The sequence below is a fragment of the Lactuca virosa genome, chromosome 7 (genome assembly GCF_052849685.1).
Source record: "Lactuca virosa cultivar CGN04683 chromosome 7, Lactuca_virosa_CGN04683_v6, whole genome shotgun sequence".
Taxonomy (NCBI): Eukaryota; Viridiplantae; Streptophyta; class Magnoliopsida; order Asterales; family Asteraceae; genus Lactuca; species Lactuca virosa.
The window spans coordinates 235,819,884-235,891,972 of NC_136432.1; the positions used below are offsets into that span (position 1 = coordinate 235,819,884).

The window sequence follows — 72,089 nt, forward strand, 5'->3', positions numbered from 1 at the left end:
GTAATTATCTTAAAATTTGACAAACGTCATGTTTTTTTTTCCTTTTTTTTCAACTTGAAAATAAAACATTTGCATCAATATAACAGAAAACAACCAGGCTCTGATACCACTGTTGGGTTATGAGCATTCTAACACTCCTATGGTGTACATGCAACCCTATAAACCTTGGATCTATGTTTTCTCTATTATACATGCAAATATTAACTATTCCAAGGTTTCATCCTAACTAGCATATTATGAAGCACCTATACTACAAAGTTCTAGTTAGATGACATACCTTTTGATGTAGCTTGATGTCTTCAAGCATTAAGAGCTTAGCCCCAATAGTGTGGAAGCCTCAAATGGAATCACAAATCACCAAAACACCTTGGAAGAACTTGAGAGAATATGTATGCACACTAAAATCGGCCCACTCTTATTTTCACACACTTGTGCCAATTTTGTGAGCCAAGGACCCCTTTATATATTATGGAGGATTAGGGTTACATCCATGTAAACCCTAATACCCATGACATTTCATTTACATAGGATCCATGGGTTAAAAGCTCCATGGACCATCCATGAAAGCTTAGCCCAACCTAAATGAACTTGGCCCATTCCATATATATAAGAGTCCATATTTAATTAGTTCTTTTTGATCACTTAATTAATTCTAAATTAATTCTTGATCAATACTAATTAAATAATATGATTCCATATTAATATATTAGAACTTATAATATATTAATATAAATCATAAATATACTATTCTCAAAAGACTATCCATATAAATTGTGCCGGTGAAGTGCAACCCAAATGGACCATGCCGGGTCGGGTCAAGTACATACCAAATATAGTTATGGACTTAGCCATTAATCCAACAACATCTTGGTTTTCCAATATTGATTTGAGATCAGGGTATCACCAGATGAGAGTGCGCGAGGAGGATATTCAGAAGACAACTTTTAGAACTCGTTATGGGCATTACAAGTTTGTGGTGATGCCTTTCGGGCTCACCAATGCACCGGCGGCATTCATGGACCTCATGAACCGGGGGTGTCGGCCTATGCTAGATCGATCGGTGATCATGTTCATTGACGATATCCTCGTGTACTCGAGGTCCAGGGAACAGCACAAGGAGCACCTTAGAGAGGTTTTGGGAGTATTGAGATCGAAGAGGCTTTATGCCAAATTCTCCAAGTGTGATTTATGGTTACGAGAGGTCCAGTTCTTGGGGCACCTCGTTAATCAGAATGGGATTTTGGTCGATCCGACCAAGATTGAGGTTGTTATGAGTTGGGAGGTGACGAGATCCCCCACCGAGATCAGGAGTTTTCTGGGATTGGCCGGCTACTATCGGAGATTTATCAAAGATTTCTCCAAAATTGCCGTTTCTCTCACCAGATTGACCCGGAAGGGCGTTACTTTTACTTGGGGTCCCGAACAGCAGACCTTGTTTGAGACCCTTCGCCAGAGATTATGCGAAGCCCCGGTGTTAGCCCTTCCTGAGGGGATGCAGGACTTTGTGGTTTACTGTGATGCGTCTATATCTGGATTGGGTGCGGTGCTTATACAGAGAGGGCATGTGATAGCATATGCATAGAGGCAGCTAAAGCCTCATGAAACGAGGTATCCCACCCACGATTTAGAGTTGGGGGCAGTGGTGTTCGCCCTCAAGATCTGGTGCCACTATTTGTATGGGGTTCGGTGTACCATATACACGGATCACAAGAGCTTGAAGTATCTGATGGATCAGTCCAACCTGAATATGCATCAGAGGAGATGGTTGGATGTGGTAAAAGATTACGACTGTGAGATCCTATATCATCCGGGCAAGGCTAACATGGTAGCCGATGCCCTGAGTCGTAGGGCGGAGAGTGCCCCGATTCGAGATGTGTGCATGAGGATGACAGTGGTGACTCTGGTGTTAGATACCATTCGAGAGGCCCAGGCGGAGGCCGTGAGACCGGAGAACCGCAAGATGGAGCGGGTGATTAGGCAGGTATCCGAGTTTGTGACGGATAGCCGATGGCTTATGACCTTTAGAAGGCAGATTTGGGTGCCCTATACGGGCGGAGCACGTTGCATACTAATGGAAGAGGCGCACAGATCGAGATTTTCGATCCATCCGGGGGCCACTAAGATGTATTTGGATCTGAAGAGAGATTATTGGTGGCCTTGCATGAAGAGGGATGTTGTGTGGGTAGTCGAGAGGTGCTTGACCTGCCGTCGGGTCAAGGCAGAGCATCACCGTCCACACGGTCTATTGCAGCCTCTAGAGATTTCCCAGTGGAAGTGGGACCAGATCTCTATGGATTTTATTACCAAGTTACCGAGGACTCCGCGTGGAGTTGACGCGATTTGGGTGATTGTGGACTGATTGACGAAGAGTGCTCACTTCCTTGCTATCAGTGAGAGCTCTTCTGCAGAGAAATTGGCCGAGATTTATGTGAGAGAGGTGGTATCTCGGCATGGAGTTCCGATCTCGATTATGTCGGACCGAGACGTGCGCTTTACTTCCAAGTTTTGGAAGAAATTTCACGAGGAGTTGGGCACGCGCTTACATTTCAGCACTGCGTACCACCCGCAGACAGATGGACAGAGCGAGCGGACGATGGAGACACTTGAGGAAATGTTGCGTGCATGTGTCATGGACTTCGGAGGAAGTTGGGACACCTACATACCATTGGCTGAGTTCTCTTACAACAACAGCCTTCATTCGAGTATTGGTATGCCTCCTTTTGAGCTCCTGTATGGGAGGAGGTGTCGGACTCCCATTTGTTAGGGAGAAGTGGGGCAGAGGGTAATGGGCGGCACAAAGATAGTGCTGAAGACGACCGAGCAGATTCAACAGGTCAGACAGAGGTTACTGACAGCCCAGAGTCGCCAGAAGAGTTATGCAGATAGGCGGCGGTCCAAGTTAGAATTTCAGGTCGGGGACTTCGTGCTTTTGAAGATATCCCCATGGAAAGGGGTTATCCGTTTTCGGAAACGGGGTAAGTTGGGACCCCGATACATCGGTCCTTTCAGAGTGACCGCCAGAGTGGGTAAGGTAGCATACCAGTTGGAGCTACATGCGGAATTGTGTTAGATCCATAACACCTTCCACGTGTCCCAGTTGAGGAAGTGTGTAGCCGATGAGACGGCAGTGGTGCCACTGGAAGACATTCAGGTTGATGCGAGCCTGAATTATATTGAGAGGCCGATCACAATCTTGGATCGAAAAGTGAAGGTTCTTAGGAACATGGAAGTTCCCCTGGTTCAGGTCCAGTGGCAGCATCGGAGAGGATCCGGGTTGACTTGGGAGCCGGACTCAGAGATGCGGAAGCGGCATCCAGAGTTATTTGCAGAGCAAGACTTCGAGGGCTAAGTCCAATTCTAGTGAGGGAGAATTGTAACATCCGGATTTCCAGGTATACTATTTTAATTATTTATTTTTGAGGATCATTGATCTACTCGACGAGTTGGGGCTATGACTCGCCAAGTAGAAGCGGGTTTGACACGTGAGTTTAAAGATCTACTCGACGATTCCGAGAGTAGACTCGCCGAGTAGGCGCTGTAATGAGAAAACCCTAAATCCCTGGGTTGGGACCTATTTAAAGGCACTTATAGCCTCCTTGGGCGGCCACACTTCACAGAGAGAAACCCTAACCTTCCCCTTTCGTTGTGTAGAGAGAGAGTCCATTTTTAAGCATTCTTGTGCATTTTTGGAAGAGAGATTGGAAGAGCTTGGTGGATCTAATCAAGAGAAAGCTGTGGATCTTGCATTCTTCTGTCATTAGCTTCTCTTCTGAGGTAAAAAGCTCTTACCTTGGCCACATATTCGTTAGATCTTATTTTTGGGAGTTTCTAGGGTTTTCTCACAAATCATCTTGTGTCCTTGAGTTATTTGAATATGGTTGAGGTTAGAACCTCAGATCTGGACTAGACAGGGTCTTGAGAGCCCAAAGATTCGAGCTTTACTGAGCTGGAGGCAAGCTCATGTACATTTAACCTTTCTTGGGGCTTGTAATGGCATTATGGAGCATATATGCCATGCATGAACGTAAATATCGAAGCTTTACGTGACATTCAAGCCTAGGGAGCCTAGATCTAGTGTTTGGAGTGTTAGATCTGCCCAAAATCGTCTGAATGGAAGTATGGATTGGATGGACTCGCCGAGTCCATGTTCAGACTCGACGAGTCGATTAGGGTTACTCGATGAAGTCTGAATACGCTGTAACTCGACGAGTAGACGGGTCTACTTGGCGAGTAGAGTTGGTCTTCATAAGGTCTCTGAGGGAACGAGGGGACTCGACGAGTCCTCCCGGTGCACTCGACGAGTTGAGTCAACATGGACTGTTGACTCAAGTTGACTTCCGTTGACTTTTGGAATTTAGACAAACTATGAGTAATGGAGACCATGGAGGGGTAGAATATTCTTTTACCCTTACCAAGAGTTAGAGAGGGATTAATAGGAGCTTATTAGAATAATTGGTCTAATTAGAGATAATCACCATATGTATTAGGCGGAGGCTGTTTCGTTGATTCGAGTACGAGGTGTATTAGTTTGCTTACTTCGAGGTGAGTCTTCTCACAATACTTTACCTTGAGTGGTATTTATGTGTGACCAGAGGGTCTTATGTGCTTACTTGAGTTGTGCTTTATTTGATATATATTATGATATATTATGCGAGGCTGAGACCGGACCGGAGGGTCCAACGAGCCAGGGTACTGGAGGGTCCCAACCAGACCGGACCGGAGGGTCCAACGAACCGTGGGACTGGAGGGTCCCACTGAAACACATAGACCGGAGGGTCTTACAGTGTTATAGCCTCGAGTGGCAAATATGTTGGATGTAGTATTTTGGGGAACTCACTAAGCTTTTTGCTTACCGTGTTATGTGTTATGTGTTTCAGGTAGTTCCGAGGATCGCGGGAAGGCACCGGCATGATTGTACACACTGGCGAGAGATTGTTATATGATTCTGGGATTTGATTTTTATAAGTGTGGTATAGATGACATTTGAGATACCTATGCTTTTGAGAATATTTAACTGATTGTTATTGTGTTTGAAAATAAAAAATTTGTTTGAAAAATCACGTCGTTACATAAAAGATCGCTTTCAATGAGAGGGTAAAATCGATTTCACTGATATGTGAAACTGATGAACTAACGTCGTTAATTCACCGTGAGAGTTAATAAGTTTTAGGTTGACGAAAATGCCCCCTTAAGGTACGTGTTTCGTTATAATCAGCTGCACATTATTGTTTTTCATACTTTTACATCTCAAATCCAATGGCTGTTAATTTTTTGATCCAACCATCTTAATAGGTTCCTTGGTTCCTCCACCCATATTGATGGTGCGGAATCCCAATCAATTGGATGATGTCAGATCAAATACAAGAGAAGGAGAAGAAGATGATGATGAATCTTGAATGTATTGATTAGAATGAAGTTCCCTTACACAAGATTCACACACTTACACACACTAAAACTCCTCTCTCTCTCTCTTGGCCGTACACTCCTTTTCTGTTCATCAATCCCTCCTCAACCACCTAACAACTATATATATACTTGGGGAATATGGGCCATAAATGGGTTTACGGGCGTAAACACCCCCTTGGCCATAAACCTGACCGTAAACTCATAAAACATTACAAAAAAATACAATTGCCTAGAAAAGCAAAGTATAAACCATAATTTTGACCCAACAATCTCCCCCTTGGTTTATAGCTTTCTTTTCTTAATTGACCCAACAAGCTCCCCCTAAAAAGTAGCTGGCTTTTCTTGTCAATCTTCATCGAGAGCTTGGCTTCAGCATTAATCTTCAAATTCTTCACAACTTCAAGATGAACTTGATGAATCTTCAATGAATGACTTCATCTTGAGCAGTTGGGCTTTTCTTCAGAATTTGACATTGAACACACATTGGGTGAGGAGGCTTCTTGTATTGATTCTTGAAAGATAGCGCTTTCAGCTTGAGAATCTTCAGAGAGAACATCAGAGAGAATAAATCTTCTAGATCACTTCAGCAGGTTCATAGATAGCAACAGACTGATTGAGGAGGCTTCAATGCAATCCGTCAAATAATCTTCAATTTTAGTTTCACCTTGCTTCTGCGGTTGAAAGATTGAATTTGGAAAGAATAATCTTCATTTCTTGCTCCTTTGAATGAGAATTCTTCGATGATCACGGATGAAGCCTTGGCTCAGAAAATCTTCGACACAAACTCCATGAGTTTGATCTTCACATGAATTCACTTTTCAAGACAAAACAAAACTAAAAGAAAATTTAGCACACAATATTTTTGGGGTTTTCATATTTTCTGAAAAAAATAAAACAGAAACAAAAATATTTTTGGATTTTTGATTTTCTTGAACAAGAAATAAAACAAAATATAACACTATTTTTTTTCTTTTTGTTTTTTTTTTAATTTTTTTAATTCTCCCCCTAAATTTGTGCATAGAGGAAAACTATGAACAAATTTAACAAAAACAAAAAATATTTGGGATCAAAGTTGTGAGACAGCCTGAACTTGTTTATCAGTACCTTCACTTTCATGAATAGATCCGGTCAATTGCCGGTATTGTGGTCCACTTAAACACGAAGGATATCGATAAACTTTTCTAAGTAAACTATTTTGCTGACGACGACCACGGGTATTGTTGTCCACTTCAATTAAGCAGCGAGATCTACATACAACCTCTAAATGGTTCGATTTTAGTTGCATTAGAACGTGTTCCCCACTTCCCGATATACCCTGGTTATCAAGAACTTCCAAAGAACTCCTTACTTTAGGTGAGTAAACAATTATTAAGGAGGAAGTCAAATTTAGAGATAGATGCATATGTTGTGTCCCAGGTCGGATCTATTTCAATCACGCAGAGGGGACAACATATGACTAACAGAGATAGAGAGATTTAGAGGTAGAATGGTGCATATGCTGTGTTACAGGTCGGATATATTTCAGTCACGCAAAGGAGACAGCATATGGCTAACAGATAGAAAGAATTTCATAGATAAGGAGGTGCGTAGAAATAGAGTTACATATGTTGCAATCCAGGTCGGATCTTCCGATCACGCAGAGGAGGCAACATATGACTGACAGATAGAAAGCAAGAAAATAATTTCCTACAGACCTACTTTATCAGAACCCCCTAGTCGCCCTATCAGAACCTGAATTAAGGACATAAGTCTGTACATCAAGGAAAAGTCGAGCCACAATTCTAGATGCATATTAATTTAGTGTATCCCATGGGTTCCCGTGTTTATCTCACTGCTCAATCTACCCGAGCGTCGTATGGTCAGTCCAAACAATCCTAACTAAATCCACACTGTCAAATCCTTCGTGCCTACCAGCACATTGAACACATAGTCTAGACAATTTAGATTCAGTCCTTTACACATGTTTTAGGCTGCCCGTTATCACTTTCTTGCTATCACTTCCCAATAATAACTACTAACAAAATGAAAAATTGTCTTTAAAACGAATCAGAGTAAGATAAACTCAGGAGTATAGAGAGCAAAACGCAAACCGTAATTCACCGATTGAATTTGCATCCAGAAGGTCTGAGAACAGCACGCATAATCTCAGAACAGATCCGAAAATTCTTCATGTCATTAATCACTAACCCCATTTGTGATCTCTTCCTTTCCTCCTTTCCCGCAAAAGGACACATACTCTCAAACAAAGGTCTGAATGTTGTACAGTTGAGAGATGTCCCCTATCATGTGCCTGGAACAGCCACTATCAACAAACCGAAGTCTGATGATATGCCTCCACAGCTGCTCCGACACAGAGCGGGATCAGTTGGTCTTTGGAACCCAGTCCATTTTGAAACTGGGTCGACCTTTGTCATCATTGCAGGGTACTCTCTCCCATGACATGTCCTGTTTATCACAAACAGAAGATGAAGAAATATTATAGTCATTTGTTGATTTGGGAGATTGAGCCTTCGGAACCCATTTGTAATTGGGTTTAACCCATTTGTAATTGGGTTTAACCCATTTCTTTTTCGATCTGATGGGTGGCTCAGTACTTGCTTTTGATCTTGATGTCGTCCGTTGAGATGACTTTGACCTAACCGGTCTTTGTTTCACTGGAGCATCTCTTGGATTGGGCTTCTTGGCCGACATTCCCTTTTTGCCCTTGGGATTCGGATTTTTGGCCTTGTGGGTTTGATTCTTGGCCTTCTGCGCGTTCCAGTCACTATTGTCTGAACGTGACCTTGAGGGGTTTCTTTTGGAGTATCTCCCTCTTGGCGCGTTCTGCCACCCTTGTGCATAGTAGGGAATGTATGCGCAATTAGGACAATTTCTGGCAATGTGTCCAGGTGTTCCACAGTGAAAACATGTCTTTTTCTTCACTGTGAAGTTGTTTCTTCCTGCCCCTGGTGGCGTATCCTTGCCTTGTCTCTTATTTTTCCCACAAGCACAATTACAACAGGCACTCTGTTTCACTGGAATTGGTGGCATGTATTTCTCAACAGCAGGTTGATCAGAAGCAGCTGAGTTCGAAGCAACAGATTCAGAGCTTAAGGAGATGTTGGTTTGTTCAATGGTGTTCTCCTTGTTCTCATCTTCTGCTACTTTACCTGCACATGAGGTAGAAACATTAGTATTTTCAACCTGAATACCTCCTGACACAAATCCAGCTGGTTTGCCATATTGAAGATGTGCCTCCCTGTCAATTTCTTCCCGTGTCATAGGGATGGATGTGTAGTTATGATTGAAAGGTGGAGGAACACTATCATACCCTGAACCCTTTTGCTGGTTATTTTTAAATTTCAAACAATGGTCTATCATGTTCGCAACTACTTCGCTTGACACATCAAATTTTCTAAAATCAAAATCTGCAGTTACAAATTTGCTATTTAATGTGTCAAGCTCAACAGTTAATTCAGCAAGTTGTCTCTTAACATAGTCATAATTTTCACATTTATTACTATAGTCTTCCAGAAGCTTCCTAAAGTCCTTTATTTTTGTTTCTAACTGGGCCTTTAGGGGTTTTTGTCCTTTCCTAAGTTGATATCCTTCATATTTTAGGTCATCGACTTCCCTTTTTAGCAAATCATTATGTTCACGAAGAATCTTAATCATATCTCACAAGATGGAGTACATGAAACTTCATTGACCGGGATGTTTGCGGAACTCATTGTTTTTCGACAATTCAAAGCGTCAAGTTCTTCAGTTACAGCAGCAAGACTAAGACGATTGAGATCTTTTGTCTTCTTGATGACAGCCACGTTCATATCCCACGACTTCGGAAGTGCATTCAGCAGCTTGTTGTTTATCTCAGATTTAGTCAAGAAGATCCCAGTTATATTCATCTCAGTAGTAAGTGTAGTAAATCGCTGCAACTGAGCTTCCAGGGTTTCTCCAGGGATATAATCGAACATGTTGAAATTTTGTCTTAACATATCCTGACGACTCTCTTTCATGTCTTCAATTCCCTCGTAGACCTCAAAAACCATTAAAAGTCAAATTTAAAGAGTCAAGCTTAAAAGTCAAACTTAAAAATTCAAACTTAAAAGTCAAACCGAAAAGCTAAATTTGAAAATTTAAAAGTCAAACGAGAAAATCAAAGTTTAAAGTCAAAGGTCAAATTTTAAAAGTCAAAGTCAAAATTTTAAGTAAAAAGACAAAAATAAAAGTCAAAATTTTAAAACTAAAATTTTTTTGGTTGAAAAAGCAATTTTAAAAATGAAAGAAATTGATTTTTGGGTTTAAAAGTGTCAATTTTGCGAAACTGGATTCGAAAAGGAATGTTTTTGAATTAAAATCGGAAGGAAAGAAACAAGTGGTTTACTAGTTGAGTTGGTAAGGCGTGTGGGATTTGAAAGCAAATGAAGAGGGTTCGAATCCAGGGGCCCTTAAAAATCCTTTTGATTATTTTCTGATGCTGCGAAGACAATATAATCAAAAAAATGGAAGATGCTTAACGTATACCTTGGTGTTCAACTGGTAAGGAGCGTGTGTGAAGAGCTAGAGGTCTCGAGTTCGATTCCTTGTACCCTTCAAAATCCTTTCCTTTCTTCTATTTTTAAGTTTACACGCTGAACGAGCAAGAGGTGTTGCTGAACGAGTAAGATGCTGAACAAAGATGGGCCGTAAACGCGGACCGTAAACCGCTGGGCCGCAAATTCCAGGTAACCCTAGCCGTAAACTCTTCAGCAGATCGCGAAAAAAAAGCGAGGTTTTCACCATTTTTGCTCTAAAACTCGATCAAAAACTCGTTTTTATGAAAAACGCGAAGAACAAAACCCCTCTTATTTTGCCAATATCTATCCAAAAACGCAAAAATCCTTCCAAAATAAGATCAAATAAGCTCCAGATCTGACAAAATTGACTGATACAATCCAAGCTCTGATACCAATTGTAAGTCCCCAAACTGTTTGTGTATCAATCAGATACAATTGATGGTGCGGAATCCCAATCAATTAGATGATGTCATATCAAATAGAAGTGAAGGAGAAGAAAATGCGGAATCCCAATCAATTTTTAAGTGTACACGCTGAACGAGCAAGAGGTGTTGCTGAACGAGTAAGATGCTGAACAAAGATGGGCCGTAAACGCGGACCGTAAACCGTTGGGCCGCAAACTCCGGTGACCGTAAACTCCGGGTAACCCTAGCCGTAAACGTCGTCGCCGACAGTAAACTCTTCAGCAGATCGCGAAAAAAAACGAGGTTTTTCACCATTTTTGCTCTAAAACTCGATCAAAAACTCGTTTTTATGAAAAACGCGAAGAACAAAACCCCCTTATTTTGCCAAGATCTATCCAAAAACGCAAAAATTCTTCCAAAATAAGATCAAATAAGCTCCAGATCTGACAAAATTGACTGATACAATACAAGCTCTGATACCAATTGTAAGTCCCCAAACTGCTTGTATATCAATCAGATGCAATTGATGGTGCGGAATCCCAATCAATTAGATGATGTCAGATCAAATAGAAGAGAAGGAGAAGAAGAAGATGATGAATCTTGAATGTATTGATTAGAATGAAGTTCCTTTACACAAGATTCACATACTTACACACACTAAAACTCTTCTCTCTCTCTCTTGGCCGTACACTCATTTTCTGTTCATCAATCCCTCCTCAACCACCTAACACCTATATATATATATATATATATATATATATATATATATATATATATATATATACTTGGGGAACATGGGCCATAAATGAGTTTACGGCCGTAAACACCCACTTGGCCATAAACCTGACCGTAAACTCATAAAACATTACAGAAAAATACAATTGCCTAGAAAATCAAAATATAAACCATAATTTTGACCCAACATATATATATATATATATATATATATATATATATATATATATATATAATTTTGCCTCGAATATTTTATTAGATTTCCCATCTAACAAATTGTGAGTTTGTTTGAATTCAATATTTAATATATTCATATTATGTTTACCATTATTCTAAATATTATCTCATTGAATAAAATCTTAACAAACATAAACATGCAATTTTAATTGTATTTTTAAATAAACCATTGGTGATCAACAATTATTAACTAAAAAAATAACATGAAACATATCAGAATATACAAAAAAAAACTAAATAGAAAACAATGACTAACATATCAAAATATCAAAAGCTAAATATGCTGGAATATTAATCAGGACAAATAAAATCATTGAACATATTTTTTGAATATTTTAGGTTTTAACTAAACTGGATCGGAAAAGCAAACCAAAATAACTGGTAACTAGATTCTCTATCTCTCTGCATCTTTCATTTTCATATCCAAATCTGAAACATAAAATATAAAATCATTAAAAATAAAAATCTAGGCATTAGATTTTTTGTCTCTCTATATCCAAATCTGAATACATAAAATCTGAATACATAAAATATATAAGATCATTAAAAATAAAAATCTATAAATAAAATTTCAATAGTGGAACATAGATCTAAAAATGGAATCTTTAATATTTATTCCAAATAACAGAAATCGATTATAAAGATCCAAATAATTAAAAATAAAACCAAACATATGAAGTAGTAGATTTTTAGAGAAATATTTTTAAATCCACAAGATATGTTAGCTGTTATGCATTGACAGAGCTTATATAGGGCTAGGGGGCTCTCGTCCCCTAATTCTTTTTATAATTAGTCCATAAGTATTATGGTTACATAATATGCCCAAAACTATAAAATTTGACTTTGACCCCCCTGTTCTTCAATTTTTATACGTATTCTATTCCCCCCCCCCCCCCAATCAAAACTTCAAGCTCCGTCACTGCTGTTATGTGACGGTTCAGATGAGAGAGAGAGAGGGGCCAATGGTGTTGCATGGTTGAAGGCAACAAGATTTTGAGATCTGTAAAACAAAACAAAAACAAAAAAATCTCAGATTTCATGTTGTAAAATTTACTGATCAATGATAAGATATGGAAAAAGAAAACAAAATGTGTAGGCTATAGCCACTTTTAGTACTTGTTCAAACTTCATGAACTTTTACTGTTCGGCATAGATCCGAAGGCAGTCAAACAATATCCTAAACTGTGGTATATATGTGGGTTGAGAGAACGAATAAATAGATAGAAATATAGGGAGGAATGACGCACGCAATGACGCATTACTCCATTATTATTGAAGACATTATTGAAGACACGCGTTTTTTCGTTGTGGAAGGATGTATTTTATATTTTCTTTGTATTTATTGGTATTTGTCATTGTCAGTAGACTAAGTGTCATATGTCGATAGGTTATATGTCATCTATCGAATATGACGTATAGTTTGTCTAGAATAGGACGTAACATCTATAAGATGTGAAATAAAGTGTGTAACCCTCAATAGTCTAGAAGACTATATTGTAAATATGTTTGTCGTATTGCAATCATACGATTGCAATTCAATTATGTAACCGCCTCCTTTAAGCCTATAAATAGGGCCTTTGCCCATATGAGATGAATAAGATAAGTTTGAGAGTTTTAAGACTTGAGTTGATCTCAACGTTCTTCCTCTGTTGAAATAGTTTATCTATTTCTGAATAGCAGAGCGTCTATCCAAAGTATCCAAAACCATCTCTATAATCATCTATCTAATCATCATCAAGATCATTCCGACGCATCATTCAGGTATAATCATTCATTTTTGTCGTTATAATCGTCAATTATATTATGTCGTTTCAATTTGGTATCAGAGCTAAGTTTCGTTCTTATCATTTTTATTATAAATATGAGCACTCATCCATTCGTTCATAACAAAAAATATTCATCATTCATCATTATAAATGTTATTACATTCATGCATATCATTTGTAATAATCATCATAAAAATTAATAGTCATGATAAACTCTACTATCACTATCATTTTTAAAACTATAAATTTTTATCGTAACTTTGATCCAAAACACAACTACATTATTGTTCTTATAAAATTATAATCATGGGTTTTTCAAGTCTAGCTGCTAATAAACAAGAATTAAAATTTTTGCGTAAAACACTAAAACAATCTAAAAATTTCTTTTAAATCTAAAAATAGATTCGGATATATCGATAATTAATTTCATATCTAATATTAAAGCAATACATATAATAGATAATAGTATAAATTGGAAACAAGAACAAATAAAAAATCTTGAAGATAAGATAACAAAATTAATTTGTTAAATATGTTTCAAGAAATAGAAAAATCACTAATAATAACTACTTCGTTAGTAAAAAGAAACTAAAGATTTCATTTTTAATACAAAATACACACAACTTATTAATATGGAAACTTTACAAGAAAAAGTAGAAACATTAACTAAATTATTTGCAGCATTAGAAATTACATCCGAAATTCAAGAAAATAATACAGAAATAGAAAATAATTCAGATAATAATGACGCACAAGTAATATATGATTTTTCATTCGATGATGAAAACCCTTATTGAAATCCATATAAAAATTCACAAAATAATTTTGGATTAAAACGAAAACAATCATATGTTGAAGATGATTATCAAAGTCAATATATTTATGGACCACCTTCATTAGAAGAAAATTTTTTATATAGACAAGGAATGGTTAAAAATAAACAAAATAAATAGGAAAAAATACCTCCTCAATACATACCTAAATTATTTACATTTCCAACAAATTCAGATATTCTTTTTATTGATTGTGATCAAAATCCTGAAGCAAAAATTCAAGAATGAAGTAATAAAATGGGAGTACAAATTCAGTTAACTGAAGAATTAAGATATTTACACCCAACACATTTTCTTAATTATATCATTCATAAAACACAAGGTAATGCATATCGTTTTCTTTCATCTCTTGATGAAACTGAAACAATGATGATAGCTACTACTGATGCTATGGAAACATTTAAAAATATATTAAGTCGTCTTATTCAGGAATTCATAGGAAAAAAATTGAAGATAAAGTATCATATGAAGCTTTTCAATTAGAATCATTATGACATTTAACTAATCTACGAATCTGTAATATTTTTTATCTAGACCCGTTTATATGCGAATATTCTGAACATTATTATAATTTAGATTCCACTACAAAAAATGTAGCATTAGATATGTTTTATCAAAAAATTACCATCATTAGTAAGCCAAAGTGTAATAAAAGATTTTCAAGAAGCCTTACAACAAAATAAAATTGCAGACACTCTAGGAGCACGGATAAGTATATTAAAATCATGGATGCAAAAGAAATGCTTAGAACAAAAAACAACAGAAGATGCAAAAATTGATTTATGTTGTGACACCCTTTCGAATAAAGTTAATCAATATGGTTGTAAAGATAATAAAAGACAACGATATAAAAAGAAAATTTGGAAAAAACAAACTTATAAACTTAAATATAAAGAATATTATAAACAAGGAGAAAAAAAATATTTTCGAAATAGAAAACAATATAAACAAAAATATCAATCTAAATCAAATTATTGCCCATCGAATAAAAAAGATTGTAAATGTTGGATATGTCAAGAGGACGGACACAAAGCTTATGAATGCCCAAAAAAACGAAAAAAAAAAAAAAGAAAGCTTACGAATGGATGAGTGCTCATATTTATAATAAAAATGATAAGAACGAAACTTAGCTCTAATACCAAATTGAAACGACATAATATAATTGACGATTATAACGATAAAAATGGATGATTATACCTGAATGATGCGTCAGAATGATCTTGATGATGATTAGATAGATGATTATAGAGATGGTTTTGGATACTTTGGATAGACGCTCTGCTATTCAGAAATAGATAAACTATTTCAACAGAGGGCTCTGCTATTCAGAAATAGATAAACTATTTCAACAGAGGAAGAACGTTGAGATCAACTAAAGTCTTAAAACACTCAAACATATCTTGTTTATTCCATATGGTCAAAGGCCCTATTTATAGGCTCAAAGGAGCCGGTTACATAATTGAATTGCAATCGTATAATTGCAATACGACAAACATATTTACAATATAGTCCACTAGACTATGGAGGGTTACACACTTTATTTCACATCTTATAGATGTTACGTCCTATTCTAGACAAATTATACGTCATATTCGATAGATGACATATAACCTATCGACATATGACACTTAGTCTATTGACAATGACAAATACCAACAAATACAAAGAAAATACAAATTATAAAATACATCCTTCCACAACGAAAAGATGCATGTCTTCAATAATGTTTTCAATAATAATGGAGTGATACGTCATTATGTGCGTCATTCCTCCCGCCTTCGAAAGGACATATATTTCTGAAGAATGTTTGCTTATGTCATGACTGACGTTAATCTTTCATAAATGGTGTTTCTTCTGTATTTTCTTCACAATAACTACAATTGTGTCGTGGGACATGCATCACGTGTTTACATAGTTGTTTTTTAAGTTCAGCTGGTAATTCGGCTAGGTCATGAGAGAACTTTTCGAATGGCTGTTCGAATGTTTCAATGACTCTGAGTGCATCGGCTGTAATTTCATTATCTTGAAGGGAATAAATAATGAATGTTTTACTGGCGTAATTGATTCTGACTCTAGATTTTTGGTCCTTTCCATTGCCTATTCGTGATGATGCTAGGTAAACCCCGGCTAATGCAAAAATTAGATGGTCTTGTGTAGGTACTTCATGAGGTAGGTCATCTCTTGTTGGTTTTGAGCCGTTGATTATTCCCATATTTGCGAAAGTAATGCTTGGAACAAGTAATTAAGAATCTTCATAAAAAATTGGGTAGCTTGAATGCATCTTGATAAACAATCCTCTTTCTTGTTTTGCAAATCGTGTTTTGTAGCTTCTGATTACTGTTTGAACAACTGATGGGAATTTGCTAATGCAATGTAAATTTGTTCTATCAAGATAGATAGTGTCTATGAATCCATGACCTAAATAGCCCCATAAGGTCATGGGGTCAGTCAGGTCTGCTAAGAATACTGCTTTAGGGCCTGGTCGCCTGGCTACTGGGTAAAAGCCCATTAAAGAATGGACTTCGGTGTATGAAATGAGGCTGTCCCATAATTTGGCAAATTTTTGAGCAGATGGTTTTTTTCATGGCTTCTTTTTCCTTAGTTGATGGAATGGCTTCAAGGGCAAGTTTGGCATTTAATTGGTTAAGAGATCTAGGGATGGATACATGTTTTTGTGGTGTAAAGCTGGATATGTGTTTTTGTGGTGTAAGGAGAACTGTTTTTGAACATTCGACATTATCTTTTATGACTGCTTTGTATGCTTCGTTGTATGCGGCTTCTGCTTCATTCTTTGTTTGTAACTTTTGTGAATAAATTTTTTTCCAAGAATGTATGAATTGGTAATTCCCCAACCGTCATAGATTCCTTTGTTTTCTCCGTTGAAAATCACATACCATTTCTTTATATTTTTATGATCGGCTTGAAGTGGTGGATATTCTTCTGGATTTGGTGTCATAGGTTGTTTTTCTGTTTTGAGTACTGTTTGTGGCTGATTATAATCGGATGATATTTCTTGAATGTCTTCTTTTGGTTGCTTTGTTGTTGAACTGCTAGCTGCTTCTTCTTTAAGTGTTGAAGATGATAAAATTTGTAATGTTTGTTGTTTTTTCTCTTCTTCACGTTTGACTACTTCAAGTTGTCTAATTAATGATGCTTTTTGCTCCTGCTTCTGTTTGAGCTGGTGTTGTATTTGCTTCATGATTGCTTCCATGCCAATGTGTCTGTTGTCTGAATACTTGCGCCTTTTGGGTACCTGAATGTTTGCTCATATTTGTTTGCTTTTAATATTTTAAATGATGATATGAAAATTTTCATATCAATGTATGCTTTTGGTGATATATTCATATCACTGTATACTTTATTATTGTATGCTTTTGGTGATATATTCATATCACTGTATGCTTTCTCAATGTATTCTACGGATGGTATTTTCATACCAATGTATGTTTTATCATTGTATACTTTTGATGGGTTAGATATGAGGTTTCCCTCAAGTTCTAATCCCAATAATGCTTTTTCCATAGGATCATGTATCTGCATCTGAATCTGAATCAGTTGTATATACATAAATATCTATGTCTGGATCTATATCTGAATCTTCTATAGGTTCATATCCAATATCATATGCAATTTTTAATAGATTTGTTTCCTTTTCTTTCTTTTTTTTCGTTTTTTTGGGCATTCATAAGCTTTGTGTCCGTCCTCTTGACATATCCAACATTTACAATCTTTTTTATTCGATGGGCAATAATTTGTTTTAGATTGATATTTTTGTTTATATTGTTTTCTATTTCGAAAATATTTTCTTTCTCCTTGTTTATAATATTCTTTATATTTAGGTTTATAAGTTTGTTTTTTCCAAATTTTCTTTTTATATCGTTGTCTTTTATTATCTTTACAACCATATTGATTAACTTTATTAGAAAGAGTGTCACAACATAATTCAATTTTTGCATCTTGTGTTGTTTTTTGTTCTAAGCATTTCTTTTGCATCCATGCTTTTAATATACTTATCCGTGCTCCTAGAGTGTCTGCAAGATTTTTTGTTCTAAGCATTTCTTTTGTAAAGTTTCCATATTAATAAGTTGTGTGTATTTTGTATTAAAAATGAAATCTTTAGTTTTTTTTACTAACGAAGTAGTTATTATTAGTGATTTTTCTATTTCTTGAAACATATTTAACAAATTAATTTTGTTATCTTATCTTCAAGATTTTTTATTTGTTCTTGTTTCCAATTTATACTATTATCTATTATATGTATTGCTTTAATATTAGATATGCAATTAATTATCGATATATCCGAATCTATTTTTAGATTTAAAAGAAATTTTTTAGATTATTTTAATGTTTTACGAAACAATTTTAATTCTTGTTTATTAGTATCTAGACTTGAAAAACTCATGATTATAATTCTATAAGAACAATAATTTAGTTGTGTTTTGGATCAAAGTTACAATAAAAATTTATAGTTTTAAAAATGATAGTGATAATAGAGTTTATCATGACTATTAATTTTTATGATGATTATTACAAATGATATGCATGAATGTAATAACATTTATAATGATGCATGATGAATATTTTTTCTTATGAACGAATGGATGAGTGCTCATATTTATAATAAAAATGATAAGAACGAAACTTAGCTCTAATACCAAATTGAAACGACATAATATAATTGACGATTATAACGATAAAAATGGATGATTATACCTGAATGATGCATCGGAATGATCTTGATGATGATTAGATAGATGATTATAGAGATGGTTTTGGATACTTTGGATAGACGCTCTGCTATTCAGAAATAGATAAACTATTTCAACAGAGGGCTCTGCTATTCAGAAATAGATAAACTATTTCAACAGAGGAAGAACGTTGAGATCAACTCAAGTCTTAAAACACTCAAACATATCTTGTTTATTCCATATGGGCAAATGCCCTATTTATAGGCTCAAAGGAGCCGGTTACATAATTGAATTGCAATCGTATGATTGCAATACGACAAACATATTTACAATATAGTCCCTACACACTTTATTTCACATCTTATAGATGTTACGTCCTATTCTAGACAAACTATACGTCATATTCGATAGATGACATATAACCTATCGACATATGACACTTAGTCTACTGACAATGACAAATACCAACAAATACAAAGAAAATACAATGAATTTCCTTAAATGTTGTGGAAAGCAATATATCGGTGTTGAATTTCATAAAATCGTATTTCAAGGCGTACATATTATAAAATACATATGACACTTAGTCTACTGACAATGACAAATACCAACAAATACAAAGTAACCGGCTCCTTTGAGCCTATAAATAGGGCCTTTGCCCATATGAAATGAATAAGATAAGTTTGAGAGTTTTAAGACTTGAGTTGATCTCAAAGTTCTTCCTCTGTTGAAATAATTATTCTACTTCTGAAAACAAAAAAGATTAAACTTATTTTCCTCCTTTTCGTCATTTCTGAGAGACCCACAAGGCGAGACCACAACCCTGGAATCGTTGTCGCAGCGACCACAACACTTATTTTCCTCCTTTTCGTCATACGATTGCAATTCAATTATGTAACCGGCTCCTTTGAGCCTATAAATAGGGCATTTGCCCATATGAAATGAATAAGATAAGTTTGAGAGTTTTAAGACTTGAGTTGATCTCAAAGTTCTTCCTTTGTTGAAATAGTTGTTCTATTTCTGAAAACAAAAAAGATTAAACTTATTTTCCTCCTTTTCGTCATTTCTGAGAGACCCACAAGGCGAGACCACAACCCTGGAATCGTTGTCGCAACGACCTAATTAGTTTCCAATCCCACACACAACGCTGCCACATCATCATCTTCTCTCCATAACATCTAAAGGGGATGCTGTTCAATTTATTGAAACGGCGTGAGTAAGAAGAAAAGCAGAAAAACAGAGGAATGAAGAAAGAAAAACAGGCGTTAAGGGTGTTACACCGGCAACGGGAAGCAACGAGAAACCAAGGAGGGCCAGGGTTGGTGGCGTTCAGGTGGCTCCACGTAGGAACCCCCACCCCCAACAACGACAAACAAAGGCGGTGGTGCAGGGTGTCGTAGGCATGATGGCCGCCGATGGCGTAATGGCCTCTGAAGGTTAGTGAGGTTGTCAAGCTAGGGTTTTTTAAAGAAGTTGAATTTTAGGGCCCTTTTTTTAAAGAGATGTGTGCTTGGAAAGAAATCGGTAAAAGAGAAAAATTAAACTTTCCTTATATAATTGTTTAAAGAGATGGGTATGTTAAGGTTTTTTATCTATTAATTTTGACATGTGTAACCAATTTTTAATCTATACCATACAAAATTAATTCAATAAATCTATATTTTTTCCCTTGTTTTTAAGACTTTACACCTAAAAATTATGGTACCTCAATTATATATATATATATATATATATATATATATATATATATATATATATATATATATATATATATATATATATATATATATGGAAATCTCCAGAAAAGTCCTAAAATTTTACCCTAATTTACGAAAAAATCCCAAACTAAATTTTGTTTACGAAAAAGCATGAATTATCGGTAAAAATCGCGATTGGACCCTTTTTTTCTGGTTTACCGGTTTTATTACTTACCTGTTTCACTAAAGTCCCATTATTTTACCCTAATTTGCGAATAAGTCCCAAAATAAAATTTACTGATGATTTGGCCCTTTTTTTCATGTAACATACATTTTATCGGTTTCATTAATGACTTAGCCACCTAGTCATTAAATTAGTTGATAAGATGGATAAGATGGATTATATAATGATACATTTATTGTAAAATTTGATATTCATCTCATCGGCTCATTTATGACTATGTATCTACGTCAGCAATGAAACCAATAAAATGTATGTTTCAAAGAAAAAATGGCAGAAAATGAGTTGATGTTTGATAAGATTGATATATTGGGTTACATAAGATTAGATAAACAATTTGATATTTCTTATAAACGTAAAAAATAACGCAATTGTTGTTAGTTTATGTAATTATTGTAGTCTTTGTTGGATGCATTTTATGTTCCAAAAAAATACACAATACATCAGGATATCAAGTTTTATGCTAAACATAACATTATATAACTCAACATATCCATCTCATCATCTCATTTAATGACTATGCGTCCGAGTCAACAATGAAACCGGTAAAATGTATGTTACATAGAGAAAATGACCAAATCATCAGTAAATTTTATTTTGGGACTTATTCGCAAATTAGGGTAAAATAATGGGATTTTAGTGAAACAGGTAAGTAACAAAACCGGTAAACCGGAAAAAATGGTCAAATCGTCATTTTTACCGGTAATTCATGCTTTTTCGTAAACAAAATTTAGTTTGAGACTTGTTCGTAAATTAGGGTAAAATTTTAGGACTTTTCTAGAGATTTCCCTATATATATATATATATATATATATATATATATATATATATATATATATATATATATATATATATATATATATTATTTAATATTATTAATAGTAATAAATATATTTTCATTAAAATAATAAAAATAAAAATAAAAATAAAATAAAGGTTTTTATAGAAAAGTCCTAAAATTTTGAGTGAGCTTACGAAATAATCCCAATATCTTGGATATGTTTATCAAAATAGTCTCAAATTAATTTGTTACCGGTTTAAACGGCGAAAAAATGGTTAGATTGCCACTTTTACCGGTTTTGTAAACTTGCGTAAAATATTGAGACTTTTTCCCTATTAATAATGTGTAATGATTATGAGTTTGCATCATTTTTTTTTGTACTTTTATTTGTATAATGTTAAGATTTTAGAAAAAAAAAAACAAATATTTACTAGTATTTATTAAATCGTGCTTAATTTTTGGTTTTAACGGTAATACCGTACAATAATAAAAAAAATTAAGTAGTTTATTATTTCATATCATTCGAATCGGACAGAGGTAAGTTTGAATCCTAGATTCAAAGTTACCTCCGAAAAAAAAGTTGGTGAAACTTAAAGTTATAGATGAACATAAGTCAAAACACAGTCCTCCGCTGACAACAAAATCTGTTGATTCTATTCCAAATGAAATTACTCACTTATAAATTTGTATCCAAACGTTGCAGAATCCTCAACATTTTTAGAGATAGTAGATTGCAATAAACTCAAAAAGATTAGCAAGCTTATACATATCAAATACGACCTTAATTCCGTATAAACAATTACATATATTTTGATATAAAGTAGTTGACATTAATTATCCATACAACATGATCATATATATATTTCCTAAAACAAAAAACAATAACTCTTATTCCATTGACCTGTTTAAAAAACAACCACATGGAATAAAAATATGTAGGTGTTGATCAGTCGATGTCAATTTACCAAATATGAGACGATGGTAGACCTTGTTAAAAGAATGCCATGTTGGAGGCTTCCTCTCACAAACTTCCTAACCGCAGAAAAGTAATCGGTCAAAGGGGGTATTCACATCTTGTTAAAAGCCTTTCACTCATTGTCTCTGTGTCTGTATATTGAAGATGGCTCAAGCAAGCTATGCACCTTTGTCTTGTCCAGTTTCTGTGATAGGGTCTCAGTTCATGGTACCATATCAATTCGATATTATAGTTGATACAAATTCACGCGGAAACCTTGTGATCACTGATATCAACCATAAAATCTTGTTCAAAGTGAAACCATGCGACACATTCTTTCACCATCAGAGAGTGCTACTTGATGTTGATGACAAACCCATCGCTGTGATCCGTGAAAAGGTGATTTAACGCTCAAACTTTAATATGTATGTTTTTTTTCTTGTTTGGGGTTTTAAATAGACCAATATATCTAATATCTTCCAGATCATGACTGAACACCACCGATGGAATGTATTCAGAGGTGACAGTAAAAGTAAATCGGATATAATATTTAGTGCAAAAACACCTAACATGATCCAGATTAAGACCAGTGTTCACGTGTTCTTGGCAAACAAAACCGGTAGTAATAATGTTTGTGATTTCAAGATCAAAGGAAGCTGGTCCAAGAGAAACTGCAGTATTTATGTGGGAGATACTTTAACACCAATAGCCCAAGTAATTAATTCTCATACCTTTTATTTGGTTTAATTTCTAGTATATTTCCTTCCATCTTTTCAGTTATGCATGTGTGTATAACTGAAAAGAATAGGTAATTAACTTCATGAACTTAAAGCTCAAGCTGAAACTAACTAATGGACTTATTATTGCATGTAGATGTCTAAACTGCAATCATCCGTGAATGCAAAGTTGGTTGAGGGCAAATTCATGGTGACCATTTGTCCCAAAGTGGATCATGCGTTTGTGGCCACACTTATAGCGATTGTTGAGGCTATGAAAATGGTAAGCTCTGACAAAAAAGAGAAACTTTTGTTGGGTGTTGGTAGAGGTGTGGGTGGTCTTGTTGTTTCTACATTAATTCCTGCAGTACTTCTTATATAGTAGTACTTGTGTTAGTTGCATTATTTTCTCTATTCCTGAATTCCTTGATGGATCAATGCGTGTATAGATTCATGTATAGTTTACCCCGCATATATGATGTTGTATTAAACATATTTGGAGTAATTCTTCCTATTGTTTTAAGTCCCTACAGTCCACGTTGTTTTACTCTATGTTTCTCTTGTGTTTTTTAGCAACAAAATGGTATATAGCAAGATGTGAATGTGTGTCTCTTGAATAGAAAACAGAAAGTAAAGGTTATTATCCAAATAGATAACAAAATATCCAACCGAAATCTTATTGGATGACTTCCCAAAACTTGTAATATAGTAAAAAAGAACAAAGTTAGTGGACAAAATCTATCCTGAAGAATGAAAACTTCTAAAAGTAACCTTCTGGGTTTTAAACTGACAAAATGTGGAAACTGCTACCAGAGTCCAAAGTGTGTAACATGATAAAACGTTAAGGTACTCTTTTGCCAAAAACAAAAGTCAATACTATGGGATGTGAGGTTGGCCAAAACATGTTGGGTGCAATGTATATGTGGAGTTGAACTGGATAATTTTGGTGAATTAGTTCACTTGTCTGTTGCTAGTAACGACGTAAACTTGAAGAAAGCTTTGGACGAAATGACTGTGTTCATGTTCAACTTTGTGTCATGTTCAAATATAAGTTACTTTTTGAATATCTCTATTCTAATAAAAGATCCTTTTAACCGTCACATAACATTTCTTTTTATATTGGTTAATAAAATTAAATTACCTTTATAACCTCTATCTTATTAACCTGTATATATGTTCGGTTCCTTCGGCTTGATGTTTTCAAAACCACTTGGACTAAAGGGTGTCGTGCAACGACAAAATTATGTCACTTAGGTGCCATGTTAACTTTTACAATTCTTATAATTTTTTGTGTATGAGTATGGTGTGGTAATATCCTTGTCTACCATTTTTTTTAATTAAAAATAATAAAATCCATGTAAATTAATGTATTTTATGTGATGCTAGTTGTACAAGCTTATCATGCACATCCCTTCTTCACCGTCATCAAAGTGATCGGTAATAGTACGCAGATGAAAATCACCGGCAAAAATACTAGTCAAGGTGTTGTTTTATAGCGGGTAACATTGTCCACATAGATTTGTCGCTGGTAAAAAATATATAACACTCTATAGCTAGCCTTAGTAGTTAATACTTAAATTTCCGTGATAATTTAATATATCATAGACTAGCAGTTTGACAATTCCATACAATCATCAATTAGTTTAACAAATCAATACGTCTTTATCTTCCTCAATTTCACCGGATTTATTTAAGCAACTACACAATCAATTCCATGTATTCATGAGAAATAAGCAAACCATTGTCTCCAATTTTGAAATCGATTGCTACATATATGCCTCTAAGTACTTTGTGGGTGTTTCTTATTTTCATGATCGATTTCAAAATTGAGGTCAGTATATCCTTCTTCCACATTACAATACATATGAATTATGCCAACCACGAAGAATATAGTTTTTTTTTTTTTTTTTTTTTTTTTTTTTTTTTTTTTTTTTTTTTTAAATGTGTATGTATGTCTGTGTATGAATTTTTTTTCGGATTTTATATATTCATGGTTTTTGTAACATCTAATTTTCAGGTATTTTCATTTTAGCCCTTAGTCTATTTAAGGTTTGCACATTTGGTCCCTCGTTGTTTAAAGAATCACAATTTAGTCTGTACGTTGGGCGTACGAGAGGTACGCGCATGGTACTTGTGCGAGACCCGGATCTCGGAAACCCTACTAGTACGTTGGGCGTACGTATGGTACGTAGGGCGTACTAGCTCAGCCTCCAAACCCTAATTTTAAGGGTTTTCTCCCCTATTTAATCCACCTTATGCATCCCTTGGACACTCCTTATCAGCCACCTTCCCTCAAAAACCCTAATCTCGAGCATAAGTCTTGTTTGTGAGAGTTTGGAGCTTATTAGTGATTTTGGCGCTCATTTGTTTAAGAAGAAGGCTAGTGAAGAAGGAGGTGTTGCTTGCAAGCTTGTGGATCCAGAAACTACTTCATCTTGTGCATCTGTTGAAGCTATAGAGTCTATACATTGATGTGTTTCCTTTTTGATCTCCATAGATGAGTTTTTATGAGCTTTTTGTCCCAACTTTGGACCTTTATGAGTATGGGGCACTCCAGAGCATATTAGTTGTCCTTTCATGCATGTTAGGTTGGTTGATGGTCCCTTTCCAGCCATGCAAGAGTTTGGTGGTGTTGAGTGTGGATTAAGTTAGAGTTTTAAGGTTCAAGATCTTTTCAGCCATGCAAAGAGTTAAAGTTTTTGACTTTATGGATTAATACATTCTAAGAGGTCAGATATGTGTTTGGGTGCATGTTTTAATGATTAAGACCTTTTTGGTGTGGTTTTTGGGTCAGGCGGCGTACACCCCGCGTACTACTGGCTACGTCAGCGTAGCTAGGTGAGAGCCCGATCCCGCCTAATTCTTGAGTACGCCCTGCATAAGAAGAGAGTACGCCCAACATACACGCTAGGCAGTTGACGTTAGCTGACTCTTGACCTTTGGTCAAGATTTAAGGTTTTTGACCATGGGAGGGGCAAAATGGTCTTTTTGCCCCTAAGGGGCTTATTGGTGGGATTTAGACTCGTGAGTTGAGTTGTGGACCTTAATTATTAATTAGGGTTAATTATAATGTTATTAGGCGGAGTCTAGTTACGGCAATTCGGATGTGAGATTTATATGTCATCAGTATCAGGTGAGTCTCCTCACTTATTCTTACCTAGGTGGTAGAATAGTTGTATTTGTAATGACCAACTAGGTCTAAATGTTGTTATTGTTGTGTATGTTGTTGTGTAAGACTAAGACTGCAGATAGTCTTCAGGGTTGCTGATAACCCACAGGGTGTGCTATTTGCCTATTGGGACTGCTGATAGTCCCCAGGGTTGCTGATAACCCATAACTGTTTTTTATGTTGTGATGTATGTGGTATCTTGGGTAACTCACTAAGCTTTGTGCTTATAGTTATTGAGTATATGTGTTTTAAGTACTTCTGAGGATCGCGAGAAGGCGAAGATCTAATTATACACACTTGCTGGGAGATTTGTTATTGGGACAGTCTGAGAGACTCTGATATTTGTGATGATGATTTGTATTTGACACTTATGTTTTTTTTACTTGGGTTATGAACAATGTTTTGGTAATTTAAAAATGAAAAAAATGGTTTAAAAATTAAGGTGTTAATATTTGGTATCAAAGCCCTAGTTTGAGGGATTTGGATGAACCCTAGGGTAATTCCAAACTAAAACTAAGGATCTGAAGATTTTCATAAAATCTTTTCAAAGAAATGAAGATTTTTGCAGAAGAAAAATCCCAGTGAAGCAGTGTGTACAATCAACCAGAGCCCGAGCGGTAGTTTCCCAAAATACCTCAATTTATATTATGAGTAATGTAGAGCTGATATTTATGAGCTGATATAATTGCATGCTAGTTAGTGGTAGGCTAAGGATCCTACAGGAATAGGGTGATAGTGTTGCCTGATTTGTGATGCATTTAGCCGACGAATTTGCTTTTATGATATTGACTCTGTCATTGCTATTTGCTTGGTGTATGCTGTGTAATTGTACATAATTAGGATTTTATAGCCTCAGAATACCCGATTTGGCCTTTCTTCCTGTTCCTTGTTTGGCTTTGGATTTGAGGTAGAGTCATTTATTCAAATGTCTATTGAGTCTCGTATTGTGTACAATTGGCATGCGCGAAGCAAATGGCGAGGACAACTGAGATCTTGTGAGGCGGAGCAGTGCTGGGGAGCAGTCTAAAGTCAGTGTCTAGATGCTTAGTCGTGGTTCTAATGAACTAGCAGGGCGAGTGTATAGTTGATCTAAGGCAATAGAGTCCTTGTGACTTAGGGTCTTGAGAGGATGACTTGAGACAAATACGAGTTGGTGTGGAAGGTAGTATTGGGCCCATACTACTGAAAGCACCAGACCCGTACGCGGCTCAAAATAAATCTTAAGGAACTAAGGAACTTGTAGGAGTGTATGGGTGTTGTGTATGCACTTTAGCCTGATTTTGATGGTTTTCTTGTGTGTTTCAGTATGGTGGTTACCCGAGGTTCCGGCTCCAGCGACCCCGAGAGGCCGAGGGCTAGTGATGATGAGATCTGCAGAATTGTTGCCGCTGAGGTGGCCGCAACAATTAGGGGGCTATTCTGAGATGTTTGGGTCTATGAAGAACATGATGATTGAGACTTTTGACGAGCGCTATGCCGCCGTGACTGAGGCTGTTGTTGTCGTAGCCACTGCAGCGGTTACTGTTGCGAGGTCGTAAGGGGGTGATGTGTTGTGGTATTGGGAGTTCAACAACACGAAGCCACCCGACTTTGATGGGACCCAGGATCCGATTGCTGCTATGAGATAGATTTCTGACGTCGAGGGATGTTTTTACACTTGCTCCTGTCCGGAGAATCTGAGGGTTCGTTTCACACTGAACCTGCTTCACTTAGGAATGAAAGATTGGTGAAAGTTTGTGACAGCTGATTATTCTCTTGCAGAGTGTTCTGTGGTGACCTGGGAGAGATTTACTGAGATGTTCCGAGATGAGTTTGTGCCGGTGGTTGAGAGAGAGCGAGAGAGGTTGGCCCAAGAGTTCCTGTCTCTCAAGCAGAAGACAAAGACGGTGACTGAGATCACCAGGATGTTTCATGAGAGGGCCTTGTTTTTTCCTAAGCACGTCTCTACTGAGCATGCACGTGTGAGTCAGTATTTGAGTATTTTTAGGAGGGATATTCGTGAGTTTGTGGCGAACACTTCATATCAAACATTGGATGAGCTGAAGACCAATGCCATGAGGAGAGAGATTGAGTTGGAGACCCAGGCTAGATAGGAGAGGGAGACCCAGGTGTGAGATCGGAGGCCATTCCAGTCGCAGCCGGTGACTAAGCAGCCCAAGCCCGCTGACTCGAGAATTGGAGACCAGAAGGGCCACACTTGCGGTAAGTGCGGCAAGGGACACGAGGGATCCTGTCGGTAAGGGACGGCTTGCTACATATGTGGCAAGGAGGGGAACCTGGCTAGGGATTGCCCCAAGGGATTTCGGGTTTGCTTCAATTGCAACCAGACGGGTCATTTGAGGTCTGAATGTACTCAGCTTGCATAAAAAGCGGCTAAGGTCGGCCCCCGTGACCCTGTGTATTACTGATGGCCGATAGGGGAAGGCCGAGACACCGAGGGATCGAAGGAGAGCATTTCAGTTGACAGCGGAGGCGGACCAAGCAGCTCTTGACTTCTTGGCTGGTATGTGTTCTTTATTATTCTGCTAATTTATTTATGTTGCTTATGTTATCGATCGTGTAGGTACTTCTCTTGTGAAATTTGTACCTGCGCTTGTGCTGTTTGAATCGGGTGCGAGTCGGTATTTTTTTTAATTATCTTTCTGTCAGGGTTTTAGTATTGTGCGGGAGGCCTTGAGCAGGCCCTTGAGAGTCTCTATTCTCGATGAGCGTCCGGTCTCCGCTACTGATATCTATCGGGGTTGTGTTTTAGAGATTTTTGGTGTTGGTTATCCGATAGATCTTATCCCTATTGCGATGGGAGATGTTTTCATGATCGTAGGCATGGACTGGTTGAGTCGGTTTGGGGTTCTAATTGATTGTGAGCGTCAGATGATAACGATTCGAGATCCTAGTGGGGGTGTGCTGACCATCTACGATGAGGGTACTAGGTCGGGATCAACCTTCTGTTCTGGCGCCAGGGCGAGATAGAGTTTGCAGCATGGGTGTATGGGTTATCTGGCATACGTAGTGGATACTCGAGTTGAGGAGAAGGGATCGATTCCCATTTCTGATGCTCCTGTTGTATGCGATTTCCCCGCTATTTTTTCTGAGGAGTTACCGAGTGTGCCTCCTACGAGGAAAGTGGAGTTTCGGATTGATCTGATCCCGAGTGCGGTGCCGATTGCGAAGGCACCGTACCGTCTTGCACCTCCTGAGATGCAGGAGTTCTCCTTTCAGCTTTAGGAGTTGTTAGGAAAAGGGTTTATTTTTCCGAGCAGTTCTCCTTGGGGAGCACCGATCCTTTTTGTCAGAAAGAAGGATGGTTCGCACCGGATATGCATTGATTACCGGGAGTTGAACAAGTTAACGGTGAAGAACTGTTATCCATTGACGAGGATTGATGATCTTTTCGATCAGTTGCAGGGGGCGTCTTGGTTTTCCAAGATTGATTTGAGGTCTGGATACCATCAGATGAGGGTGGGAGAGGAGGATATTCAGAAGACAGGGTTTCGAACTCTCTATAGACATTACGAGTTCGTGGTGATGCCTTTTAGGCTCACAAACATACGGATAGTGTTCACGGATCTCATGAACTGGGTGTGCCTGCCTATGTTAGATCGATTGGTGATCGCCTTCATCGATGACATTCTGGTCTATTCGAAGACTAGAGAGCAGCACGAGGAGCACTTACGTGAGATTCTTGGAGTTTTGAGGATGGAGAGGCTCTATGAGAAGTTCTCCAAGTGTGATTTCTGGTTGCGCGAGCTTCAGTTTGTGGGACACCTCGTCTACCAGAACGATATCTTGGTCGATCCAGCCAAGATAGAGGCTGTGATGCAGTGAGAGGTGTCGAGATCTCCATCTGAGTTTCGGAGCTTCCTCAGTTTGGCGGTATATTACCGGAGATTCATTCGATACTTCTCCAAGATAGCTATTACTCTCACTAAGTTGATGATGAAGGATGTTGTGTTCAGTTGACGGCTTGAGCAGCAGGAATCATTCGAGACCCTCGGCCAGAGACTGTGTGAGGCACCAGTACTTGCCCTCCCTGTGGGAGTTGAGGATTTCGTGGTCTATTGTGATGCATCCATTGTTGGGTTGGGTGTCGTGTAGATGCAGAGGAGACATGTGATCGCATACGCTTCGAGGCAACTGAAGCCTCACGAAGCGAAGTATCCCACTCATGATTTGGATTTGGGGGCGGTGGTTTTCGCCCTCAAGATTTGGCTCCACTATCTTTATGGTGTTCTGTGTGCCATCTACACGGATCATAAGAGCCTGAGATATCTTATGGATTAGCCTAAACTGAACATGAGTCATAGGAGGTGGTTGGATGTGGTGAAAGATTACGACTGCGAGATTCTGTATCATCGAGGCAAGGCCAATGTGGTGGCCGACGCCTTGAGCCGGAGCGCGGTTAGTGCCCCGATTCGGGATGTGTATATGAGGATGACTGTGATGACCCTAGTTTTGGAAATTATTAAATAAGCGCACTCGGAAGCCATAAAGGAAGAGAATCGGAAAAGTGATAGGGTGATTGGGCAGATTTCAGCTTTTGATATCGACAACAAGGGGATTTTGACTCTTCACAGGTAGGTTTGGGTACCATATGATGGTGGGGCCCGACGGATACTAATTGAGGAGGCCTACAAGTCGAGATTTTCTATTCATCCAGGGGCTACCAAGATGTATCTCGAATTGAAGCATAGTTTCTTGTGGCCATGTATGAAGAGAGATTTGGCTTGGTTTGTAGAACGATGTTTGACCTGCAGGAAGGTCAAGGCTGAGCACCAGCGCCCTCATAGCAAGTAGCAGCCCTTAGAGTTCCCACTTTGGAAGTAGGAGCAGGTCACCATGTACTTTATTACAAAATTACCAAAGACTGCGAGGGGTTTTGATACTACCTGGGTGATAGTGGACCGTTTGACGAAGAGTGCTCATTTCTTGGCCATAAGTAAGGGTTCTTCAACAGAAAAGCTTGTCGAGATTTATGTCCGAGAGGTGGTGGCTCAGTTTGGGATTCCGACTTCCATTGTGTTAGTCTGGGATGTTCGTTTCACTTCCAGGTTTTGGAAGAAGTTTCACGAGGAGTTGGGTACCCGGTTACATTTCAGTACTACATATCATACGCAGACGCATGGGCAAAGTGAGTGGACTATTCAGACGCTCGAGGATATGTTGCGTGCCTGTATCATTAATTTTGATGGGAGCTGGGACTCCTATATTTTGTTGGCTGAATTTTCTTACAACAACAACCATCATGCCGGTATTGGCATGCCTTCCTTTGAGCTTTCGTATGTGAGGAGGTGTCGGACTCCTATATGTTAGGGTGAGGTCGAACAGAGAGTGATAGGGAGCACAGAGATAGTGCTCAACACGACCAATCTTATCCAACAAGTTAGACACAGATTGTTGACGGCCAAGAGCCGCCAGAAGAGTTATGCGGATCGGCGACGCTCTGAGTTAGAGTTTCAGGCGGGGGATTTTGTGTTTTTGAAGGTATCACCCTAGAAGGGTGTTATTTTCTTCAAAAAGCGGGGCAAGCTGGGCCCCCAGTATAACACCCCGACTCCCACTTATAAGTTTTACAGCTTACATTCATATTTAAAAGGCCTACTCAACGAGTTGGATGCCCCAACTCGTCGTGTAGAATCAGATATGGCCACGTGACTTAAGGGACCTACTCAACGAGTTGGAGCTGGAATGTGAAACCCTAATTTCTAGGGTTTTGCACCCTATTTAAAGGCTCATTAGCCACCCTCTGGCTCTCTTATCACCCCCTTGAGCTCAGAAAAACCCTAATCATGCCTACTCTCCATTTTTATGTGTTAAGAATCTTGGAAGGTGGGTTTTGTGAAGAGAGATTGAAGTCTAAGGAGCTTGGAGCAAGGAGAAGCTTGTGGATCTGATTTCTACTTCATCCTGGCATAATATTGAAGGTAACAAGTCGTTACCTTGACTTCTCTCTAGCTAGATCTCTTCATGCAAAGGTTTAGGGATGTTTCTAGTTTGTTGTGGAGTTATTTCTGGTTTTGGGCATGATCTGAAGTTGTAACTTCAGATCTGGACTCCTCTAGCCCCTTGTAGTCATAAAGTTCTAGTCTTTAGCAAGTAATGGCATTCTCCTTCCCTAAAAACCTCTTCCTTAGCTTGGTTTTGACCTTTAAGTCCTTGCATGCACGTAAAGTTTGCAACTTTACGTGGTAACTATGCCTTAGGAAGCTATATCTACAATTTGGAGCTTTGGGGTAGCTTAAAAACGTCTGAATGAGAAATGGACTGAAGGGACTCGACGAGTTGCATGGTCAACTCGACGATTCAGATGAAGATTGCATGTTTTTGTTTCTGCATGGGCTCGGTGAGTCAGTAAGATGACTCGACGAGTTGGTTAAGGTTTTCCCGTCTTTTGGACACCGCATGAACTCGATGAGTTGTTGGGAAACTCGACGAGTTGGTTCGGGTTTTTGGTCTCTGAGTTCTAAAGGAACTCCACGAGTTGCTAGGTGCACTCGACGAGTTGGGTCAACAAGGATTGTTGACTTGGACTGTTGACTTTGACCAAGTTTGACTTCAAGGGTATTTTGGTAATTTGGGATTTATAGAATTGGTTCCATGCTAACTGTAGGTGTGTGAGTTGGAGCTGTATTTGGAAGTTGACATTTTTATCCTAGCTACTTGTGAGGTGAGTTTTCCTCACTATACTCAAGGTTCTAAGGCACCAAGGCCGACCCTTTGGATTGTTATCCTGTTTTGTTACAGTAATGATCTGTTAGATCGGTATCCTAATAGATAGGATGTTTCTATTTGATTATGATATGTTAGATCGGTATCCTAGTAGATAGGATGTTTCTATGCTTAGTAATTTGTAGATCAACTTAACTGTCTGTAGACTGTTATGTGGTTATGTTATATGTGTGCACATGTTTGATTGGTGGTTGAGGCATCCGCTTGAGCATGAGCCAACATACCTGGGCATTCCAACCCGATGGTTGTGGGCCAAGAGTATTCCATCCCGAGGATGATTGGACTCTTAGTATGAGGGCATTCCAACCCGATGGTTATGGGCCGAGGGTATACCATCCCGATGATGATTGGACCCATAGTATGGAGGCATTCCAACCCGATGGTTGATTGGGCCCATAGTATGTTGTTATTATATATGTGTGTTATATGTTGTGCGGGTATTTTGGGGGAAACTCACTAAGCTTCGGGCTTACAGTTGATGATTTTGTTTTAGGTACTTCAGACGATCGCGGGAAGGCGAAGGCGTGATCGTGCACCTCCTCATGTTTTTATGATTTGATTTCTAGGATACTCTGACATGAAACTATTTTGAAAACAATTTGTAATAACTATTTGGTTTTAAATGATTTAAGAAGTTTTAAATTGGCTTGAATTTTGAGGATGTTACACCCGGTTTATTTGCCCTTTCCGAGTTTTGGCCCGTGTGGGCAAGGTGGCTTACAGGTTGGAGTTGTCGGAGGAGTTGAGGCAGATTCATGATACCTTCCATGTTTCCCAGTTGAGGGAGTGTATAGTTGATGACACAGCTATGGTCCCTTTGGAGAACATTCAGGTCGATGATCACCTGAATGACATCGAGAAGTCTGTGGCAATTCTTGATCGGAGAGTGAAGACCTTGAGGAACAAGGTAGTGAACTTCGTCAAAGTTAAGTGGAAACACTGGAAAGGCTCAGAGTGGACGTGGGAGCCCGAGTCCGAGATGCGCGAGCACTATCCTGATCTGTTTCCCGAGGATGACTTCGAGGGCGAAGTCTGATTCTAGTGGGGGAGAACTATAACATCCGATTTTCAGGTATTTTCATTTTTTCCCTTAGTTTATTTAAGGTTTGCAAATTTGGTCCCTCATTGTTTAAAGAATCACAATTCAACCCGTACATTGGGTGTGCGAGAGGTACGCGTAGCGTACTTGTGCCAGACTCGGATCGCGGAAACCCTGCTAGTACATTGGCGTATGTATGGTACGTAGGTCATACTAGCTTAGCCTCCAAACCCTAATTTTAAGGGTTTGCTCCCGTATTTAATCCACCTTATGCCTCCCTTGGACACTCCTTATCACCCACCTTCCCTCAAAAACCCTAATCTCGATTCTAATTCTTGTTTGTGAGAGTTTGAAGCTTATTAGTGATTTTGGTGCTCATTTTTTGAAGAAGAAGGCTAGTGAAGAAGGAGGTGTTACTTGCAAGCTTGTAGATCCAGAAACTACTTCATCTTGTGCATCTTTTGAAGCTATAAAGTCTACACCTTGATGTGTTTCCTTTTTGATCTCCATATATGAGTTTTTATGAGCTTTTTGTCCCAAGTTTGGACCTTTATGAGTATAGGGAACTCCAGAGCATATTAGCTGTCCTTTCATGCATGTTAGGTCTTGTAGATTCATAAAAATGGTTCGTTGATGGTCCCTTTCTAGCCATACAAGATTTTGGTGGTGTTGAGTGTGGATTAAGTTAGAGTTTTAAGGTTCAAGTTATTTTTATCCATGCAAAGGCTTAAAGTTTTAGACTTTATGGATTAAGACATTCTAAGAAGTTCAGATCTGTGTTTGGGGGCATGTCTTAATGATTAAGACCTTTTTGGTGTGATTCTTGGGTCAGACGACATACACCCCGCATACTACTGGCTACGCCTAGCGTATCCAAGTGAGTCCCCGATCCCGCCTGATTCTTGAGTACACCCCGCATAGGAAGAGAGTATGCCTAGCGTACGCGCTAGGTAGTTGACTTTCCCTGACTTTTGACATATGGTCAAGATTTAGGATTTTGGACCATGGGAGGGGAAAAATGATATTTTGTCCCTAAGGGGCTTACTGGTGAGATTTAGACTCGTGAGTTGAGTTGTGGACCTTAATTATCAATTAGGGTTAATTATTGTGTTATTAGGCGGAGTCTAGCTCCGACAGTTCGGGTGTGAGAATTATCTGTCATCAGTATTAGGTGAGTCTACTCACTTATTCTTACCTATGTGGTAGAATAGTTATATTTGTGATGACCAGCTAGGTCTAACTGTTGTTATTGTTGTGTATGTTGTTATGTGAGTCTGAGACTGCGGATAGTCTCCAGGGTTCCTGATAACCCACAAGGTGTGTTGTTTGCCTATTGGGACTGATGATAGTCCCTAGGGTTGCTGATAACTCATGACTATTTTTTATGATGTGTTGTATGTGGTATCTTGGGGAACTCACTAAGCTTTGTGTTTATAGTTGTTGATTATATGTGTTTCAGGTACTTCTGTGGATCGCGGGAAGGCGAAGGTCTGATTATACACACTTGCTGAGAAATTTGTTACTGGGAGAGTCTGAGAGACTTTGATTTTTGTGATGATGATTTGTATTTAACACTTATGTTTTTTTTTGACTTGGCTTATGAACATTGTTTTGGTAATTTAAAAAAGAAAAAAAATTGATTTAAAATTTGAGGTGTTACAGTTTTTTTCATGTTTTCCAATTTTTCTGTAAATGATGAAATGCTTACAATAGAGAAACCATGTTTTTCCCTTCTCATTTGAAGTATTGCTGCTCGATTTGTAGTTATATTTGCTGAATTTGTAGTTAGAGATGCCTGTGTATGTCTGTTAACTTGGAAATCTTCTTTTGCCTACCACTTGCTTGATGAAATGCATAAGAGAAATATTTCGCTATTTGTGGTATGGTTTAAATTATTCTAATGTAAATGTATGTAGTTTTAACTTAATTAGAATCATTCTCAATTTAGGTGATGTATTGTTGATTCTAACAAAGGGTCGAAACTTGTTAAATATGTTAATGGATGTAGCAAAAACGAAAACAAACCCACCTAAAAGTAGGATTCCTAAGTATTAAAAACTTCATTAAATAAAAAGGCAAAATCTTCTTATTCTATAAAAAGAATCAATATTTACTACAAATCGTCTCCTCCAATCTTCCACTACAAAAAGTAATTACCATTTTATCATTCATCCTTACCGATACAAATCCAATAATTTACCAACAAATAGAGAATGCACTAACTTCTTTTAATTTTTTCATCTTAATTTTGGAAATCGATTCAAATTTTGAAATACCTAACTCCCTCATCAGATGACAATATCATTTTCACAATGATTGTGTTCTATTTTTGACTTTATTCAAATTTATATTGCATTGTAAAATATCATGAACGTTTATCGGATATTCATGACAATGTATATATTAGTTTTAAGTAATAATTATAAACTTACATATAAAACTTATATCTTCATAAATTAATAAATTTTTACAAATCTATGAATAGTCATTACGATTTTAAATTATCAATAATTTTTTTTTCTTAACTGTGGTTTTCACGGTATTAACCCGGTTAATAATGAGTTAATTAATATAGTTTGTTTGTAATTAGATTTTCATTAAAACAAAAAACATAAATTGAATTCAAATTTGTTTTTCTTTATTTATTTAATTTGTTTGATTAGGTGTATAGCAAAAAAAACTTATTGCTTATTAGCTTATAAGTTATTAGTTTATTAGCTTATAAGCTAAGTTAGAGTAATGTAACTTATGAAAAAAATGGTTTATTAGTGGTTTTACACCGCTATAAGGTGTTTTTATGAAAACACATTTTTAACTTATAGCGGCGTGGAACATCTAATAAGTTAATATGCTCATTTGCCAAACACCCTTATTTGGGTTCTAACTAAAGTTATTAATCGGGTTAAATGAGGCTAAATGGGTTAACATAGATACCCAAGTGATTAAGGTTTATTTAATATTAGAGTAAATTATATGAAGGTGGTTTAGGGTAGTCTCTACTTTTATCTTTTACCTTTTTTTTTTAAATCAAACTATTCTTATTCTTATTATTTTTTTGTTCTAGACTCTGGCACAAAATAACTATTTTGCCCTTAATGATATATTTTTATTTGGTTAATTTTTTATTATTTAAGTTATTATTAAATAAAGTATATTATTACTATACTGTTTGAAATGGGAGTCACCACACCTTAACCCTCTTCCTACCCCATATGGATGAGGACTATCCAATTACCGCACCGGACACCATTTCCAACCACATATCCAGTACATAGAAATCACCCCAAAGTCAACACAAAGCTACCTAATTTTCAACTATAAATCTAAAATAGATCTAAACATGAACCTATAACTCAAATCCAAAACCAAAATCAAACATAAAAGTTAAATCCAAAACCAAAATCGAACTTGCTCGAATCCGAATCCAAAATCAAACTTTTAGGTAGTGTTTGTTTGTTATGTTGAAGTTGTAGAAAGAATGGAATTATTTATTCTATTAGAATGAAAAAGAAAATATTGGTTGTTTCGTCTGAAAGAATGAAATTTTTATTATTATCTACGTGCTACTATTTAATTATTAACTAGTTGGTGATCTAGGGCTTCGCCTAAGACGTTAAAAATTCGTGCTTTAGAAACGACACAAACCAAAAAAAATCAAATCAAAAGTGGACCAAAACTGCCAAGCTCAACAAAATCCAGGGACCATTTATGTGTAAAATAAAAACTAAGCTGATGAACAGTACCGTCTCAGCCGGGTACTGTTCATCAACTCCTCCCTCACATATATTATTGTTTATAACAATGTTATGCCTTTAATATGTATATTAATTTTGTTTCCCTCACATATATTATTGTTTATAACAATGTTATGCCTTTAACATGTATATTAATTTTGTTTTATGTTACATATAAACTTTATGCAGATATAACTAGCCCAAATTATAGAATCACACGCGTATTTACCGATGCAAATATGTCATAATTTTTTTTTGGTCTTGTTGCAAATAAAAAATTTCATTAAAATCTTAAAATATATAACTAATAGTAGCATGAATTCTTTAATCGGACGAGCATTTAATGGCACAAATTATATGTCACAAAAAGATTTATTCTATTGTGACAAATAAAAAAGTGTAACTAAAAGCCGAAAAACTACATCGATAACAACAAAAGTGTCATTAAAGGGGTTTAGTAGGAGCGTTTATAGTGACACTTAATATGTGTGTCACTGATAAGAAGCCTTTAGTGTTATTTTTGTTGGGGGTTTTAGTAGTATGTGTTGTGGATTTTTAGTGACACTTTTTGTATGCCACTAAAATGACATATTTTAGTAGTGATAAGACAAAATACATGACAAATACTACATGAAATATGAATTGTTATATTAAATATTATAATTTATCACTAAAATCGAACAACATCAAATTACTCATCATAAACAGATTAACCAACAAAAAAACTAAAATAAAAAATAAAAGTGAAAACGTACGTTATAATTATAAGGTTGATTTACTACCATTGATTCAAACAATTAGCAAGTTTCATATCAACCATTAATTACCAAGAGCTCAATTACAAAAGATATTGAAATTAATACATATCTTTATTTACAATAGATATTTTTATTCTGTATTTTCATGTGTTTATTTACATTTAAAATGTATATTTACATTAAAATCACATATTTTTAATGTAACATCTAAAAAATCCAACCATAAAATTTTGAAAATCAGAGTATAGGTTTTACCAAAAGTTTTTATTCATGATCCTTCATAACTCATGAAGTTGTCTTTTCACGTCACATCAACATAATCATAGTAAATTTTTTGGAAACTAAGTCTTGTTGTGAAAACCATAACGTAATATGGAATGAATAAACTTGATGGCATGCCCCTCCGATAATGTCTAGATATCCCAATCATGTCAGCTCCTTGCCCTTTGAACCTGAAGGACCTGCAACTAAAAACATAAAGTAGCAATTGTACGCCTAAGAGTTAGTGAGTAATGAAAACACTCACCCATTATACAAATCATATGTATTCAACTTAGTACATATAAGCATCAGGCGGCAGCAAACGTGTATTACTAATATTCTAAAAACATATTGTGTTGGATCTATATGCTGAAGAATCATTATTGAGTGATATTGCTAATAACATATGATCCTATAGGGTCACACCTATATCAAGTTGGCACATTTTGTATATTTATTATTAGGATGATTATTTATAAATAATATTAACTCTTGTATTTAATTAGGGAATAATTATTGTTTTTGTGAAAATAATAATTAAACAGAGCATAACTAGTTATTATATCATATGTTATGATTTAATAAGTCATGAACAAAGTTTTGGACATTTTTGCTAACCTTAGACTTACTAGTTATTTACTATTAGTTACCTTTATGTAACTAGAGAAACTAGACAAATCATTCTGTCTTATTTCTACACATTGGCCGGAAATATGGGAGGCATGGGAGGTTGCTTGTCAACCTCTCTCCCATGCTCCCCATGCTTATTTTACTAGGTAATACTTTATAGTATTTTATAGAGTAACTTTTGACCATGTATGGTAGTATATAAAGGAGTGTAGAGGTTTGCAAAGTGGCTAGTTTTCTTCCATGCAATTCTTCTCTATTTCTCTCATCATGGCTGATATCATCTAGCTCTCCCTCCTCCTCTCTCATGCAATCTTGTTGCTTGCTTTTTGAGCTTCCCTTTGTGTCTTCCTTTAGTGCTTATTTTGTTAAGCAGTTAGAGGATTAAAGAACAAAGTATTAAAATAAGGAAATAGCATTCCAAGTGCCTTATTCTTGATGGTGGATACTTTGGGTAGTTACTTCTCATCTCTTTTTCTCGTTCCTAAGTCCATTCTGATCCTTTCCGGTGCTGACAATGGACTTTCACTAGACTGATCACCTTATTGCATAAGGTCTTTGTCTTCTTATCTAGGATTTTTACTGGTTTCTCTATGTATTTCAGACATTCATATACGTGAATATCTTCCAAATGTACAATTATGTATTAATCCGTTATGCACTTCCTCAATTGGGAAACATGAAAGGTATTGTAGGTCTGATTAAGTTCTCCTGGTAGATCCAAACGAAAGGTGACCTTACCTGCTCGAGCAATAAATTAAAAGGGTCTGATGTACCTAGGGCCTAACTTGCCCCTCTTTCGGAACCGAATGACACCCTTCCATGGACAAACCTTGAGTAGTACGAGATCTCCAGCTAGAAATTCAAGATCTGAACTGCGTCGATCTGCATAACTCTTCTGCCGACTCTGGGCAATTTGTAATCTTTCTCAAACTTGTTGTATAAGTTATGTAGTCTTGCTTACAACATCAGTACTTCCCATGACTCACTGACTAACTTCTCCCGAGCATATGGGAGTCTGAAACTTCCCCCCATAAAGCATCTCGAAGGGAGGTCTACTAATACTGGAATGGTAGATGTTGTACGAGAAATCTACTAACGGTATGTATATATCCCAGCTTGCACCAAAGTCAAGTACACATGCCTTTAACATATCATCGAGAGTTTGTATAGTTTATTCATTCTTCGATCAGTCTGAGGGTGATAAGCTGTATTAATATGCAATCGGGTACCCAGCTCATCGTGGAACTTATTCTAAAACCGAGAAGTGAAACGAACATCTCTGTTAGAGATTATCAAGACTGGTACACCGTGCCGAGAGACTACTTCTTTAACGTATATTTCTACAAGTTTCTCAGTTGAGGAACTTTACCGGATATGCACGAAATGACACTCTTGGTTAATCTATCTACTATCACCCATATAGTGTCTACACCATGAGGAGTGTTTGGTAGCTTGGTAATGAAGTCTATTGTTATATACTCCCACTTCTGATGGGTTTTGAGCATTCTAACACTCCTAAGGTGTACATGCAACCCTATAAACCTTGGATCTATGTTTTGTCTATTATACATGCACATATTCAATATTCCAAGGTTTTATCCTAACTAGCATACAATGGAGAACTTGTAATATAAAACTTAGTGGGATGACATACCTCTTGCTTGTGGTTGATTCCTTGGAGCTTCAAGAGCCTAACACCAATAATATGGATGCCTCAAATGGAATCACAAATCACCAAAACCACCTTGAAAACTTGAGAGAATAATAAGCAATTCTAGAAATCGGCCCACCCTTTGTTCTCACACACTAGTGCCAATTTCAAGTGCCAAGGACCTCTTTATATAGTATGGAGGATTAGGGTTACATTCATGTAAACCCTAATACCCATGACCTTTCATTTCCATAGGATCCATGGGTTAAAAAAACTCCATGTACTACCCATGGACTATCCATGCAAGCTTAGACCAACCTAAATGAACTTGGCCCATTCCATATATATATATATATATATATATATATATATATATATATATAAGAGTCCATATTTAATTAGTTCTTTTTTATCACTAAATTAATTCTAAATTAATTCTAAATTAATTCTTGATCAATACTAATTAAATAATATGATTCCATATTAATATATTAGAACTTATAATATATTAATATAAATCAAAAACATATTATTCTCAAAAGACTATCCATATAAATTGTTCTGGTGAAGTGCAACCCAAATGGACCATGCCAAGTCAGGTCAAGTACATACGAATTATAGTTATGCGCTTAGACATTAATCCAACACTCTCCCACTTAGATAAGTCTAAAACTATTATTGCGTATGACTCCAAAACCCGACTAGCAATCGTAGCTCTTAAAGTCGCTGTCGAACTCTGAACAAATCAATGACGCGTCCATTAGATAAGTGATCATATATTCCTCCATTCTAGATATCATATGGAGTGAGACATGGATTATAATCATTCTCTCTGTCCATTTGTTGTTTCCCGATTTCCGATTTATGACGACTGACTAATTGAACAAATCACATCAGTCCAGGTTTGGCCAAGCACTTCGGGGTGTCATCACTAAATCATCGAGGGCCCCATAAATATCGCTTTTATCCCTTTAAGGGTAAAAGGAATGGATAAACCTCGACTCATATGCTTGTTCTACTACTTGTTGAATCTTACACAAAGGCACGCTTTATAACATCGAGTTACCAATGCGTTTTCGTACAATCAATGTATAACCAACTCATAGGCAACAACTCATATCTCTAGGTTTGAAGAATAGAAGATATTACCGTCTCATTATCATTCGTGATAAAATCCATGAAGTGAGTCAAATGAGCGTGGGTTTAATCCAATACTCAGAACTTATGAGCACTCGTGAATGTTGTAGCAACTCTTTCTATGTCCACTACCTTGGACATCTACAAACCAGCTTCATGACAGTCTTGCCTTAATACCTACTTCCAACGCATTATCGACTGTGGATGGTTTGAGTAACTTAGTCATTTGGGAAGAACGACCTAGTTATTATGGAAGTCAAAACATGCAAAGTGAAACACAAGAATAATCGAATCCAATATGGTCTCAGAACTTATGAATATAAATAGAACACCTTTTATTTATCACCATATTGATTACACATTATTCATTGCATACTGTTTCAAATAATCAACTTTATACTTGAATCAAAACAATAGTCATGCCATGCTCCAAGTATGCACACTATGTTTATCCAAACAATAGTCATACCATACACCAAATATGCACACTATGTTTGTCCAAACATTAGTTATGCCATACACCGAGTATGCACACTAAGTTTGTCTATGATATTTTACTTTGTGAAATAGATCGATTGAACATAATTCCAATGATTCTCATTTCACAATCCCAAATCCTTACCACAAATGCAAGAATTCCAAATTCCTGCCATTTACCGAAATCTGTTAGATTTTAAACTTATATGCACTGATCCTCTGTAATGATTTATGCACAAAGTCACAAAGACTTGCCAACAGTCATTATAGAGTATTCTAATGGAGATCAAATCCATGGAAATGAAGTCTCATATTCAAAGTACATTGCTTTGAACATCCTTCTTGCATTAAGTTTTCTAATCTTACACAAATTGAATAGTTTCCACCCATGGAGACATTTCCATAGTCCCATTTTGACTATCACTTCTGATCAAGAGTTGCCTCCTTTCAGAATATGTCACTATGGTCCTTCCAAAATTAACACTATACTTCCAACTGTCCCTGAGCAACCAATCTTTGGTAAACCTTAGATTGTCCTCGACAATTGCTTGATCATTTTAGTCATATCCAATTCTAGACTTTTCCCCTCTTAATGCCTTGAGCATTTGGAAAATTCAGAAAGGATGAATATTATAGCACATGCAACCGATCCTATATCTGAAGCATATGGGATACGATTCATGATGTCTCACATAAAGACATGATACTAGACCAGTCTTTTGCTATAATATTTCTATTTCTATTTGCCATGTTGTCACAATTCAAATTATGAAAAGGGATGCCGTAATCATAATCAAATTTTAGAACGCAAATAATGGACCCATATATAGAATTTCCTTATGTTGAGCCAGTCTAACATAAAATTCATATATATATATATATATATATATATATATATATATATATATATATATATATATATATATATATATATATATATATATATATATATATATATATCCTTGACTAAAGCTGATTAAAATCTCAATCTAAGCTTTTAGAATTGAAATGAAGTATAATTTCCTCTCCCTTAATTATAGCAAAACAACTTTTTCCCAATTGAAACTTTTGTTTTCTATAATTAACATTGCTAACTTGCAACACTTATTATAATTATCATACTCCCACTTGCATGATGATTATTAGCATAACACTTACGCTCCCACTAGCTTTGACATGTACTCAGAAATCAGTTGGACTTCTAGAAATCAATACTTTATTGACTTTCTTACCAAAGTTTAGATTTCTGATACGAGATGCTTTGATAAAACTTTATCAAAATCATACACCTTTCCTTAGATAGCACACATGTGTGTCTAAACAATTTCAGAACTATGAAAAGGGATGTCGTAATCGCAATCTCAATTGTTTAGACCTTTGCCATTCCTCACAAGTCCATGTTAGTGTGTCGGTTAACCACACACGCTCCACTAACGACTTTGAGAATGCAAATATCACAATTGCTATCTACTTAAAACCTACTTAGTGAAAGTGTTTCCTCACCATCATTTTCATGAATCGGAGAGAAACCTTATGACACTTAGATTTTATGGTGTATGTGTTCCTATCCATGTGAATTTTTCAAAACCATAATCACAAGACAAGGTTAGTGACAAATCTGAAGGCATATGGACTGAACTTGTGCGGTCTTTACTTCTTGCCACCTGGCAGCACAAGGGCCTACCATTGCTTCCAAGTTGTTACGCAACCAATTGAGAACTCTCATAACTCAATGGGCAGAGAAATAGGAATATGTCAACACGATAGGTTATAAACCTCAAGTCGTGTGCTAGTGATAAACTACAGATTTTATTCTTGATTAGACTCTTTCAAAATCTTTTAGACTCCCACTGTCCTCTTGACACATAAGACCCTCTTGCCAAGACCCATTGCTTGACAAACAAATATTCAAGAGATAGTGCGGATTCTTATCAAGACAAACATTTCACACAATTGGCCTAAGTTGGTCTATGTTTTATCCAAAACATCACAACTTACCAATTTCAAATGTACAAGAGTAGGACACCTTTTACTCTTACATTTGACTAGTGTTAATAAACATCCTTTAATATCTGTCACTCAAGTTACAATCTTGGAATATGACTCTAAGAATTGTTTTGGAAAGAAGTATGACTCATCTTCTTGATTTAACCATTTCAACAATTCATGACTCCTCTTCTTAGCCATAAGAATGCACTAAGATGTTCTTAGAGGATGAAATGTGATATGGTCTCACAATCATTAAGATGATCATAAAACATGATACTAAAGTACTATCCCATCTTTTCAGATTTGAGAAACTTATATCTTTCTGCCAAATTCGATTCTTCTCATTCGTTCTGCCATACATCGAAACTTTTTCAATGTTTTAGAATTATACTTAAGCTTGTAAGTATAACCATATTTACTAAACTTCAGTAAATCATGACGAATAGTCTTATCGATCTTTGTGGTGGACTTGACCAGTGCACAAGAATGTGTACTCGATCCCTTAGTCCTTCACTTGACTCACATATACATGTGAACAAGGAACTAGTCTTATTTTTCCAAAGATGAAAATTCTCATTCACCATACAATACAACTTGCATAATTCCAAGTTTCTATCCAACTGAAACTTGGTTGATGAGAATCTTTCCTTATTTGGTAAATTATGACACTACCACAAACTACAGAATCAAATCCATTTTCCAATGTTGCTATCAATGGAATCATATAAACAACAATTTTTTCACAAATGCCATTGTAAGGATACTTAAAATAAATAAAATCAAAAATTTTCTTTTATTTTAAAACTTGCGGAAAAACTTATCCTTACAATGCAAATGCATATGAAAAAATATGTTGTTATCTATTCCTAAGCAATCTATCACAACTCTTAAGCAACAGCTCAAAATTCTGATCACCGAACCATGCGATCGAAATCCATATTCGCGATCAGAATCAGCTTATTCTTCTTTAAGCTTCCTCTCCTTTCTTTGATTCTTAAAACTTCAACTTGTGACCCAGTCACATCATGTAATAAGAATCTCCAAATAGGAACTTAATAGAGTTAGATAGTGGACTTACCTGAAGTAGAGTCAAACTTTTTGACTTGACCAACCTTATGATCTTTCAGGTAAATAGGGCAGCTTTGCAACCAATGCCCCTTCCTTTTGCAATATAAGCATATGGACTCTTTGGGAATGGTACACAAGACTGTCTCAGACTTAGCCTTTCTCTTTACCATTTGGTCAACCGAGTTGACTATGGCCGATCCCTTTCCATTGGGAAGAGAAAGCTTTTCTGGATTTTCAATGTTACCATTGTCAATGTCCATGGAAGTTTGGGAAGTTGATCTTCTAATCAAATTTGCTTTACCAGTGCTCCAAATCATTTCTGATTCAGCAGCACCTAGCAAATAGATAAGATCATTAAGGGTCATGTCATAGTCTATTTCATAGTAGTCCCAAAGGAAACTCACTATGTGACTTAGAAAGTGATTGAACAACCAACTTTCTCAAGACTTTGACACCCAACTCTCACGGCTTGTCAATATGTGACTTCATTTCCAAGATGTGAGCACACATAGACCTTGCTTGCCAATAGGGCTTGAGTGACCTTGAACTATTCAAGAGCTTGTGGATTAGGGAGAATAATTGGAGGAGGTGGAGGAAGTGAAGTATGATTTCCATGAGCCAACCACGGGACATCATCTTTATTAGGAAAGCTTGTTCCATGATATTTGGGAGATCATAGTTGTCTGAACCAGACACTTACAATGGGAGAAATTCAAGTTAGTTGATTTAAAGTCCTTAATATAACACCCAATATGAAATATTAAGGCTAGGACCTAACACAATACTTTTATAACTTGGAAGAGGGATGTCGTAATCCAAGCTATAAAATATTTGAAGGTAGGCGAATGACGATTCACCAGTTTCCACCATGAAAAATGAAATAGAAATATTAGGTTTTAATTGGATTTGAAACTCCTAGATCTTTTGAGATTCATTGAACTTTTCAATGGCATGTTTCAATCTCGATTGTGCCCTCTCAAGTTTTATGATCGGGATGCCGAGGATCACAAAACAAGGTGTGAATAACCATGCAAATATACTTGGTACCCTTAATATTTATCACTTAATCGATGTGCCGGTTAACCACACGCGCTCCACCGATCCTATGATAAACATTAACTTACTCTTTGCCTACCTTGTTAAATCCAGGTTAGTGTGTCGGTTAACCACACACGTTCCACTAACGACTTAAGCAAGGTGCAAGGTGTAATTTCATGGGTTAGCACCAAATTCACATTTTCATAAAGTAACTAAGATTGGGAATTTATAAAAGGTTTAGTTACTTTATATTTATCATTATACTTATAATGAGAATTATAGTCCTTGTCCTACCCGTTCGGCTAACGACCCTCCACCAGTCAAGGAAGCGGTGGTTGAGAGTGGACACCCATTAAACTGTCATTTTATAGGAAGTAACCTTATACCCCCCTTATAGACCGGCTTCGTGAATGAGGCCTACTAACGGTAAGACTGACTTACTCTTATACATATATATAAATACTAAACCTATAATATTATAATAGTATAAGTGTTGAATTTGAAACTATTTAAAAATTCTAAGGTTTGGAATTAAAGTGTGTGTGATACTTTACAAATTCCAAAACTTGAGGGCAAGTTTTGTAACTTTCAAAACTTTTCAACTTTCATAACTTATGAGTTAATAGTTTATTAAAATGAGAGACTTTTCATTTTATGTAACATATGTGTTTATTAATGGACTTTAAAAGAAGGACTTTTGGTAATCCATAACTTGAGGACAAATTATGGATTCCATTAAAACACATCAAGATCAAGAATTAAACTACCAAGCAAGTTGCAAATAATTCCTATGATCTTCTAAACTTATAAGTTCATGAACATTCATATCAATAATTTCAAGAATCATAAAAAACACAAATAAAGCTTGAAATTTGATAATAACCATTGAAATTGGATTAGCATAATCATTACCACATCAAAAACAGGTTTTAAGGTTCAAAAAACGGTTTAGGGTAATGATCCTCATCCAATATCAAGCAAAAACCCGAAATTCTGCATACAGGGGCATCACCACGTCGTGGTAAAGACTGCCACGTCGTGGTGAGCAGTCAGATGCAAAAAATGCAGAATTTCAACTTTGGAAAAAACATCTAGCATCAAGTATCAAGAAAACAAACCTGACTCTGATACCACTGATGAGTTTTGAGCATTCTAACACTCCTAAGGTGTACATGCAACCATATAAACCTTGGATCTATGTTTTCTCTATTATACATGCACATATTCGATATTCCAAGGTTTCATCCTAACTAGCATACAATGGAGAACTTGTAATATAAAACTTAGTGGAATAACATACCTTTTGTTTGTGGTTGATTCCTTGGAGCTTCAAGAGCCTAGCACCAATAATGTGGATGCCTCAAGTGGAATCAAAAATCACCAAAACCACCTTGAAAACTTGAGAGAATAGTAAGCACTTCTAGAAATCGGCCCACCCTTTATTCTCACACACTAGTGCCAATTTCAAGTGCCAATGGCCTCTTTATATAGTATGGAGGATTAGGGTTACATTCATGTAAACCCTAATACCCATGACCTTTCATTTCCATAGGATCCATGGGTTAAAAAACTCCATGGACTATCCATGCAAGCTTAGCCCAACCTAAATGAACTTGGACCATTCCATATATATATATATATATATATATATATATATATATATATATATATATATATATATATAAGAGTCCATATTTAATTAGTTCTTTTTTATCACTAAATTAATTCTAAATTAATTCTTGATCAATACTAATTAAATAATATGATTCCATATTAATATATTAGAACTTATAATATATTAATATAAATAAAAAACATACTATTCTCAAAAGACTATCCATATAAATTGTTCCGATGAAGTGCAACCCAAATGGACCATGCCAAGTCGGGTCAAGTACATACCAATTATAGTTATGAGCTTAGACATTAATCCAACAACTTCCACATCGGAATATCAAGAGGCTGCAATTTTCCATGGGGCATCTGGTGTTTGTCTTTGACCTTTCGACAAGTCAAACACCTCTCGACATACCTTGCTACATCTACCTTTATACCGGGCCACCAATAACTATGTATGAGGTCCCTATACATCTTTGTAGCTCCCGGAGGAATCGAGAATCTGGACTTGTGTGCCTCATCCATTAGTATTTTTTGGGTTCCACCAGTGTACAGGATCCACACTCTACCGTGCAGGGTTAACAACCCACGACTGTATATGTCAAAATCTGAGATTTGCCCTATAATTCTCTCACTTTTTCATTTCTCTTCTTTGACTGCTTCACTCTGAGCTTGCGTGATCATCTCTAGCATTGGGGTGATTATCTTCATCCTTAAGCATATGCCCTTCATCGACATATTAGCCGTCTTCCGATTTATTGCATCAGCTACTACATTGGCCTTACATGGGTAGTAAAGGATTTCACAATCGTAGTCTTTCACTACATCCAACCATCGACGATGTCCCATGTTTAAGTTGGGCTGATCCATTAGGTATCTCACACTTTTGTGTTCTGTGTAGATAGTGCATCGTACTCTATACAAGTAATGCCTCCAAATTTTGAGAGCGAATACATTCTGTGCGACCCATCCTTCTTATTAAAAACAAATCGGTGCTCCTCAATATGAACTACTTGGTCGAATAAACCCCTTGTCCATCAATTCTTGAAGCTGATTAGACAACTCTTGCATATATGGGGGTGCAAGACAATAAGATGCCTTGGCTATTGGTGTCGCACCAGGAATTAAGTCGATCCTAAATTCTACTTGTCGCTTTGGAGGTACACCAGGTAGGTCTCGGGAAACATATTTGGGAATGCACAAACTACAGGTACTTCTGCAATAGATTCCTTCTTCTCTTGCCGAGTGTCGATTACATAGGCCAATAATCCCTCACAACCATGTTGTAGGTATTTTCTGGCCCTTGCGGCAGAACAAAATGTTGAACTACTTTTGGAATCCTCGCCCCAAATAGTAAGTTCTCCCTCACTTGGAGTCTGAATCCTTACTATCTTTTTCCTACAGTCGATCAAGGCCTCAAACTGGTTTAGCCAATCCATACCTACTATTACGTTCATCTCTTGCATGGGAATGGTAATGAGATTTATTGGGAAACTATTTTTGCCGATTCTTAAAGTACAACTACGGTAAACCTTTTATGCTTTAACTTTTCGATTGTCAGCTATTTCTACCCTTAGGGGATGTTCTAAATCTCCTATGGTGTTATTAAGGCTTTTGCTAAACTTAAGCGATATGAATGAATAACTTACTCCATAATTGAATAATACTAAGGCAGGTATGGAGTTGACAAGAAACGTACCAGCTACAACGTTGGGCGCCTCCTTAGCATCTTCCACCGTAAGTTGAAAGGGTCGCTCCTTAGTCCTTAGGTCTTCAGCTCTGCCCTGGCGTCCATCAATTATCCTCAAGGTTGCAGGTTCTAGAGCTTGCTGATAGTGTCATATTTATACATATATTTAGGCATTGTTTTAATACATTTTAAGCCATAATGTGGTTTATTGCAAAGATATTTGCTACTTGTAATGTTTAAATTGTATTTTGCAGCCAAAAATAGACATTCTCGAAGAAAATAACTGAAACCGACAAAAGCTGGATATTTGGAGGAAGAGGAGCTGAAAAAGACACAAAAATGATGTTGTTGGATAGCTTGACCCCTCTTCGGTATTTTGGCCATATCTCATGACTCATAACTCCGATTAGGGTGATTCAAAACGATATGAAAACTAGAATAAATTTTGGACCACTTTCGTGTTTGTTCCAAAATGTGAAATCTAACTCCCACGAAGTCGTGATCACCACTAATACATGGTGAATGGAAACTTCGTGATCGTTGAGCTGACTTGGAGAATACGGGACATCCATGATGACCACGACGTGGTGCCTCTCAACCACGTCATGGGGACCAAATTTAGGAAACTATATATATTCTGGACATTAGGTCGATTTCAGAAGAGAGAGGCCTTAGGAATGTGATTTTTCATGAGGAAAAACCCTTCCAAGAACCCTTGGATGGCAAAATTCGATTAGAGATCAAAGCCTAAATAGATTGGAGCAAGGATTCACATCTACACATTTAGTTTGCTTAGTGTAATGATGTTGAGGTTGGTTTACCTTTTGCTTATGTAATTTTCAGTTGTAGTTATGGGCTAAAAACCCTTACTTTCATTTAGATTAGATGAACTCTTAATTACTATGTGTTGATTTCTTGTTTGATAGATTGATGAAGTTAGTTTTAGCTTTAAATATTGTTTAATAAATCTAAACCTAGCTTGTTAAGGTTTTTATATTTATTGCATTGTCTCAAGATTGTGTAGTTAAATTGTAGTTAATTGCATGAACTTGATTTACCTAACTATTTATGATCATTAAATTGTTAGAGCTAGTGATTAGTCATACCCTAGTATAGGTGATAAGTTAGTTGCTTAACTATTTTAGAGAGAAGTATTTGATCATACTATTTGCTTGATTACTAGACTTGACCAAATAATAGTAGTCTGTAGATTCTATCATTTAGAGTCCAAATTACCTTTAAAATCAATTTAGTGTCCTTAACTTGCATGATCATTGGGGTTAAAGTTATTGAATTGACTTATGCTAGTTAGGCTGATCATGATGACTACTAAATTTTATTTGGCAACTGACGGAATTAATCTAATGTCTTGAAATCAACCATAACAAATAGGAGGGATTTGAAGCTAAACGAAAGTATCGTTTACTCTTGGTTTTAAATCGTCTTTCTAGTCATTAATTCGATATTTGAATTTAAGTTTTTTTGAACTTGTAAAATCAGATAAAAAAACCCCATATTTAGTTGTTTTTTCTTAGTTTAGCTTTTAGTAGTTATATTAATAATTAAATACTGTTCCTTGTGATCGACACCTGACTTACTTACTATTCTATAATCCGACTAGGTACACTGCCTATAAGTCATAGTTAATTAAGTTTTGTTATGTTATAAATTTAAAAGTTGATAAGTATACTTTATGCACATCTAAGTTTTTGGCGTCGTTGACGGGAAACGACTTATTTAAGTTATAATTTAATTGCTTCTAGTTAATCGATCCTTTTTGTGGGGTAAAAACCGCAAAAGTTATTTTTCTGCTTAAGTTTAATTTTTCAGTCTGTTCAATAGTCAGGCCGTGGGCACCCTTAGCCACGTCGTGGCCACTAAACAATGAGTTTTAGTTTTTGTTTAATTTAGTTTTTCCCTTTTTTGTGTTTTCTAGTTTTTTTAGTAGGAATTATGGGGGGACATCACGACCATGACAATGGAAGAGTACAAGCGACATATGAAGAATGACAACATATGGGGTCTTGATCCACCAAAAATCCCAACCACGACAAAGTTTGAACTTCCGGGACACGTTCTTAGTATGTTAAAAGATCTACCATTCTTTGGGAAGGACCATGAGGACGCCTAAGAGTACATAGAAGAGGTGGTGGAGATTTTAAATTAATTTAATGCTCTAAATGTGAGTAAAGATGCGGTGATACTTCAACTATTGCCGATTACATTGAAGGGTAAAGCTAAAAAATGGTTAAAATCACTTCCCTTTGGAGCAATCACGACATGGTCTGATTTTAAGACTGAGTTCATAAACCAGTTTACACCTCCTTCAAAAGTGGCGAAGCTTAAAAGAAACATAGAAATTTTATAACACTTATAAGGGGAGTCGTTATACGAAGCATGGGGGCATTACAAGTGATTGTTACGACATTGCCATCAACATGAATTCAATGTAAAACAAGAAATCTCAATATTTTATGATGAAGTCAATGTGTGTACTCGCCAACTTCTAGACTCTCAAGGGCTCATGACAAAGAAGGATCCAGCAACAAAAAAGATTTGATTGACGAATTCGCTAATCATTCAAGAGAGTATCACAACCCAAAGGAGGATTTCACTAAAGGAAAATCAAGTAAAGATGGAGGCCAAGATGCTATCAGTTCAGTAATTGCAAATCTCAACGCAATGGAAGAAAGGATCACAAAAAGGGGTGGATCAATTCAAGATAGATGCGGAGCTTGTAGGGGACCCCATTCTACAAGGGATTGTGAATTGGAGTACAAAACAGATCAAGATACAAAAGAAATTCAATAACAAAAGCATGATCTCTACCAAATAGAACAAGTCCAACCGAGAAAATATCTGCTCTTGAGTTAATGCGATTTAGATTTATAGAAGCTAGCGGAAAACGACATGATGCTACAGATGCAACACTCAGAGAACAACAAGAATCTATTTTTAGCATCCACACACACAAGTTGGGAATTAACAAAGCTTGTGCAAGAAAATCTATTAGATAGACCTTCAATAAAATTCGATCCAATCCCAATCTCTCAAGTTATGGCTGTTTATACAAAAGAAGATGAGGAATTGGTGCATATGTGGGTCTTTGATTCAATAGAAAAACAGTCTAATCAGTCACTCGAAGTAAAAGCAAAAGAAGAAGAGTATCATGAAGCTGCCCAGTCGACACGACATGGAGGCAATATTGCCTCATCGTGGGCAATAAAATAAAATTATGGTTTTTCATTCGTCAAGCCGTATCAACCACCACTTACTTACCCATCTCATGCTAAGGAAAATATGGTGAAGCAAGTTAACACAAAGTTCATGGAGCATAAAGAACCTATAGAGCAATTAGGAAAAGAAGTGAATCATTTGAAATCTCCATATTTAACCCTATGATTTTTGAGGTGTTTGATATTACAAGACCTTTAGATCAAACCTCGGAGCCAATTGAAGCAAAAGAAGAAGAGAATGATGAGTCTCATATTGACATGAAATAATTGGAAAGAGACAAGACAAAAGCTAAAGACACGAGAATGAAGAAAGAACCCAAGAGGAAGAATAATGAATATATTAAACCCAAAATGTCAGAAAGCTAGAAAAAGGCATTCAACAGAAGGGTTGCCCACAAACGAGCAAGATTCAAGATGATGAAGAACAAGGAGGTTACACTTCCACCTTACACAACGTAGAATGGAAAGGAGTCCGGCTCTCGACTCCTCAAAAAAGTTTTCATTTTATTTCTTTTTGATTTCTTTTTAGTTTTTGTTTTCACTTATAGTTTTAATTTAGTTTAACATAATGATGATGTGTTTCTCTAGTCTTTTGATCTTATTTAGTAGTGTTGAAAGAAAGTGAAGTAGTGAAGGAGCTTAATTAATGAAAAAAGCCATGAGTGTTTTGGAAACTACAATTGAAGACCATATATTTAAATAAGTGTGGGGTTCTTACTTGATGATAGGAGGAATTTGAATAGTTCTACAGAAAGAAAGGTCGAGAATGGTCCTAAGCCATTAAGAAATAAACATGCATTATTTTGGCTCTAAATGATCTTCAGTGAAGTCACCAGACGTGGCATCACTAGACTACGCCGTGACGTACTTATTTTTCACGATCATGACGACTTCTTACTCGACACCACGACGTGGCGCTGCTTTCCCACACCGTGGCTCACATTCAGCATACTATTAGAAGATGGTTCTTTGGTTTACTTATATCCGACACATTTTTATTCACGAGAAGAAGAGCCCAAAAGTACTGTTTCCAGCCATTATACAAGATGTCAACCACACATATTTCAGAATTCAATCTCGCCACTACTACCCCAGGGGAGTTTGTTCCAATTCCTCCTTTTTACTTTTTATGTTCTTTAATTTCTTAAGTATGCAATGGGGACATCGCATCAGTTAAGTGTGGGGTATGGGGTTAAATTTAGGAGTGCAAGCATACTAATAAAAAATGACTAGGATTTAAAAAAATTATAGAACGATTTGAAATAATCATCTAAAAATTGAATCTAGTTAAAAATAATCGTTGTATTGTTGTGTTGTGATCTAGGTTGCTAGTGTTGTGTGGGACAATCCGATGCGAGTTTCGATGTTTATTTGAGCCAATATATGTTCTACTGTATTTTTGTCTTCCCTATCCTAGTGAAATCATGGGACAAAAACATGACACTGCTTAGTTTAAGGGACATAATATGTTTAGCATCGTGCACCAAAAATATATCTAGGAGAGCTTATGTAGTCATTGCACTTTAGACTAATACCTTTAACCAATAAGGGTTGAAGTTAAGTTCCCTTGCTTAAGCATATGTTTTTATTTTTAGGATTTTTAGTTTTGAGTAAAAAAGAAATGTGAAAAAGTTGTGAAAAAAAGAAAAAATAAATAAATAAATAAATAAATAAATTGCAAAAGTTTAAGTGAATAATAGTCTATAAAGCTATCAAGAATCAAAGAAATATTATGAAGAAAAGTTCAAGAAATCCAAAAATTCAAAGACTCAAAGTTGAAGACTCAAGAATAAGGCAATTTGCCAAGTAATATTTATTTTACTTTTTATTTCTAGGTTATTTTTCCATATGTATGCTTGGGAGCTTAACCAAAAATACCTTGAGGTCAAGAAAGTTTTGTGGGGATGAACTCGGGGAGATGCATAAAATGAATGTTGTTCAAAAGAAGTGGGGAAGTGTTTATGAGGATCGTAAGTATTTTGGATTTGGGGAAGTTATTAGGAAAATTTAGACACAAATACATGCATTGCGGTCTTGATGTAATCGAGAAGCTCAAATTTGATTATCTTGTGTGATGTTGGTAGCTAGGGTTTTAATGTGATGGTATGATAAGAAATTCAGTTTTGCTTGAGGGCAAGAAAAAGACAAGTGTGTGGTATTTTGATAGTTTTAAGTTATAATTTTGATATTTATACATATATTTAGGCATTATTTTAATACATTTTAAGTTATAATTTTGTTTATTGCAAAGATATTTGGTACTTATAATGTTTAAATTGTATTTTTCAGCCAAAAATGGACATTCTCGAAGAAAATGACTAATACCGACAAAAGTTGGATATTTGGAGGAAGAAGAGCCAAAAAGACACAAACAAGGATGTTGTTGGACAGCTTGACCCCTTGTTAGTATTTTGGCAATATCTCATGACTTGTAACTCTGATTAAGGCGGTTCAAAATGATCTAAAAGATAGAAAAAATTTCGGATCACTTTCGTGTTTGTGCCAAAATGTGAAATCCAACTCACACGACGTGGTCATCACCACCACGACGTGGTGAATGGAAACTTCGCGATCGTTGAGATGACTTGGAGAATATGAGATATCTATGAAGACCACGACATGGTGTCTCTCAACCATGTCGTGGTAACTAAATTTAGGAAACTATATATATTTCAGACATTAGGTCGATTTTAGAAGAGAGAAGCCTTAGGGTTGCGATTATTCACAAGGAAAAACCCTTCCAAGAACCCTTGGAAAATGGAATTCGACTGGAGATCTAAGGATAAAAAGATTGGGGAAAGGATTCGCATCTACACATTTAGTTTGCTTAGTGTAATGATGATTAGCTTGGTTTACCTTTTGTTTACGTATTTTTCAGATGTAGTTATGCGCTAAAAACCCTTGCTTTCGTTTAGATTAGATGAACTCTCAATTACTATGTGTTGATTTCTTGTTTGATGGATTGATGAAGTTAGTTTTAGCTTTAAATATTGTTTAATAAATGTAAACCCAACTTGTTAAATTTTCTATCTTTATTGCATTGTCTCAAGATTGTGTAGTTAAACTATAGTTAATTGCATGAACTTGATTTACCTAGCTATCGATGATCATTAAATTGTTAGAGCTAGTGATTAGTCGTATCCTAGTATAGGTGATAAGTTAGATGCTTAACTGTGTTAGAGATAAGTATTTGATCATAATATTTGCTTGATTACTAGACTTGACCAAAGAATAGTAGTCTGTAGATTCTATCATTTAGAGTCCAAATTACCTTTAAAATCAATTTAGCGTCCTTAACTTGCATGATCATTGGGGTTAAAGTTATTAAATTGACTTATGCTAGTTTGTATGATCATGATGACTACTAACTTTTATTTGGTAACTAACGGAATTAATCCAGTGTCTTGAAATCAACAATAAGAAATATGAGGGATTCGAAGCTAAACGAAAGTATTTTTTACTCTTGGTTTTAAATTGTCTTCTAGTCATTAATTAGGTATTTTAATTTAAGTTTTTCTAAACATGTAAAATCAGATAAAAACCCCATATTTAGTTGTTTTTTCTTAGTTTAACTTTTAGTAGTTATTTTATTAATTAAATACCATTCCTTGTGATCGATAACCGGCTTACTTACTATTCTATAATCTGACTAGGTACACTGCCTATAAGTGCATAGTTAATTAAGTTTTATTATGTTATAAATTTAGAAATTGATAGGTATCTTTTATGCACATCTAAGTTTTTGGCGCCGTTGACAGGAAACGGCTTATTTTAGTTATAATTTAATTACTTCTAGTTAATCGATCCTTTTGTGGGGTAAAAATCGCAAAAAGTTATTTTTCAGCTTAAGTTTAATTTTTCAGTCTGTTCAATAGTCATGTCGTGGGCACCCTTAGCCACGTAGTTTCCACTAAATAGTGAGTTTTAGTTTTCGTTTATTTTAGTTTTTCCCTTTTACGTGTGTTTTTTAGTTTTGTTTTAGCATGAATTGTGGGGGCCATCACGACCATGACCATGGAAGAGTACAAGCAGCATATGAGGAATGACAACAGATGGGGTCTTGATCAACCTAAAATCCCAACCACGATAAATTTTGAACTTCTGGGGCACATTCTTGGCATACTAAAAGAACTACCTTAATGGGAAGGAGCACGAGGAAGCTTGTGAGCATGCATAAGAGGTGGTGGAGACTTCACATTATTTTAATGCTCGAAACGTGAGTAGAGAAGCGGTGATGCTTCGACTATTGCCGTTCACATTGAAGGGTGAAGCTAAAGAATGGCTAAAATTACTTCCCTTTGGATCAATCACGACATGGGCTGATTTCAAGACTGAGTTCATAAAACAGGTTACCCCTCCTTCAAAAGTGGCGAAGCTTAAAGAAACATACCAAATTTTCAACAATTAGAAGGGGAGTATCTATACGAAGCTTGGTAGCATTACAAGAGATTGTTACGAAATTTCCATCAACATGAATTCAATGTAAAACAAGAAATCTGGATATTTTATGATAGAGTCAATGTGTGCACTCGCCAACTTCTAGACTGTCAAGGGCCCATGACAAAGAAGGATCCAGCATCATATAAAGCTTTGATTGACGAGTTTGCTAATCATTAAAGAGAGTATCAAAAACCATAGGAGGATTTCACTAGAGGAAAATCAAGTAAAGATGGAGGTCAAGATGATATTAGTTCAGTAATTGCGAAGCTCGACACAATGGAAGAAAGGATAAAAAAAAATGGGTGTATCAATTCAAGATAGATGCGGAGTTTGTGGGGGACCCTATTCTATAAGGGATTGTGAATTAGAGTACAAGAAAGATCGAGATACAAAAGAAATTCAACAACTAAAGCATGATCTCTACCAAATAGAACAATTCCTATCCGAGAAAATATCTGCTTTTGAGTCAATGTTATTTACATTTATGGAAGCTAGCGAAAACGACATGACGCTACAGATGCAACACTTAGAGAATAACAAGAATCTTTTCTGAGCATCCACACACAGGTCATGGAATTAACAAAGCTTGTGCAAGAAAATCTATTGGATACACCTTCAAGAAAAATCGAGCCAATCCCAATCTCTCAAGTCATGGATGCTTATATAGAAGAAGAGGAGGAATTGATGCATATGGGGGTCTTTGATTCAATAGAAGAACAATCTAATCAGTCACTCAATGTAAAAGTGAAAAAAGAAGAAGAGTATTGTGAAGCTACCCAGTAGACACAACGTGAAGACAATATTGCCACGTCGTGGGCAATAAAAGAAATTTATCACTTATCATTTGTCGAGCCATATCAACCACCTCTCCCTTACCCATATAGTGCCAAGGAAAATCTGGTGAATCAAGGAAACGCGAAGTTCATGGAGCATAAAGAACCTGAAGAGAAATTAGAAGAAGAAGTGAATCATTCGAAACCTTCATTTTCAATGCCTATAATTTGTGAGATGTTTGCTTTTACAAGACCTCCATATCAAACCTCAGAGCCAATTGAAGCTAAAGAAGAAGAGAGTGATGAGTCTCATGTTGACAAGAAAAACCCGGAGAAAGACAAGGAAAAAGCTAAAGACACGAAAATGAAAAAAGAACCAAAGCGGAAACAAAATGAAGATGTTAACCCGAAAATGCTAGAAAGCTCCAGAAAGGCATTCAATAGAATGGTTGCCTACACACGAGCAAGGTTCAAGATGATGGAGAACGGGGAGGTTACACTTCCACCTGATGCAACGTAGAGTGGAAAGGAGTCCATCACGGGAAATGAGTTTGCATTTTCTTTTAGGTTTTTAGTTTTTTGTTTTCTTTTATAATTTTTGTTGTTGTTTAACCGAATGATCACGTGTTTCTGTAGTTGTAGATCTTATTTTCAATATTCAAATGAGTAAAAGCAGCATAGAAGCTAAATTGGAAAAAGCCGTGAGAAGTTTTAAAGAAAACCGAAGACCACAATTTTACATAAGTATGGGGTACATGTCGAGAGTTTCGGAGAATTCTAAAGATTGAGAGGATTATGACTGACGAATCATATGAATGAAGTGATCTACAAAACAACCTCAAAAGCATACATGGACAGACGCTGTTTTTCACTTAGCATCCAGTGCCCACGATGTGGCATTCCAATTTTTCGCGATCATGGCGATTTATTACTCGACACCATGTCATGGCGTTGCTTTCCCACATCGTGGCTGGGCTACAGTGCATTGTTTGAATCTTTGTTGCACCATATTTTCGAGGGCATGGTTCTTGGTATCATTTATCCGACACATTTATGAGCTGCTGAAGATCCCGTTTCAAGATATTGTCGAGATGTTCAAGCTTCCACACAATTTTTAGATTCGATTTCGCCAATACTACCCAAGGAAATTTTGTTCCAATTTCTCTCTTTATTTTTCATGTTATTTTATTGCTTAAGCATGCAATGGGGACATTTCATCAATTAAGTGTGGGGTAGGGGCTAAATATAAGAATGCAAGCATACTGATAAAAAATGATGAAAATGACTAGGATTTAAAATTATTAGAAAGATTTGAAATAATAATCTAAAATTTAATCTAGTTAAATATTTTTTTGTTGTATTTTTATGTTGAGATCTAGGTTGCTAGTGTTGTGTGGGACAATCTGATACGAGCTTTGATGCTTAATTGAGCTAATATATGTTCTAGTGTATCACGGCTTCCATATCCTAGTGCAATCATGGAACAAAAACACGACCTTGTTTAGTTTGAGAGACATAATACGTTTAGCATCGTGTACCAGAAATGTGTCCAGTAGAGCTTATGTAGTCATTGCACTTTAGACTAATACCTTTAACCAATAAGGGTTGAAGTTACGTTCCATTGCTTAAGCATATGTTTTTTATTTTTAGGTTTTTAGTTTTGAGTGAAAAAAGTGAGAAAAAAAGTCAAAAAAGAGAGAGGGAGAGAGAGAGAGAGAGAGAGAGAAATAAAGAGAAGAGAAAAAAAATTGCAAAGTTTGAGTGAATAAGAGTCTACAAAGATATGAAGATCAAGAAATATTATGAAGAAAAGTTCAAAAGTTCCAAAATATTGAAGACTCAAGTTGGAGAATAAGGCAAAACTGCCAAGTTATTATTATTGTAATTTTTCTCTCTAGATTATTTTTCCATATATATGTTTGGGAGCTTAACCAAAAATACATTGAGGTTAAGGAAGTTTTCTGAGGGTGGATTCGTAAGGATGCATAAAATGAATGTTGTTCAAAAGAAGTGGTGAAGTGTTTATGAGGATTGTAAGTATTTAGGATTGGGGAGGTTTTTAGGATTTAGACACAAGTACATGCATTGAGGTCTTGATGTAATGGAGAGGCTCAAAATGGAATGTCTTATGTGATGTTGGTAGCTAGGGTTTTGATGTGATGATAATAAAATCAGTTTTGATTGAGGGCAAGCAAAAGACAAGTGTGGGGTATTTTGATATTGCTATATTTACACACATTTCTAAACATTATTTTAATACATTGTAACCTGTAATTTGGTTTATTGCAAATATATTTGGTACTTATAATGTTTACATTGTATTTTGCAGCCAAAAATGAACATTCTCGAAGAAAAGGACTTATACCGAAAAACGTTGGGTACTTAGAGGAAGAGGAGCTGAAAAAGTCACAAAAAAAATGTTGCTGGACAGTTTGACCCCTCGCCAGTATTTTGACCATATTTTATGACTCGTAACTTCAATTTACAAGATTGAAAATGATCTGAAAACTAGACAGAATTTTGGACGACTTTCGTGTTTGTGTTAAAATGTGAAATCCAACTCCCACAACGTGGTGATCATCACCACGACATGGTAAATGGAAACTTTGCGATCGTTGAGCTGACTTGGAGAATACGACATATCCTTGAAAACCATGGCAGGGTGCCTCTCAACCACATCGTGGTGACCAAATTTTGGCAACTATATATATTCCAGAAATTAGGTCGATTGGAGAGGAGAGAGGTCTGAGGGTTGCGATTATTCATGAGAAAAAACCCTTCCAAGAACCCTTGGAAGGTGGAATTCGACTGGAGATCAAAGGATAAAGAGATTGGAGAAAATATTTGCATCTACACATTTACTTTGCTTAGTTTAATAATGTTTAGCCTAGTTTACCTTTTGTTTATGTGTTTTTCAGAGGTAGTTATGGGCTAAAACCCTTGCTTTCGGTTAGATTAGATGAACTCTTAATTACTATGTGTTGATTTCTTGTTTGATGGGTTTATGAGATTAGTTTTGATTCAAATATTGTTTGATAAATCTAAACCTAGCTTGTTAAAAGTTTCTATCTTTATTGCCTTGTTTCAAGTTTTGCGTAGTTAAACTGTAGTTGATTTCATGAACTTGGTTTACCTATATATTTATGATCATTAAATTGATAGAGCTAGATATTAGCCATATCCTAGTGTAGGTGATAAGTTAGTTGCTTAATTGTGTTAGAGAATAGTAGTCTGTAGAATCTATCATTCAGGGTCCAAATTACCTTTAAAATCAATTTAGTATCCTTAACTTGCATGATCATTAGGGTTAAAGTTATTAATTTGACTTATGCTAGTTAGTTTGATCATGATGACTACCAACTTTTATTTTGTAACTAACAGAATTAAATCATTGTCTTGAAATCATCAATAGGAAATAGGAGAGATTCGAAGCTAAACGATAGTATTCATTATTCTTGGTTTTAAATCGTCTTTCTAGTCATTAATTAAGTATTTTAATTTAAGTTTTTCTGAACTTGTAAAATCAGATAAAACCCCCATTTTTAGTTGTTTTTCTTATTTTAGCTTTTAATAGTTATTTTATTAATTAAATATCATTCCCTGTGATCGACACCCGACTTACTTTACTATTCTATTATACGACTGGGTACACTACTTATAAGTGCCTAGTTAGTTAAGTTTTGCACATCAAGTTTTTGGAATCACTTGCATTGCGCATGTCTGCTTCTGAAGAGGATATTCAGCCTTGAAGTGATCTAACTAGTTGTAATTGAAAAAAACACGCATGTTTTGTTTGTAGTCCCTGGCATAATGCCCTTTTTTGTCACACTTGTGGCACCCTGGTCCTGTTCGAGAAGGACCATCATGAAACTTCCCTCACTTTTTGCAAGTGTGTTCCTTCTTACCTCGAAACTGAACTTCTTGGCTGCGGACTTTGATGGAGCTAGAGTCTGCTGCCTCTTTTCCATCGTCTGAGTCTCTAACTCAATTTCTCTTCTCCTAGCATGCTCTTCCATATCTGTTAGTGTCTTGTATCGATTATTCGATACAAACTCCTTGATATCAGCCTTGAGCATACTAAAGTACCTAGACATTTTCACTTGTTTTGAGGATGCATAGTCGGGGAAAAACAAGGCTCTCTCTGTGAACATCTTGGTGATCTTCGTCATCGTTTCGGTTGTTCTCTTGAGCGACAAGAATTCCTGAGCTAGTCGCTCCCTTTTACCAGTGGAACATACTCATCCCTGAACTTCTCCAAAAACTGTTCCCAGGTCACTGTGTTCTTCTCCGTTGATGAATAATCCTTCGTGATAAAGTTCCACCAGTCTTTCGCTCCATGATGAAGGAAATTCTATGCATACATAAACGTTAGGTTAGTTGGGCAAGCACAGGTGTAGAAGCATCCTTTTACATCTGAGACACATCTCATTGTAGCAATTGGGTCTCTAGCTCCATCAAACTTTGGGGGTTTGGTGTTATTGAACTCACTATAATGCATTTCCTTATCTCCAGGCGAGGCTGTAGCAACAAAAGTAGTAGTGGCGGTGGCGGAAACACTAGCAACGACATCATATCGTTCGTCAAACAAAGCAATTAGTTCGGTTTTGATAGTTCCGAACAATTATGGGATCATCTCTCTTATAGATGTTGCTATCATTGTCTCTATCCAATAACGTATGTCAGTCTCGCTTGGTCCTGACCCTTCTGATCGAGAACCAGAACCGCTTGCTCTAGTAATAATCACCATCCTGTATTGATCCTATTCTTCTAGTAGTACGGGCCCATACTATCTTTCACACCTATCCATACTAGATCCAAAAAATTGTCTCAAGGTTCCTAAGTCACCACACTCTTCTATCAGTAGGCCTTTTCACACACCTATTTTTACAAGGACCTAACCCTCCTAAGTTTCGCCTCTTGTATGTAAGTCATACGTAATCCAGGATTGGATAGTCGGTCGAATAGTTAATTCTACCCTAAGCCTACAACCAAGCGAGGAACGAGAAGTAAGGTTGAACTAAGCATTCTAAGGATATAGAATCCTAGTTATGTATAACTTTAAAGCATACACTTAGTATTTATATGATATCAGTACAGGCTTCAAGTAGCACATAAAAGCAATCCCTAAGACTACAAGGCATCCTAAATATCAAGCAATTCTAACTAATGATTCCTGAAAAGATCCTTAGCCTTACACTAGCATGAATTTCTAACAGATCATATATCAGCAGATATAATAGTATGAACATTTTGGGAATCACTTTCCTTTCTGAGCTTCGCCTGACTGTACGCATCGCATCCTTTTCCTTCTTATACCATTTCTTTTTAGAAAAAGATTTGTTAAGATATCCAGATCCTTAGTTTGAGTCTGGAATCACACGATTGTTCATCTAATTCTCTCAAATCGTTGCTCTGATACTAATTTGTAATGTCCCAAATTTTCAAGGCAAAATTTTCATTTTTATTTATTGAAATATAAGTCTTACAGCCCATTATATTACAAAAGCTACTATCATACAATTCTTTAAAAAGAGTTTTAGCGGAAGTTTTAAAAAATACATTTGATGCGAGCACAGTCATGCGTGAGCTTTTCCTTAATCCAAAAATAACCTGAAAATCAGTTATTCAAAAACTGTAAGCCGAAACTTAGTGAGTTCCCTAAATATACCATATACCACAACATATATATCCATTACATACACATATTGGATTTCAGCTTATAGCTAGTCCGCACCTTGGCCTTCAACATATAGCTGGTCCGCCCTATTTAGCCTTCAACATGTAGCTGGTCCGCTTTCTTTGGCCTTTAACATAAAGCTAGTCTGCTCGAGTCTATTGGCCTTCAGCGTAAAGCTGGTCCGCCCTCAAATCCCGCATATATAACAAATATATCACTTATGTATCACACAAACAGTTCCTCACGATATGCAACTAAGTAAGCTAGTCTAGCGGCCTAATGGTATACTGTATGGAAACTATATCCTAACATACAAATGATACATACTTGAGTATACAATATAGTGAGGAGAACTCACCTTGACAATTTCTCATATGGTTAATAGCTATTTGGGTAATCAAATTGGCAAGTACGCGCCTAACAGGTATTAACCTATAATACTAGAGCTTATCAGACTCTAAGGCAATCTGGAAATGTAGGCTAGATGTAAGTCCCCAAATCTACTTGTGTATCAATCAGATCCAACTGATGGTGCGGAATCCCAATCAATTGGATGATTTCAGATCTAATAGAATAGAAGGAGAAGAAGAAGATGATGAATCTTGTATTATTTGATGATTAGAATGGAGATCTAAATACAAGATTCACACACACTAACACACACTCTTCTTTCCCTCTTGTTTCTCTCATACCTTAGAATACACACACTTAAGCTCCTTGGTTCTTTTTCCCTCACATGCACTCCTCACCCTATATATATATGGACCTAAGGCCAAGCCCAAAATACAAATAATCCAATGCTAGACCGAAAACACATGGGTTTTCGGTCCAAGCTACAATTAATCCTATACTATTTTTGGCCCAAATAATTAAAACAATAAATGCTTAGAAAAGCAAAGTATAAACCATATTTTTGACCCAACAATCTCCCCCTTGGTTTATAGCTTTCTTTTCTAATTGACCCAACAAGCTCCCCCTAAAAAGTAGCTGGCACTTCTTGTCAATCTTCATTGGGAGCTTGGCTTTAGTTATTATCTTCAAATTCTTTACAACGTCAAGATGATCTTGATGAATCTTCAATGAATGACTTCATCTAGAGCAGTTGGGCTTATCTTCAAAATTTGACATTGAACGCGCATTGGGTGAGGAGGATTCTTGAAAAGATTCTTGAAAGATAGTGCTTTCAGCTTGAGAATCTTCAGAGAGAACATCAGAGAGAACGAATCTTCTGGATCACTTCAGCAGGTACATAGATAGCAGCCAATTGATTGAGGAGGCTTCAATGCAATCTGTCACATAATCTTCAATTATAGCTTCACCATGCTTCTGGGGTTGAAAGATTGAATGTCGAAAGAATAATCTTCATTTCTTGCTCCTTCGAATGAGAATTCTTCGATGATCACGGATAAAGCCTCGGCTCAGAAAATCTTCGATACAGTCTCCATGAGTCCCATCTACATCTGAATTCATTTTTCAAGACAAAACTAAACTAAAAGAAAAATTAGCACACAAAAAATATTTTTGGATTTTTGATTTTCTGATTTTTGTTTGATTTTTGAATTTTTCTGATTTTTTGTTTGATTTTTTTTTAATAATTTTTTTTAATTTTTGTTTGATTTTTTTTTTAATTTTAATTTTAATTCTCCCCCTAAATTTGTGCATAGAGGAAAACTATGAACAAATTTAACAAAAACAAAAATATTTGGGATCAAAGTTGTCAAGCAATCCAATATCGTTTATCAGCACACTCTTGCATGTCTAGATCTGGTCAATCACCGGTATTGTGGTCCACTTAAACACAAAGGATGTTGACAATTTGGACATATTATAGGTGACAAGTCATTGTGATATATATTCCTAAATGGACATTTAGCTGATGACGACCAAGGATATTGTTGTCCACTTAGATTAAGCAGCAAGATCTACAGACAACCTCTAAATGGTTCAATTTTAGATGTACTAGAACGTGTTTCCCACTTCCTGATATACCCCGGTAATCAAGAACTTCCAAAGAACTCCTTACTTTAGGTGAGTATTCAATCATTAAGAAAGAAGTCAGATATAGAAGTGCATATGTTGTATCCCAGGTCGGATGTCTTCCACTCACACAGAGGGAACAACATATGACTAACATAGATAGAGGGGTTGAGAGGTAGAATGTTGCATATGATGTGTCCCAGGTCGGATCTTCCGATCACGCAGAGGGGACAGCATATGGCTAACAGATAGAAAGAATTGCATAGATAAGGAGGTGCGTAGAATTAGAGTTGCATATGTTGCAATCCAGGTCGGATATGTTCCAATCACGCAAAGGAAGCAACATATGACTGACAGATAGAAAGCAAGAAAATAATTTCCTACAGACCTACTTTATCAGAACCCCCCAGTTGCCCTATCAATACCGGAATTAAGGACATGAGTCCATACATCAAGGAAATGTTCAGCCACAGTTCTAGATAATTAACTTTTAGTGTATCTCGAAGGTTCCCATGTTTATCTCACTGCTCAATCTACCCGAGCGTCGTATGGTCAGTCCAAATGAAACTATCTAAGTCTATATTGTCTATTCCTTTCATGGTCAATCAATTTCTAGTCCATTTGAATCCTTTGTGCCTACCAGCACATTGAATACAGAGTCTAGACAATTCGGCTTTAGTGCATTACACGAATTGCATATTGCCCTTTAGCACTAGACTTCATATCACTTCCCAATAATAACTACTAACAAAAAACTATTAAGAAAATGAAATTTTGTCTTTAAAACGAATCAGAGTAAGATAAACTCAGGAGTATAGAGAAGAAAACGCAAACCGTAATTCACCGATTGAATTTGCATCCAGAAGGTCTGAGAACAGTACGCATAATCTCAGAATAGATCCGAAAATTCTTCATGTCATTAAGCACTAACCCCATTTGTGATCTCTTCCTTTCTTCCTTTCCCACAAAGGACACATACTCTCAAACAAAGTTCTGAATGTTGTACAGTTGAGAGATGCCTCCTATCAAGTGCCAGGAGCAGCCACTATCAACAAATCGAAGTCTGATGATATGCCTCCATAGCTGCTCCGACACAGAGCGAGATCAGTTGGTCTTTGGAACCCAATCCATTTTGAAACTAGGTTGACCTTTGTCATATGTGCACGGAACTCTCTCCCATGACATATCCTGTTTATCACAAACAAAAGATGTAGAAATATTAGAATCATTAGAAGATTTGGAAGAGTGGACCTTCGGAACCCATCTGTAGTTGGGTTTAACCCATTTCTTGTTCGATCCGATGGGTGCCTCGGCACTTGATTTTGAACTTGAAGCCGATCTTCGAGTTGACTTTGATTATGGATTGGGCTTTTTGGCCGACATTCCCTTCTTAACCTTGGGAGTTGGATTCTTGGTCTTGTGGGATTGATTTTTGGCCTTCGTGGCATTCCAGTCGCCATTTTCTGAACGTGGCCTCGAAGGGTTTCTTTTGGAGTATCTCCCTCTTGGCGCGTTTTGCAATCCTTGTGTGTAGTAGGGAACGTATGCGCGATTTGGACAGTTTCGGACAATTTGACCAGGTGTTCCACAGTGAAAACAAGTCTTTTTCTTCACTGGGAAATTGTTTCTTCCTGCCCCTGGTGGCGTGTCCTTGCCTTGTCTCTGGTTGTTCCCACATGCACACTTACAGCAGGCACTCTGTTTAGCGTGAATTGGTGGCCTGTATTTACCAACAGCAGGTTGATCAGAAGTAACTGAGTTAGAAGCAACAGATTCAGAGTTTAAGGAGACATTGGTTTGTTCAATAGTGTTCTCCTTGTTCTCATCTTCCGCTACTTTAGCTGCATAGGAAGTAGAAACATCAGTATTCTTCACCTCAACACCCTCAGTTGCCTGTTCAGCAGCTGGTTTACCGTATACCATAAATGGTTCTCGGTCAATCTCTTCCTGAGTCAAGGGATTAACATAATACGAATGGTTAAATGGAGGAGGGACACTCTCATAACCTAGACCCTTGTTTTGATTATCTTTGAATTTTAATTGGTTTTCAAATAAGGACTCGACTATCTTACTTGACGCGGTATAATTTTTGAAACTAACATCTGTTTTTCCACACTTAATTTTCAAAGCGTCAAGTTTTTCAGTTACAGCAACAAGTTTTTTCTTAATGTGATCGTAATTTTCACACTTGTTGCTGTAATCTTCTTGTAATTTCCTAAAGTCCTTAGTCTTGGCCTCTAATTGAGCTTTCAGAGGGTTCTGACCTTTCCTAAGAGTATAGCCTTCGTATTTGAGGTCCTCATTTTCTCTTTTTAATAAATCGATTTGATCTCGGAGAAATTTAATCGTAGTTTCACAAGCTGGAGTACATGTCACTTCATTGACTGGAACGTTTGAAGAACTCATTGTTTTAAAAAAATGCTCTTTGACTAAAAACTCAAAAGTCAACCTCAAAAGTCAAATTTAAAAAGTCAAACTCAAAAGTCAAACTTGAAAAGTCAAACTTAAAAGTCAAACCGAAAAGCTAAATTTGAAAATTTAAAAATTAAACGAGACAAAGTCAAACTTAAAAGTCAAAGTCAAAATATTAAGTAAAAAATCAAAAATTAAAATTAAAATTTAAAAACCAATTTTTTTTTTGGTTGAAAATGTAATTTAAAAATGAAAGAAATTGATTTTTGGGGTTAAAAGAGTCAAATTTCGAAAGTTGGAACCGAGAATGACTTGTTTTGAATTAAACTTCGAAGGAGTGAAACAAAGTTCCTTGCTAGATGAGATGGTAAGGCGCCTGATTGATGAAAACCAAAGGTCGCAGTTTCGATCCCCGGCACCCCCAAATCCGCCTCTAAGTTTTTAAGGTGCGAGGACGAAGACTGCTGCTTGCGAGGACGTGCAAGGGCGAGGCTGCTGAGCCGTGAACCAGAGGCGAGACCGAAAACGTGCGAGCCTCGGAACGAACACGTGTCTTCGGACCGAAAACTCCGGCCAAAAACTCCGACCGAAAACTCGGACCGAATACTCCGATTCCAACCGAAAGCTCCTCGGAAATCGCTGGTTACGACAAAAAACAGCGTTTTTTGCTTCTTTTTGCTCCAAAACTCGATCAAAAACTCGTTTTTATGAAAAACGCGAAGAACAAACCCCCCTTATTTTGCCAAGATCTATCCAAAAACGCAAAAATCTTTTTAAAATAAGATCAAATAAGCTCCAGATCTGAAAAAATTGATTGATACAATCCAAGCTCTGATACCACTTGAAAGTCCCCAAATCTGCTTGTGTATCAATCAGATCCAATTGATGGTGCGGAATCCCAATCAATTGGATGATTTCATATCTAATAGAATAGAAGGAGAAGAAGAAGATGATGAATCTTGTATTATTTGATGATTAGAACGAAGATTCAAATACAAGATTCACACACACTAACACACACTCTTCTTTCCCTCTTGTTTCTCTCACACCTTAGAATACACACACTTAAGCTCCTTGGTTCTTTTTCCCTCACATGCACTCGTCACCCTATATATATATATATATATATATATATATATATATATATATATATATATATATATATATATATATATATATATATATACCTAAGGCCAAGCCCAAAATACAAATAATCCAATACTAGACCGAAAACACATGGGTTTTCGGTCCAAGCTATAGACCTAAGGCCAAGCCCAAAATACAAATAATCCAATGCTAGACCGAAAACACATGGGTTTTCGGTCCAAGCTACAATTAATCCTATACTATTTTTGGCCCAAATAATTAAAACAATAAATGCTTAGAAAAGCAAAGTATAAACCATATTTTTGACCCAACACTAGACCTATCACTAATCCTAATGAATACTAAGAGTTCTGTCAAATAAGGATAAGTCATGCAGGATAGTTGGGAGGCATGACCATTTCAACATATAGTCGTTCTGAAATCCAACAACTAAGCCAATGTGACCATTCTAGACACTTCTCCCGTAAGTAGATCAATCAGTATTATCAATTGGAGTTACTGATAAATCTTATTTACAGGTTCGTAATAACGACTATAACTATAAATATAAGTTACACTTAAAAGCCTACTAAGTGTACCTTAACTTATAGAGATTTCTAGCGAAAATTGGGATTTGCACTGGTAAAACTTTGATAACGATATCTTCTACTAGTCAAGCCTATATGCCCAGACCTTCGCTAAGCTAGGATACCTCAAAACCTCAAAGGAAATACCCCAAAATCGGACTAGAGAGAGAGTGGGAGAGAGAGAGAGGAACGAAAGAGGAGGTGTGAGGAATGAAGAGGGAGGGTGAATGTTATTTATAGGTAGGAAACTGGGGGTGTGTACCACGCCCAAAAAAGGTGCGCGTCGCGCCCTTGCTTGGTCGGCACTCTCCCACTCCAAAATGTTGCCACGTGTCCGGATATGAGTGGTGCCGCGTCGCCTCGCCACGTAAAACCGCCGATTCTTCTAAAAATTGTAGCTCTCTCTCATACGAACTCCGTTTTTGATGTTTTTATATCTATGCGTAGCTATCGACAAGTACTACAACTTCCATTTAGACTCTATCGGCTAATTCTTTTCCAATCTTAAATTTAATAGTCTACGAAGATTATACTGTTAACGACTGTGTAAAATTCATAATTTCTTCATACGAACTCTGTTTTCGACTGTCTTTAAATCATATCAAAGATATCTTTAACTCTTGTTTAGATTGTTTTTCCTAACAATCGACCGATCTTGATTTCGATTTCTGTGTTGCACACTACTGCGCTTAAACTTGGAATAATCATAATTTCTTCACACGAAGTCAGATTTAGACGTTCTTTATATGCACGCTCTCGTTTTTACAACTATTATGAATTTCGTTTAGGTTTTTTAGGGTAATAATCAACCTTTCTAAAATTCAATTTTTACGATACGTTGATCCGTGTCGGTTTAATCGCGAAACTTCGAAGAAAGCATAACTTCTTCATACGAAGTTGGATTTACGTGTTCGATATATCTACGAAAATTGCATTGACGTTTTCCACATGTTGATGATGATTATTTTGTCTTAAAATTAATATATTTTTACTTTGTATTTCATAATAATTGCTTAGTATTACAATCTATAGAAGTAATAAAAATAGGGTGTTATATAAATCCAAAATTAAATTCTTAGCTCAAACTCAAAATCAAACACCAAAATCCGTAAGGCAAAAAAAATGCAGATACAATGTACATTCAAAAATCCCTTATATGATCCCATATGAAAACCGATTAACTAAATACAAACCTAGGGGAATCAATATACAAAAAAATGAATCTCCGTATGCTATTCGACCCTAGCCTCCATTGCTAGTTAACAATTTATAAAGATAAAGAGAGGAAAGGTTTGAGGTTGTTTCTAGTTTTGGTTGTGTCTGATGGGGAACGAGAAAGGAACGGCAAGAGTTATCTTCAGGTGGTGTTTTGGTGTTGGGATCGATGGTCAAAATCGTCCTAATTACTTATAGTGGTTGTCCTAATTACTTACAGTGATCGTATGCAATAGAGAAGGAAGGGAGTAGAGTGGTGGGTAAGCTGACTGTAATCTTTTCGGCAAGGTAGAACATGATCAGAGCAGAGGTGGCTACACCAGAGGTGAGAGTCGGAGATAAGTGTTCAGAAAACCATCTCTAAGAAATAAATTTTCATATTGGGGTAAAAGGGTTGCATGGCTTCCTTGATTAGAGGAAGTGGCAGAGGCGACATACATTGGTGGTGGGAGCAGCAGATGCTAGTGGTGGTGATTTTATACCCGCCAAGGATGTTGAAGAAGAAGGAAATGAGAGGGAGAAATTAGTTGGAGGTGGGAGACTTGCGTGTGAGATCTATTTGTTTAAAGAAGTGTTTCTGACGGAGATAGTGAAGAGGTTGGCGACGATGAGGAGGGGATGAAGAGAGCCCATCAATACGATCGATTATCTAATAAAGAGGTAAAGGTTATATTTAAGGGTGAGTGGTGGGACCCTCATGATTTTTTT

The 72,089-nt window shown here is 36.4% G+C and overlaps 1 protein-coding gene across 1 annotated transcript; it reads left to right on the forward strand.

The window, feature by feature from the left end:
* Positions 1-22,321: 22,321 nt before the first annotated feature.
* On the forward strand, positions 22,322-23,517 carry LOC145125470 (protein LURP-one-related 10-like). Its single transcript, XM_079060929.1, has 3 exons — positions 22,322-22,677; positions 22,762-22,992; positions 23,152-23,517. Exons 1-3 carry the CDS (start codon positions 22,444-22,446, stop codon positions 23,374-23,376), a joined length of 690 nt encoding a protein of 229 aa, XP_078917055.1. The 5' UTR covers positions 22,322-22,443; the 3' UTR covers positions 23,377-23,517.
* Positions 23,518-72,089: the final 48,572 nt, after the last annotated feature.

What these genes read in the sequence shown, in the direction of transcription:
- LOC145125470 (XM_079060929.1), top strand. Translation starts at nt 22,444, where the DNA reads ATGGCTCAAGCAAGCTATGCACCTTTGTCTTGTCCAGTTTCTGTGATA. An exon ending in TCGCTGTGATCCGTGAAAAG is followed by an intron (nt 22,678 to 22,761) that starts GTGATTTAACGC and finishes AATATCTTCCAG; the next exon opens with ATCATGACTGAACACCACCG. An exon ending in CTTTAACACCAATAGCCCAA is followed by an intron (nt 22,993 to 23,151) that starts GTAATTAATTCT and finishes TATTGCATGTAG; the next exon opens with ATGTCTAAACTGCAATCATC.